Source organism: Rhamphochromis longiceps, linkage group LG2, assembly GCF_057381845.1.
Source record: "Rhamphochromis longiceps isolate RC_006_pf linkage group LG2, R_longiceps_female_GT1.1, whole genome shotgun sequence".
NCBI classification, from domain to species: domain Eukaryota; kingdom Metazoa; phylum Chordata; class Actinopteri; order Cichliformes; family Cichlidae; genus Rhamphochromis; species Rhamphochromis longiceps.
The window spans coordinates 20710286-20782374 of NC_140558.1; the positions used below are offsets into that span (position 1 = coordinate 20710286).

The window sequence follows — 72089 nt, forward strand, 5'->3', positions numbered from 1 at the left end:
CCAGCACCACTGGCCCTGGTGTAATGTGAATGTCCTAAGCCAGTAGCACGGCCCTTGCGTATTGTGGATGTCATCAGCCAGCAACACAGGCCCTGGTGAAATGTGGATGGTATCATTGAGTAGCACAGGCCCTGGTGTAATGTGGATGGCCTTATCCAGCATCACATTCCCTGGTGTGGTGATGATGGCCTCAAGGGAAGCACTGTCCCTGGTGTAATGTGGATGGCCTCATCCAACAACACTGGCCCTGGTGAAATGTGGATGGTATTGGCCAGCACCACAGGCCCTGGCATAATGTGAAAGTCTTTAGCCAGTAGCACAGGCCCTTGGGTATTGTGGAACGCATCAGCCAGCAACACAAGACCTGGTGAAATGTGGATGGTATCATCGAGTAGCACAGGCCCTGGTGTGGTGATAATGGCCTCACAGGAAGCACTGTCCCTTGTTTAATGTGGATGGCCTCATCCAACAGTACGGGCCCTGGTAAAAATGTGGATGGTAACCGCCAAAACCACAGGCCCTGGTGTAATGTGCATGGCATCAACCAGTAGCACAGGCCCTGGTGAAGTTTAATTGGTCTAAGCCAGCAAAAAAGGCCCTTGTGTAATGTAGATGGCCTCAGAAAGCAGTACAGGCCCTGGTGTGGTGAAGATGGCCTCACAGGAAGCACTGGCCCTGGTGAAACATGGATGGCCTCAGCCAGCACCACAGGACCTGGTGTGGTGATGATGGCCTCAAAGGAAGCACTGGCAGTGGTGTAATGTGGATGGCCTCAGCCAACAACACTGACCCTGGTGAAATGTGGATGGCATCATCCAGCAACACAAGCCCTCGTGAAATGTGGATGGTTTCGGACAGCACCACATGCCCGGGTGTAATATGGATGGCATGAGCCAGCAACGCAGGCCCTGGTAAAATCAGTATGGTATCAGCCAGAAGCACAGGCCCTGGTGTGGTGATAATGGCCTCACAGGAAGCACTGTCCCTTGTTTAATGTGGATGGCCTCATCCAACAGTACGGGCCCTGGTAAAAATGTGGATGGTATCAGCCAGAAGCACAGGCCCTGGTGTGGAGAATATGGCCTCACAGGGAGCAGCGGCCCTGGTGCAATGTGGATGGCTTCAGCCAGCAACGCAGGCCTTTGTATATTGTGGATGGGATCAGCCACCAACACAGGCCCTGGTGAAATGTGAATGTCCTCAGCCAGTAGCACAATCCCTGGTGTAATGTGGATGGCCTCATCTAACAACACTGTCCCTGGTTAAATGTGCATGATATCGGTCAGCAGCACAGGGCCAGGTGCAATGTGGATGGCATCAATGAGCAGCAGAGGCCCTGGTGGGGTGAAGATGGTGTTAAGGTTCAAATATTGAGGAAGGAGAGTACAAACAACCATGGTCCAGAAGATCTTGGTCAAACAATTGATTTTAATGAATACACACGTGGGAAGAATAATCTGTACGCAGACAGGAATTAATCTTCGACTTAATCAAAGCATACACAGATTTTTATAGGTATCAGGGTTTGAATTAACGACGCCCCTTCATACGTCACAGACAGAATATATACATACGTCAAATCAAAACCACAATGACTTTTAACACAGTTTAAAAGAACGTTGTCTTCGTCTCGTCTGGAACACGAGCGCCACATCCTTCCAGACGCTGTTCCTCTTTCCAGAGACAAACATGACCAACTTCTCACCTATAAATGAGTCTAACTAGTGTGTGTGTGTGTATGTGTTGACCTTACATGCCCTCTTATCTCACCCGTTGCACTTCTGACCTTTTACCAGACCAGAGGCTCATCCTTATGTGTAATAACCTAACTGAAACTACTATGTACTATGTTGAATAAATGTTTTAATCAAGAACCTCTACTAAGGGCTTAGTAAAAGAATATAAAAGTATAACAGACAATTTGAATAACATAGTAATTCAAATAGCCTCGTCTAACCTGCTCAGAATAACTTAGACTCTGCTTTCACTTCTGCAAACTCTCTGCAACTTCCTGTCAACTGCTGCACTTAGTCTTTCTAAAAGACACACACTGTTTAAACCTCTGAATACAATATCAATGCTGCAGATTCTATTATTAATGCAAGGGTAATGATGATAATTATTTAACAATAGCAGTAAAATAATTTCCCTGCTCCACACTCCCTCTCTCGACCTCTGGAACACCAGAGGTCGCAATACATGTGTCCTCGCTCTGATCCTCTCTTGTCTCGGGCCTCCAGGATCCTCACCCCTCTGTGATCGCCGAGATCTTCTGCAAAGGAAACAAAACACCTTTTCCTGCATCTCCCTAACTTATCATATTTGGGACTCTTTAATCAAAAGCCTGATCCTAATATTAGATTATTCTGTTATTATATGTTACCTTATATATGTAATCAAAGTAGTTGAATTAGAATACTGCTGTAGATCACATTATACCCTTTAATATAGAGTGTGTGAGCTGTATGTAGTGTAGTTCTCATTATACTTTTGAGTTAACAGAACATATTCACATATTAGTTCATTAGATAAATGTGCATCACTCTGTATCCTTGATCTGCTGGGAATGTGTTACACTGTTTTCTTGACATGCTTAATTGTTGAATCATGAAGAGAAGGTTGTAAGCAGGAGACTCTGTGTCTAAAGACAGGGGAGATAGATAGACCACATTCCACACACCCACCTTACAGAAAGCAGAGAAACAACTGCCGAGGTCATAACTTAGGCGCTGTAACAGAGAAAAAATGTGATGTTTTGGCTTTTACGACTAGCTGGGGGCCACTAGAGACTATAAAAAGCTGAGCAACCCGTCACCATTTTGAGACATGTGCCTGACCCTCTGGTAGCATCTCTCCCGTCCGGACGTTGTAATGCTCTGACTGTTGAATTGTATGGAAATAAATGATTGTTGATTGAGCATTGATACACCGAGTATTGTCCCTCCTTCAGCCCAAAGATTCAAAGAATTGGGAGATTTCAACAACTTGGTGCCGTGTGACCCGGATCTTTGGTGTGCTGAGGAGGTGTAGATTTGGCCTTTGGTGAGATCGTGGGGCAAAGTGAACAGAAGGCCGGCCTAAAACAGAAAGGTAAGCACAGCCTGTTGTATTATAAATACCAAATGTGCATATTGGGCTTTCCAAATTAATCTGTTCGCTGAGTCACATGTATTTTCACAGTAAATTTGTCGGTGTCTGGTTTTTGGCGCAAGATACTAACAACATAAGTTGAGGCTGAATTCCAGTGTGTTAAATAAACTGCTTCTACCGAGATACTAATAACATACTACGTTGGACTAGTTGCAGTAAACTGCTTCTACCGAGATACTAATAACATACTACGTTGGACTAGTTGCAGCCACTTTACCTTCCACATTTAATTTTGTCTAATACTGGCTTCTGTAGCAATAATACGTTAGAATTTCTTCTGAAGACGCGGCCATTAGTCCAGTACATTGAAGTCGAGGTTTGTTTATTTTGTTTATGGTGTCAGTGACGTCCTGGCTTTTGCCGGCTATGAAATAGAAGTTGATTTAAGGAAAAGCAGATGCTGGCTTCACGGTGCAGTTGAACGCTGGCAACGCGAGAGCGAAACACGTCCGTAGGTTTGGTTTATGATACGGCCGTGTTCCGGTGGTGCGGCCGTGAAGTGCAGTAGTGGTTGGTGCTAGTTTTAGTACATTGGATAGAGGTTTGACGGTGGTTTGTGGCGTCAGTCGAGTTTTAAGGGCTGCGGTCATAATACAAAGTAAAATTTTAAGTACATAGAGCAACACCTGGTTTATGATGTCAGGTATAACTTCGGGGATGCAAGCATCACTTTTATGATGCGACTTTGCCCCGTTGTGGCGGTCATAAGCGCAGAGAAAGGGGTATTTTGGTCTATGGTGCAGTGTGCTTTAAGAAGATCTAATAGTTGAGCTCAGAGGTTTCTGTGCAAATTTCTGCTGATGAGAGGCGCTCTCTGTATGTCACACTGATGGTGTAACGCGCTGTGTGTGTAAGGCGCGCTCTGGCCGTGGGTGAGGCGCGCTCTGAGTGTGCTTTTTGTGTGTGTGAAGTCTGAACACAGTGACAGTGACGGTTGATGTGTTTGATTAGGAGGACATTAGAGCAAAGACACATTTTAGGATCAAAGGTTGATGCCTAGTGTACCTGTGGAAATAATTTTGCCCTAGGAGTGGCGACCCTCCTGTTCGTGGACGCGCGGCCAGGACCGGCGGCGTCCGGGTGCCGAGGTGGTGACTTGGGGAGGTGAGGGCCCCCGCATAGCTACGGAAATAACACTGGAACGGCCGTGTAATCACGGGTTCACATTTATTCCGGACTAGAACAAGACACATTTTGCGAACAAAGGTTGAGTCTAGATTAGTAAAGAAATATAAAAAGGTTGAATTCCTCGTTTCAGTGGTTGAAATTGTTGTGTGCCTGTCCCCTGACGAGTGTGAAATTAAAATAAAGAGGGAATTTGGAGCCACATAGAGATAGACGGGCATAATTGGGTGTATTACTCTGTGGTGTAATAAAAATAAAAAAGAGAGATAGTAAGAGGTGTGCAGTGGAGAATTATGGAGGAGTACAGAGAGGAATGTGTTGGGAGACTGGCGTACAGTTTACGCTGTCAAGGTAGGCGGGTTGCCTGCTTATCTGTTTAACAGTGATGAAAATGAAATTAAATAAATCTCTTAGTGTGTTAATACAGGAAGCTGCGGACCTGGACCAACAAGCACAGCGGCCGAAGCAAAATTATAGGTAATTGGAACCACATCCAGCACGAATCAGCAGCTGTGAAAAAGACAGCAGCGAGGAGAGAATTAGAGGAGAAATTAAGAGAAGTTTTAACACATAAAATTGGGGCCAACGGACTTGTGGAGGTTGGGAAGGCGTCCGGAGCATCACAACAAAAAGGTGAAACAAAAACACACACAAGCAGAGAAATCTGAGAGAAAGGCTCCTTTTAAGGTAACGCCTAGTTTGAGAAAAGATAAAATTAACCTGCTTTTATACAAATGCACATACACGCAATGAAGAAACAGCTTACACTCATGAACACGTGAAGATTTTCCAGCAAGGTTAAAGAAAAATTAACATACTTAAATGATGAAGTCTATACATTACTGACAAAGAAACCCTCTGGGTTGCAGGACAACAATTTAACTAAAAAAAAAAAAAAAAGGAACACTGGTCTAACCAACCAGGCAAGACGCAACAAATTTAGTGGTAAAAAGAGTCAAATTGTGACATGTTTTCTGTTGATTGATTAATAAAAGTGATTACTGAATGAAAGAAAATTCCTTTTTTGGGTTTTTAAACATGATCTTAAGAATTTTAACAGGTGCATGTTGTCCTGTCAACTTGGTGGGTTAGGAGTTGATTATATCGGGAGAGAAAAAACAAAAAAAAAAGGGGGAGAGAAGGCTGACACAGGGCCTGGTCCCGGTGTGTCTCCCCTCTGAATAACACAGCCAACACAACATCATTTTCCTGTTCGTTTGTTTTTGTTTTGTTTTGTTTTTGTTTTTTCTATACATATTTAATTACAGGCTGCTTTGCCGGCCCTGAAAGCCGAGGCTGACTGGACTCCTGCTCTCCCCCATACGTGACACTGACCAAATGCTGCAACAGCTGGACCCACAACAACGACCTGAGAATGTCAACAGACCTGCAGGAATGTGATCTCATGCAGCCGAGACGGAGAGCACTAAACCTAAGGCCCGTTTCACTACACGGGGGAAAATTCCCAGACTGCGTCAGCTGACAGAGCTGTGACGAGACGCCCGCCAAGCCCGAATGAAAAGTAAGGCCGAGCGAAAGAATGCTGACCTTGATAACTTTGCATTCACACTGTGCAGGACAGTGATGGACCAACACGGATGATCGGGTGGCGAAAAAGGGCGTGACCGAGACAAGAGGAGTAACTGAGGACAGAAGGCACCTCAGAATGGACAAAAACACAGAAGAAGATGCAGGTTTCACCTGCGGTGAACATCGACACTGGAGAAAGGACTGCCCCAATTGGGGTCAGAACCAGGACGGACTGAATTTTGAGCAGCAGCAGCAGCAATGGTCGCAAACAAACTGAAAAGGAGGGGGGCAGGACCCCAGGGCATGCTTCAGGCCGTGGTTTACCCAGAACACCAGAACAGGAAAGTGATGAACACAAACAGTGCCGTAGCTCCGCAAACGCACATAACGCACACTGCGTAGGGCACCAAATGGCCGGTAGGGCACCAAAAAAATCAGGGTCGTAAAAAAAAAAAAGTAAACCATATTAATACTATAAATATCATATGCATTAATATGGTTAAACAATACAAAAGCAACATAAAACAATTTTCCCGAGAAAAGGGGTGAATCTGCTTTGTGCCCTGTCTCCAGTCTCCTCCTGGTGCCCCCCCACTCCCAGTGGTCTGTTCTATAATTGGTAAACACCTGTTTGAACATGGCCTCGAAACGGCAACAGGAGTCGGGAGCGGAGAAAAGAAAGAAGAAGAGGAAGCGTGATGAAACTCAGGCGTCGCTTGCCGGTAAGGCAATGTTTAAATAATAATAATAAAAAAAGTTCATTATTGTAGCCCTTGCTTGCACGCTCATGTCCGTCAACTCTGTGATAGCTCCTGTTAGCAGTGTTCATACTGTGTTAACAAATGTTGCAAATGATTGATGTTGGGTAGTTTGTTTACGTTGTGGATATGAATATAGAATGGACTACTAAAAGCAACTCATCATGGTCACTCAATTGACGGTTTTCAGATAACGTTAGCAATCGTGACTCACGATTGCTAACGTTATCGTGATTCGTGAGACTAGCATTTCCCTCCTCAGGTTGCTAGCTGGCTAACGTCATGCATGCTACTGATTAACCTTAACTTTGGGATAGGTCAGTGATGCAGTCAAGTATTATTATCAGATTAGACAAGATTACTTTGTATGTTGCTGCATTTCAGGATATCTATAAAGACGCATATCTTATTTATGCCATTGACGTCTGAACACATAAATAGTTCTCGTCTTTCTTTAGGTTCATAGATCAAGGGCGACATCTGTTGGTGAAACTGTAATATGAAACCTATATCTTCCAGTAATATAGATTTCCTACTTGCGCATTTATATCAAATTATGTACAGCATGTTTATATTGCCATTTGCCATTATGAAAATCTATACATGTAAAATATAGTTAGTAATTTTTAAATGTACCAGTGACTTACTTAATTTATTAGTCTTATAATGCAATCTTTCGTAGGCCTACTGTAGATTCAAAATTGTATTTCTGTAAAATCCCTGAATATTTTCTCTTGTATGCAGGGTCAATGCTTAAATATGTTCAAGGAGGATCTCAAGGACAGGATGAACCATCCAGTAGTAGTGCCATCCCTGGACATCAACCACCAGCCATTGTAGACCCTGCAACAATCCCTAGCCAAGAAGAACAAGAACCATCAACCACCAGTTCAGGTACAGTTCCATACACAAGTACCACTGAGAGTCCTGTCACTGAGAGACTATCAGAAAGTGACACTGTGGAGACATGTGTGCCCCCTTCAACCGATCCTGCTCTTTGGCCAGCTCACATTGTAGATGCTGATCGTGTTGAAATTGTGCGGAGAGGTCCTTTTAATGTCAGCTCTGATTTTAATTTTCCAAAGGGGCCTGATGGAAGAGCATTTCACACTAGCCTTAAGTTCAAAATTCTTCCCAATGGAGAAAAGGTTCACCGGAGCTGGTTAGTGTACTCACCGCAGAACAATGCTGTGTTCTGCTTTGCATGTAAGCTTTTCAGTGTGAAGGATATAAAGCTGAGTACAGAGGGCTTCAGTGACTGGTCGAACATCAACATCCGTTTGAGGGGTCATGAGTGTAGCCAAGACCACATACAGTGCATGCTTAAGTGGAGAGAACTGGACACACGGCTAAAGAAAAGCATGGCAATAGATCAACAGGAGTTGACCTTACTAGAGGCAGAAAGGAAAAAGTGGCGAGAGATTCTCAAACGATTACTCTCAATAACTCTCTCACTGGCTTCCAGAAATTTGTCTTTTAGGGGCTCTTCTGACTGTCTTTATGAGCCGGACAATGGCAACTTCTTGAAGGAAGTAGAGCTTATGGCAACATATGACCTTGTAATGGCAAATCACTTGGCCAACATAAAAGATGAAGGTTCCCACACACATTACCTCAGCCCTGAGACACAGAACGAACTAATTCAGATTATCTCTTCAGAAACATTCCGCGCCATTGTGAAGCAAATCCAGTTGGCAAAATACTTCTCCATCATTCTTGACTGTACTCCAGATGTGAGTCACACTGAACAAATGTCAGTCATAGTACGCATTGTTTGTTTCCAAGCACAACCAGATATTAAAGAATACTTTCTTGGCTATATAAATGTGGAGCAAACAACTGGCCTTAACCTGTCCAATGTTGTCCTTGACAAGTTGAAGGAGCTTGGCATTCCATTTGAAAACTGTCGAGGACAGGCCTATGACAATGGGGCCAACATGAAGGGGAAGAAGCAAGGTGTTCAGGCCAGACTGCTACAATTAAACCCGAGAGCATTGTTTGTGCCTTGTGGAGCTCACACGATGAATCTGGTCATAGCTGATGCTGCCAAGTCCTCTCCAGATGCAACTGGCTACTTTGGGTATTTGCAGAAGTTGTTCAATTTCTTTTCCAGTGCCACCCAGCGATGGGCCATTTTAACAAAACATGTGAAATTGACACTTAAATCTTGGAGTGACGTTAGATGGGAAAGCAGGCTTCAAAGTGTAACTGCTGTCCGGAGTCAGACAAAAGAAGTGAGGGATGCTCTCCTGGAGGCCAGAGAAGCTGTAAGTGATGCAGTCGCAAAGGTGGAGGCTCAAGTGCTTGCTGAGGAAGTAGCCTCATTTCGATTTTTGATTTGCTCCATCGTGTGGTGTGAACTTCTTACAATCACAAACCAGGTGAACAAGTTACTACAGTCCAGCTCCATGCAGCTCGATGTTGCTGTCAGGCTCATTGACACTGCCAAAAGTAACCTCTCTAAATACAGACAGTCTGGGTTTGATGAGGCTGTGTCAGCTGCCAAAGAACTCTGTGAGGCCCTGAACATAGAACCACAGTTGAAAGAGAAAAGGCTCAGGAGCACAAAAAGGCAGTTTGCATATGAAGCTGTTGATGAGCCCCTCCATGATGCCCTTAAAAAGCTTGAGGTCACATTTTTCAATTGTGTTGTGGACTCTGCTTTAATCTCCCTACAGGAGAGGTTTGAGACCATGAATCAAGTGAAGGAGAAATATGGAGTGCTGCTTGATTTCAGCAAAGTGAATGGGATGTCCAAGGAGGATTTAAAAAAACACTGCACTGAAGTACGGAAGACACTGACAGATAAGGGAGTAGCTGACATTGATGGACCTGAGATGATGCAGGAAATCATCAACCTTCCTCAGCTGCCACCACAGACGTCTGCTTTGGAAATGCTGTCATTTTTACATGACAATCAGCTTCAAGAGGTATATCCCAATCTGTGGATTGCTCTGCGTATTGCACTGACCCTGCCTGTCACAGTTGCCTCTGCTGAGCGAAGCTTTTCAAAGCTCAAACTCATTAAAACGTACCTGCGTTCATCAATGGGGCAGGAACGTTTAAGTGGTCTGGCTGTTATCAGCATCAATGGTGACGTGGCTCAGAAGCTATCATATGATGACCTTATAGCTGATTTTGCAACCAGAAAATGCAGGCGTGTGCCTCTCTAGGCCCTAGAGAGGCACACCACGCCTGCATTTTCTGGTTGTCAGAGTATGCCCTAGAGTCTAGGGCATACTCTGACAACGAATTGTAAAAATGTTTAACATAGTTACTTAAGGAATGTGGCTTTTGTGTTCAAATTCTTATTTTTCTTATTTAAGTTTCTTATTTAAATTCTATTGTGAAACTATTTGTAAATATATTAATAATAATACTATTATATTATATATATTATTTTTTTATAAAAAAAATTACACATTATTGCCAGGCTCTTTGTTCTTGTTCCAATGTTCAATTTTTGTTTCAGTATTTATTTGTAACAGTATTTTTAACCTCCTTTAACCTTATTTATTTGTTTAACTGTCATGTTTGTTGTTATTTAATTAAACAAATTCCACTGAGAAATTCAAAAGTATTAATGTTTTTTTTTTTTTTTTCAGTGGCGGGGGGGGGCACCATAAAGCATTTGTGCTTAGGGCACCCAAATGGCTAGCAACGGCCCTGAACACAAACACCCACACAAACACACACATCTACATGCACTGACTCAGAATGAAGAGAAACAAACACACACACACACACACACACACACACACACACACACACACACACACACACACACACACACACATTGGAATGCTGATTCACTGAGAAGTGATCCACATACACACACACACACACACACGCTGATGCAATGAAGAATGCTTTGCTTATGCTGATATGCAAAATGCTGCACACAAACATCCCAATGCATAATTTTTATGAGGAGCCATTGATTACTTAGAATGTGTTATATGTCACCTAGAAGGCATTTATGTAGATTTTAGGAATAAGCTCTAAAACGGTTTGGTTATGAAAACAATGTCTGTGCGTGATGTCTGTTTATGGCTCAAGGCCTTGACTGAATTCTTTGCTGTGCTTCACACAGCCCTGATGAGGAACAGTGGCACAGAGTGAAATTGATGAATTAATAGTGTAAGGTTAGGTTGGAGTACGGCATTTTCTGTGATTGAGTTTTAATTCAAGGAGGAACAAAAGGTGTTACGGCACCTGAGGTTCTCATTCCCACACAATATTGTCCCGGCAGGAAGCAAAATTTTCCTGTGAATTTCTGGTTGATTGTTTGGTTTTGTTTAGCGCTAGCTTGATTTTATCAGTGAGCTTTGGCTTGTGTTCTTTCTCGTAAGCGAGAGAGGATAGTTTTATGCTTGGACATGTCTGCAACGGGCCCTAGTTTGTGTTATTGTTGTTAGTGTTTTGTTGGTTATGTCTGTTTTCGTTTTGTTACAGTGCACTGAGATAAGAAAATCTGAGAGGTGTGATCCACCGGTGGTGATATGTTGATATTTTGTGAGTTTATGATTTAACAATCAGCTCTTTAAACCAGGCCTGAAAGATTGAAATTTAAAGCGCTATGAAATATTCTTACAAAAACAGTTGCAAAGTGTGCTTCTCCATGATTGTAATTGGCTTGGGAGAAATTCACTTATAGGGAACACTGAGAAGTTCTGAGTCTAAAAGGATTGCACCGAGTCAATCCGGCCCAAAAAACAACAAGGAATTGTTTTCCTTTAAAATGATGACGTCATCTTGCTGGTGATGGATGCTCGAATAGGTTGCGCGTGAGACTCCATTATCAGCAACATCTGGTATGAATGTGTATGGAGGTATGCATGTGAATGGACTGTGATGGACTGACGACTAAAAGCTTTGACTGACTTGATACTGAGACAATGACTTCACCCACTTTAGGATTAGTAAATGCCAATAAACAATTCACCCAGCCGACAAGAGAAGGGTGGATGCTTCGCTTTGTTTTGTTTTGTTTTTTCAGGAGCAGGAGGATAAGAGAGACTGGAGGAGGAGACTCTAGCTTCACATAAGTATGAACTGCAGACTTAACACTGTGGTTGCTGATTTTGAGTTACTGATGTTTGCATTAAGAAAACTGTGCTATATTAGCTGTGTTTTGATTAAGGTATCATGTTATATTATTGGGAATGCCAAATGCTACAGTGGAGATAACTATTGATATCACTCATGACTGGAATATGTTACTATTAACCACAGCAGGCCACTGTAAAAAAGTCAATTAAATTTTATAGAGGAAAATCGCCAAAATTTAACAATACCTATGAATGACTGGCCACATTCAGAATAGAGATATGCAATAATAAACATTGGTCCACGTGATTTAGGTTCTCACTTGAAATAGTAAGTTATTAAATGTAGAATATAATCGACAGGGACATTTGATAGGATGTGGTACTGAAAAAGAACAAGAGCAAAGTAAATAAAGAAAATATTGTGTTTAGTTTGGATAAATTCAAATTAAAATGTACCATTACACTCAGAGGATCAATATGGAATAAAACATGTGCAAAATTTGTAGGAAGACTGATAACTGTTCTGTCCTGAGCGTTTGTTTCCAGAGCACCCACTTGACCACACCAACAGTTTCTCGCCACCGAGGAGGGGTACTTGCAAAAAGAATAAAATAAAAATCTGAGTTTAACAAAACATTTTAAATTTAAATATCAAGCTTACCTTTCTTTTTCCATGAAATGTGCTTGTGGGCACGCCAGCCATTTTGAAAAGGTGGGCAAAACAATTGGCAAGGCCACACCCCCACACGTGTGATATAATTTTAAAGGTACTGTTGCCCTCTCTAAGAAACATCAGGACTTAGAGGAGTGGCAAGTAGAGTATGCGAGCTACAAGCAAAAACTAAAATGTGTACTACAGTGTGCAAAAATGAAATACTGGGTCATCAGGGGGACATGAGGGACATTTATAAAACTAAAAGTCCCACTAACCTTAAAGTGCACTTGAAAAGCTCACACAAGAAGGCTAACCTAGCTTACCTAGAAGACCTCATCAGGGGGAGCACACTCCCCCTCCTTGAAGAGCTCACCCACTCAACCCGCATCCCCAGAAAACAGCTAACCCCAGATAAGGCAGCGTGATGTATCCCGAGACAACAGGACTGGGACATCTAAATAAAGGTGTGAAACAATCGCCTTCAAAAGGTTATCAATTCACTTCAACCAAAATTAGGACCACACGGTGCGGCAAGAGTTAATAGTTATTAGTCTCAACACCCAAGGATAACCAGAAGAGCATGACTGATATGATGGAACTGGGATTTTGTTACACTTAATTTTTGCAAAACACAAATAAAACTAAATTGAAACTAAGGATTTTCAGAAAATAAAAACTAAACTAAACTAGCAAACAATTGGTAAAAACTGATTAAAACTGATGAAAATTGCAAAACTATTACAACCCTGGTCCAGACTAAGATGGTGTTGGACATCTTCAGGGCAGAAAAGGGTTGGTGTGACCAAGGTGTGGTTTGGCTTGTTGTATGTACATTTCAAAATGTTACAGCTCTGGATGGACCAGTTACCAGGGCATGGAAGGATGACAGACTTTATTACATGAGGAGAAGGGACATTTTCGGGATCGAAGATCCTCAGGGATGACAAGGCTGGAGCAACGGTACTCGAGAGAAGAATTTCTGATACTTTCTGAGATATGATGTCACCAACCTTCTCTTTTAATTGTCTAGCTCCAATGAATTGACACATGGGAGTGTGTCAAAAAGGGGGAAGTTGAGTCCGAACATCAAACAATGGTTTTATGAACATCTTATGACGTTATTTCTGTGTTTAATAATTTAGCTATGGTAAAACTTAAGCTTATAATGTGTTAGACTTAGAAAGGGTTCATTAATTTTTGATTTCTTTTACACACACATAGATTATGATTAGAATAGGTCCTGAACATAATATTTTAAACCAAATTTGAATCATTAGAACAACAATGGATAACAATATTAGATTATCAAGGCTAGGGAGAGAGGTGTTTTGGTTTTCTGTCTCTTGCAGAGAAAGGAAGAGACACCAGACGGGGACACGGAGATGTGAGGACCCTTCACAGCAGAGACAGATGTAGGGACAGCCGAGACAGCAACTGGGGTCAAGTGTCATGACGTTTGGGCTCCTGGAGAAGATGGATCCCACAAACACAGCAATAACCATGAAGGGGTTGGCGAAAACCAGGAACACCAGACCAACGAGGTTCGAGAGGCTCTTGGCAAAAAGGGGGACACGCCGGTGAACCCAAAACACACAGATCCTTGTTTGAAATCGGGGCAGAATAATCCCCAGAACTGTGCAATGACTAAAGGGTGGTCTAACCCCGGAGGTCGAAGAAAGAAGCTGAGAATCACCCAACTGGAAGACACTGGTAGCTGCAGCAATAAAAATAAAGGTTAAAAGCTCCTTAGACAGAGGTTCTAGTCTAAGTACATTTGAAAGGTATAAGGTGGCATTAAAATGGGAGTGGAAAACTGGAGCACCAAAATAAAGCTGTGGGAGAATTGGGGAGTGATGGGAGAGTCATCTGTAACTGCTGTTATGGTTGTAAATCTAACTTTGCTTGCATCTGAACTGCGTGAACACAGAGGTCATCCCACATATGGTCCACCCGTTAAAGGGGGACAGAGGGCCTCAGGATCAAGAAAACCTGGACCTTGCGACCCTGGAGTGCATGTTGTAAGTGATCTCTTTCAGAGATCAAAAGGGGGAATTATTAGATTATTCTGTTATTATATGTTACCTTATATATGTAATCAAAGTAGTTGAATTAGAATACTGCTGTAGATCACATTATACCCTTTAATATAGAGTGTGTGAGCTGTATGTAGTGTAGTTCTCATTATACTTTTGAGTTAACAGAACATATTCACATATTAGTTCATTAGATAAATGTGCATCACTCTGTATCCTTGATCTGCTGGGAATGTGTTACACTGTTTTCTTGACATGCTTAATTGTTGAATCATGAAGAGAAGGTTGTAAGCAGGAGACTCTGTGTCTAAAGACAGGGGAGATAGATAGACCACATTCCACACCCCCACCTTACAGAAAGCAGAGAAACAACTGCCGAGGTCATAACTTAGGCGCTGTAACAGAGAAAAAATGTGATGTTTTGGCTTTTACGACTAGCTGGGGGCCACTAGAGACTATAAAAAGCTGAGCAACCCGTCACCATTTTGAGACATGTGCCTGACCCTCTGGTAGCATCTCTCCCGTCCGGACGTTGTAATGCTCTGACTGTTGAATTGTATGGAAATAAATGATTGTTGATTGAGCATTGATACACCGAGTATTGTCCCTCCTTCAGCCCAAAGATTCAAAGAATTGGGAGATTTCAACACTAATTATCTTCTTAACGTTGAAAAATATATGTAAAAAAGTCAATAATTATCTTCTTAACTTATTGACTTTTTTACATATATTTTTCAACGTTACTCATCCCTTTAAAACTCTTCAAGCGCTGCTTTCACGTCCGGTTGCTTGCTCTATTTTCCCTTATCTGATCATCAACTTCCTGTACACAAACTGTCGCTGCTCAACAAGAAAATCATTATAAGCGCCTATTCTACTAAAAGCTCCAAAAGAAAACAACCACTTTAATCAATTACGTTTAAGCATATAAGAGAAACAACTCCTGTGTGTTAACACTAACTTCATTTTAACCTCACATTTCCTATGTTATAACCTGTTTTGGTATAGCCTTTTTATTTCATTTTGCTCCTTTTAATGTAAAAATACGTTCTAATTCTAGTTTATCAGACGTAACCAAAATATATGCTTTCCTTCCTCTTTGGTCCTTCTTTAAGTTCAGTTAAAAGCTAAATGAATTTTAGGCCTTTTCCCTGGAATCCATACTTTCATGTGTGTTTCTGGACTCTGTGTCTGTAAGGGCGTGCAATCCTTCACTTCAACTCATATCATCCTCACAGTAGATTGGCTAATCATAGCGCTAGCCAAAGGCTCGTGACCCTCAAGAGACGAATTGAGCCACAACTCCTTTAAAGGCACAAAATGCAATAAGTATAAAAATAATTTCTACGTATAAGCTCTCCCCTTTATCCTAAAAATAAATCTATGCAATATCTGTATGTGTAAGCCTACATTATAACCACTTCTTCTAGACATCCAAAAAAGAAATCAAACCTTTTCTACTCCTTCAACCCTCACTAATTTTCCCCCAAAGCATATCTTTTTGTCCACGTGTCCCCCAATTTCCCTCTAAGATTTGTATACAGCTTTAAAACACTGGCATTGTATCTTCTAAACAGGATTCAGTTCACTTTAATCCTTTGACCTTAACATAAAAATAACAGTTTCAGTTTTACCATATCCAAATGATCAAAAAACCCAAAAAGTCCTAAAATGATCCTAAATTATTACACAATTAAATTAATAAACCCTAAACCCCCCTTTATTTTGACACATGAAATGTGTGAAAATACTATACAAAACTAAAAATGCTCAGTTTTCCCCACTCATGATCCAATCTATGTCATAAAAATAAACTTAAAACAGAACAGTTATCAGTCATGTATTTCTTCAATTAATGGTAACATGAGTTATATCAAAAAACGTTTCCCCTTTAGCATTTGGCATTCCCCCAACAATATACTATAACCCCATAATCTAACCCCAGTCAATAAAACAGAAATTTTCTCTGGTAAAAGCAAATTGTTTGTCCACATTTATTCATTCACACCTTCATCCAGTCACGCATTCACTCACATGCAGTCACACCATATTTTTTGCTAATAGTGGAGCCTCCCGCGCAAGTGATCAGATTCTCCACCCTCAGCAAAATGAGCTCATTTATTTGTTTCATTTTGTCACAGTAAAATAGTTCTTTATGCGTTTGGGCTGGATTGACTTGCTACAATCCTTTTAGACAGGGACTTACGACCTGATCAGGTCCCCACAGGTAGCTTTCTCCTCAGCCAGTTGTAATCTGGAAAGCCCACCTTATATTTGCTCTATAATGGTTTGTATCATATCTATCTAATAGACTCCAGTTTGTACATGTAAATGGAGAGTCCTCTTCACACACTGAGGTTAATTATGGAGTTCCACAGGTTCAGTGCTAGGACCAATTCTGTTTACACTATACATGCATCCCCTAGGCAGCATCATTAAAAGACATAGCATACAATTTCACTGCCATGCAGATGACACCCAGCTCTATCTGTCCATGAAGCCAGATAACACACACCAATTAGTTAAACTGCAGGAATGTCTTAAAGACATAAAGACCTGGATGGCCGCTAACTTTCTGCTTCTTAATTCAGATAAAACTGAGGTTATTGTACTCGGCCCTGAAAAGCCTAGAAATATGGTATCTAACCAGATTCTTACTCTGGATGGCATTACCTTGGCCTCCAGTAACGCTGTGAGGAACCTTGGAGTAATTTTTGACCAGGATATGTCCTTCAACGCACGTATTAAACAAATATGTAAGACTGCGTTCTTCTATTTGCGCAACATCTCTAAAGTTAGAAAGATCCTGTCTCAGAGTGACGCTGAAAAACTAGTTCATGCATTTATTACTTCCAGGCTGGACTACTGCAATTCATTATTATCAGGATGTCCAAAAAACTCGCTGAAAAGCCTTCAGCTAATCCAAAATGCTGCAGCAAGAGTCCTGACAGGGACTAGAAAGAGAGAGCATATTTCTCCTGTTTTGGCTTCCCTTCAAACCCAGAATTGAATTCAAAATCCTGCTCCTCACATACAAGGTCTTGAATAATCAGGCCCCATCTTATCTTAATGACCTTGTAGTACCATATCACCCCATTAGAGCACTTAGAGCAAAATCCTGATCCTGAATCCTCCCGTAGTTATGCTGCGATAGACGTAGGCTGCCGGGGATTCCCATGATGCATTGAGTTTTTCCTTTCCAGTCACCTTTCTCACTCACTATGTATTAATACAGCGGTCCCCAACCCCCGGGCCTCGGTACCGGTCCATGAGTCGTTTGGTACCGGGCCACGAGAGTTGAGAGTTGAGGCTCAGGTGTGAAATGTATGGTTTTCAGGATTTTTATCGGTTTTTTAGTGTTATTTTGTCATCGTTTTTATCGTTAACTCTGTTTTCCTGGGTCTTTTCACGTGTGTTATGAATAAATCTTCTTTTTTACGGTACCGGTACTAGGCCGGTCCGTAAAAATATTGTCGGGCATGAACCGGTCCGTGGCGCTTAGGGACCGCTGTGTTAATAGACCTCTCTGCATTGAATCATATCTGTTATTAACCTCTGGCTCTCTTCCACAGCATGTCTTTTATCCTGTCTTCCTTCTCTCACCCCAACCGGTCGCAGCAGATGGCCCCGCCCCTCCCTGAGCCTGATTCTGCTGGAGGTTTCTTCCTGTTAAAAGGGAGTTTTTCCTTCCCACTGTCACCAAAGTGCTTGCTCATAGGGGGTCATATGATTGTTGGGTTTTTCTCTGTATCTATGAAGCCCCTTGAGGCGACTTTTGTTGTGATTTGGCGCTATATAAATAAAATTGAATTGAATTGAATTACGGACTAAACCTGGGACATTTGTGGCCCCAGTGCATGTGCCCTATCTGCCTTGTTGGTGTCCTTGATTTTTAAAAGTAAAATGTCTTATTATGCTATAAATAAAGCCAGAGAGTGAAATCTGTGCTGATCCTAATACAAATACCTGAAGACAAAGTGCCTTGGTTGTTTTCGATTGTTCTTTTCATCAGACATAATAACTACTCAGATCTCCTGGACTTCTTTCTTTATTTCTTTCTTTCTTTCTTTCTTTCTTTCTTTCTTTCTTTCTTTCTTTCTTTCTTTCTTTTCATTCCTGAAGACATGCACATCTTCAGGAACAAAGCTACAACCCAGATGACATTGTCAAAAGTGTCTTTAACTGAGCTTTGAGAAAAGGTGGACTGCTGAATGAAAGTAAGATTTGCATTTGGTTTGGAAATCAAACTCCTCGACCAATACTTAATATTCCTTTTCCATATTTTCTAACACACACACACACACACCAACAGATATTGTGTATATATAAATGGTGAATGCTCATATCGAACATGGGCCAAGTTTCAAATAATGAGGTCAGTATATGTACAAGTAATCCCTGCTCCAAGCACAGAAGTACCACCCACCTGCTATTCAAAACTTCTGAGGAGCAGCCAATAAGACAAAGGTTGGCTCAAAGAGAGGACAGCTAAACTGGCATATTTCAAATGGAAGATAAATTGAAGGACTGCACCAAGACTCAGTATAGGATAAATAAGCATATTTTCAGCAATGAATCACACAAATTTGCTGTAGTGCACAAATTAAAGTATGGAGCTGGAAATAAACATAATTAGCTCGCTTTAAGGGACTAAAACATCTCTAGATTGTATTTTGAATAGATCATGAGTGGTCCATTTTTTTTGTCATTTGCTATAATAAAATCCCCCTCATAATGTAGTGAAGAGTTGCCAAGGCCATCTATCTGCAGCCGTGGTTTTTAAGATGCGGTACTTTTTAAAATACACACAGTGGGACACTGCCATGGACTGGTGACCTGTACAGGGTGTACCTTGCTCAGTCTGTGACAGCTGCTCCAGCCCTTCATGACCCTGAATCAGATACACCATTAAAAAGGGGGTGGATGGATTGACAGGGGATCAGAGGTATGGTGGACTGTAACTAAATAATTAAATAGAAAAAAATTAACTGTAAAAATAAATCTGTTAGGGTGCCTGGGTTCGTTGACCCAAAATTTTGAGTTTTACATTATTATTGAACTTTGATTTTGCCATTATTTATCATTTCTAGTCTTTTGGTTTCTTAGAGTTCTGTCTTCTGGTTTCTGTCTCTGTGTTACATAGTTGTTCTGTCTCCCCCTGTCTGCTGTATCCCCTCGTCAAGTCCGCGTCGTCTGTGTTATGTTTCCTGTTTTACTTTGAAAGTCCATGTCTCATGTTAATGTATCTGGATTTGCTTCCCTTGTCTCGCTACCCTTATTTGTCCCAGCTGTGTTTCTCTGTTGTCTCCCATTCCCTGATGGCTCTCTCTGGGTATGTAAGCCCTGAGTTTTCTTTGGTCTTTGTTGCGATCTCCCTCATCCTATGCTGTGTGTTCTGTTTGGCTGCCTGTGTAAGTTTCTTTTGGTATTCTTGCTTTTGTTATATTTGTGTTTAGCGTTAAAGCTGTTTTGAGTTCACACTTTTACCTCCAAGTGTCTGCACATTGGGTCCACAGTTCCTGCCTGCACACAGCACATGACAAAATCATTGTGTAAAAACAAAACAAAATGCTGTCTTCTTTATTGACCATTTACCGTCAAACACATTTCAACTATAAGCTTTCATCAGTGCAAACCAAAGCCACATCCCCAGATATAGAACCATGGGAGGTTTAAACACTAATTAGTGTGAATGCTTGAAAAGTTAAATCAGAAGAGCAGGCTGTCTTTACACTGTCACCACGTCCATATAATAAACTCCACAGGCATGAAAAATGTGAATTCAGTAGACATGACATATGTGAGTGAAGTTGGCCCCCCCACCTTCTTCAAATCCAACAAAAGTGGTATCAAACGTTTGTGCTGGTTTGTGCTGCAAAAATTGTCGTTTGTGCTGCTATCATTTTAAAGATATTAATCAAAATTTCTAGAGGTCATCAGAGGTCAACCAGCCCCCCCACATTAATTAAATCAAACAAAATGGGTGTCAATCAACGTTTGTGCTGGTCTGTGCGGCTTCTGTTTTAAAGATATTAATAAAAATGTAAAGGTCAACCAGCCCCCCCCCCAACACACACACACACACACAAAATTGTCGTTTGTGCTGCCTCTGTTTTAAAGATATTAATGAAAATGTAAAGGTCAAAAGGTCAACCAGCCCCCCACATTAATGGGATCGAACAAAATTGATGTCAAACGTTTGTGCTGGTTTGTTCTGCAAAAATTGTCATTTGTGCTGCTATCATTTTAAAGATATTCAAGAAAATTTGTAGAGGTCATCAGAGGTCAACCAGCCCCCCCACATTAATGGAATCAAACAAAACTGGTGTCAATCAACTGTGCTGGTTTGTGCTGCTAAAATTGTCGTTTGTGCTGCCTCTGTTTTAAAGATATTAATGAAAATGCAAACGTCAAAAGGTCAACCAGCCCCCCCACATCACCCAAATCAAACAAAAGTTGATGTCACAGGTTTGTGCTGCAAAAAATTTTGTTTGTGGTGCTATTATTTTAAAGATATTAATAAAATTCCATCCATCCATCCATTTGCTTATCCTTTTAAGGGTCGCAGGGGGTGCTGGAATCTATCCCAGCTGTCATAGGGCAAGAGGCAGGGTACATCCTGGACAGGTTGCCAGTCTGTCACAGGGCCAACACACAGGGACAGACAACCATTCGCACTCACATTCACACCTATGGGCAATTCGGATTAACCAATTAACCTATCACCACAAGCTGCATGTCTTTGGAGAGAGCCCGGAGAGAACCCACGCAAACATGGCGAGAGAACCTGCAAACTCCACACAGAAAGACCCTGGCGTGATGGTGGAATTGAACTCAGGACCTTCTTGCTATGCGGCAACAGTGCTAACCACCGTGCTGCCGTAATAATAACATTAAATAACATTTATGAAGAAATTAAAAGGGGCATGCCAGTACTTGCGTATCAGTTTATAATTGGATAAGGTGTTTTGAGCCATTAAGCATGTGAGTGAAGTTGGCCCCCCCACCTTCTTCAAATCCAACAAAAGTGGTATCAAACGTTTGTGCTGGTTTGTGCTGCTAAAATTGTCGTTTGTGCTGCCTCTGTTTTAAAGATATTAATGAAAATGTAAAGGTCAAAAGGTCAACCAGCCCCCCCACATTAATGGAATTGAACAAAATTGATGTCAAACGTTTGTGCTGGTTTGTGCTGCAAAAATTTACGTTTGTGCTGCTATCATTTTAAAGATATTCAAGAAAATTTGTAGAGGTCATCAGAGGTCAACCAGCCCCCCCACATTAATGGAATCAAACAAAACTGGTGTCAATCAACTGTGCTACGTTTGTGCTGGTTTGTGCTGCCTCTGTTTTAAAGATATTAATGAAAATGTAAAGGTCAAAAGGTCAACCAGCCCCCCACATTAATGGGATCGAACAAAATTGATGTCAAATGTTTGTGCTGGTTTGTGCTGCTAAAATTGTCGTTTGTGCTGCCTCTGTTTTAAAGATATTAATGAAAATGTAAAGGTCAAAAGGTCAACCAGCCCCCCCACATTAATGGAATCGAACAAAATTGATGTCAAACATTTGTGCTACGTTTGTGCTGGTTTGTTCTGCAAAAATTTACATTTGTGCCGCTATCATTTTAAAGATATTCAAGAAAATTTGTAGAGGTCATCAGAGGTCAACCAGCCCCCCCACATTAATGGAATCAAACAAAACTGGTGTCAATCAACTGTGCTACGTTTGTGCTGGTTTGTGCTGCAAAAATTTACGTTTGTGCTGCCTCTGTTTTAAAGATATTAATGAAAATGTAAAGGTCAAAAGGTCAACCAGCCCCCCCACATTAATGGAATCGAACAAAATTGATGTCAAACATTTGTGCTACAAAAATTTACGTTTGTGCCGCTATCATTTTAAAGGTATTCAAGAAAATTTGTAGAGGTCATCAGAGGTCAACCAGCCCCCCCACATTAATGGAATCAAACAAAACTGGTGTCAATCAACTGTGCTACATTTGTGCTGGTTTGTGCTGCAAAAATTTACGTTTGTGCTGCTATCATTTTAAAGAAATCCATACAAATTTCTAGAGGTCATCAGAGGTCAACCAGCCCCCCCACATTAATGGAATCAAACAAAACTGGTGTCAATCAACTGTGCTACGTTTGTGCTGGTTTGTGCTGCCTCTGTTTTAAAGATATTAATGAAAATGTAAAGGTCAAAAGGTCAACCAGCCCCCCACATTAATGGGATCGAACAAAATTGATGTCAAATGTTTGTGCTGGTTTGTGCTGCTAAAATTGTCGTTTGTGCTGCCTCTGTTTTAAAGATATTAATGAAAATGTAAAGGTCAAAAGGTCAACCAGCCCCCCCACATTAATGGAATCGAACAAAATTGATGTCAAACATTTGTGCTACGTTTGTGCTGGTTTGTTCTGCAAAAATTTACGTTTGTGCCGCTATCATTTTAAAGATATTCAAGAAAATTTGTAGAGGTCATCAGAGGTCAACCAGCCCCCCCACATTAATGGAATCAAACAAAACTGGTGTCAATCAACTGTGCTACGTTTGTGCTGGTTTGTGCTGCAAAAATTTACGTTTGTGCTGCCTCTGTTTTAAAGATATTAATGAAAATGTAAAGGTCAAAAGGTCAACCAGCCCCCCCACATTAATGGAATCGAACAAAATTGATGTCAAACATTTGTGCTACAAAAATTTACGTTTGTGCCGCTATCATTTTAAAGGTATTCAAGAAAATTTGTAGAGGTCATCAGAGGTCAACCAGCCCCCCCACATTAATGGAATCAAACAAAACTGGTGTCAATCAACTGTGCTACGTTTGTGCTGGTTTGTGCTGCAAAAATTGTCGTTTGTGCTGCATCTGTTTTAAAGATATTAATGAAAATGTAAAGGTCAAAAGGTCAACCAGCCCCCCCACAGTAATGGAATCGAATAAAAGCCTTCAGTTTTCAGGCCCCTCTTCTGTGGAGCCAGCTTCCAGTTTGGATTCAGGAGACGGACACTATCTCTACTTTCAAGATTAGGCTTAAAACTTTCCTTTTTGCTAAAGCATATAGTTAGGGCTGGACCAGGTGACCCCGAATCCTCCCTTAGTTATGCTGCAATAGACGTAGGCTGCCGGGGGATTCCCATGATGCATTGAGTTTTTCCTTTCCAGTCACCTTTCTCACTCACTATGTGTTAACAGACCTCTCTGCATTGAATTATATCTGTTATTAACCTCTGTCTCTCTTCCACAGCATGTCTTTTATCCTGTCTTCCTTCTCTCACCCCAACCGGTCGCAGCAGATGGCCGCCCCTCCCTGAGCCTGGTTCTGCCGGAGGTTTCTTCCTGTTAAAAGGGAGTTTTTCCTTCCCACTGTCGCCAAAGTGCTTGCTCATAGGGGGTCATATGATTGTTGGGTTTTTCTCTGTATCTATGAAGCGCCTTGAGGCGACTTATGTTGTGATTTGGCGCTATATAAATAAAATTGAATTGAATTGGATCCAACTCCTGCCTGCTGCACAGCGATTCATGACACGGGTCTTTTAACCTAAAAATGTTTTAATGGCCAAGAAGAAAGGACTCTTCAATAGATCTTTCAACTCACCTGTGTTTACTGTCTCCACCTGAAATTAATTGCAGTCTGAATTTTTTTTTTCTTCTGTCCTTTTGTCTTCGGTCTTCAGCCTTGGAAGGAAAAAATAAAAATATTGAAAACCTTATTAGCACACTAAATATACAAAACCTTGCTATATTTCAATTGTTTTAGATTGAAGTTGCCACTGCTAGCTAAGTCAGTTTTGAATCATGCTAATGAGAAGAAGAAGAAAAAAACTGCCGAACAATGAGGCTGCTGTTGTAAAAACGCCAACTTTCTTGTGTTGGCAAGTGGTCGTTAAAATATCATTAAGACCCTTTCTTTTTATGTAATTCTTAGTAAAACTGTTTTAATCGGTTAAAACTGACGACATAATCTATGTTTGAAAAAGAGCGCGAACAACAGCGAACCACTATTCACCACCTGGGTCTGTGCTTTTTAACACAACAGCGCATTCGAAATCGAAGTTCTTGCCTGCAACATATTAATATACTTGCTTTTTTACGGAAAAAATAAACATAACGAAGGTTCCGTTTTACTTACAAGTTTCTCCAAATGTGCTCTCCAGTCGCGCGAGAAGGGCAGCCATATTGAACAGAATTTTCTGTCAACGTCGTTCAGGTTAGAGAGAAAACGTCATGACGTAGTTGACATACACATGCGGAGCTCGGAAAAAAAACATTTACTCAAAAATCATAATTAAGAAAGCAGTATTTACTCTTAACTTCTAAGCCATGTACAATTATAACTGTTTGAATCGTTAACAGAACAAAAGTTTTAAGTTGTTTCAACTTTGAGGAATTTCAATTGTTATATCCACAAACTTTATAAGTCAGGTAGACTGTTGGGGTTTACAGTGCAGTAAAACTTGGCAAAGGACAATACTGTGTCATGAACACCTGTGCCTTTGATGCCTTCTGTCAAAGTCTGTGCTGCGCTTACTGTGATAGTCGTACTGCTCAAAACATGTTGAATAGTTCAGAGGAGAACAAAGTATTCCAGCTTGTGAAATCCCTTGCTTCAAAGGGTGTCACTCAACATGCCTATTCATTGAGGGCAGAGGTGCTGAGCTCAATATTCTGCCCTGTTCAGTTGAAGACTGGTGTTCATCGTGTTGATGCACAGTGCCATGTGTCCACAGTAATTCAAAAAACAATGACGGAAAATCCAAGTGTTCACTTCACAAGACAGTGTTCCTCCCAGTACTGCAAACTTTACACACCAAACACAAGGCAAATACCTTTTGTTTCCATTGATCTGTCAGTCCTCTCAGCTTCTGGCATAGCTCACCTTCAGTCTGCTGTTGAACAACGGCTCAACCTTCCAGCATCGCCATGCCTAAGACCAATCGAAAGTCCTGATGCATCTCCAACAGCATTTAAAACAGATTCATCAGGAAAGCAACTTTGCACAGGGACTGTTTGTCACAGTTTCACCCTGAGAGAGCTTGTATGGATTGACACAGACCTTGGAAAATGCTCTACAGAAACTCTGGAGCACAGTTTTCACAGTCCAAAAAGGTTTTTGCTTACTGAATTCCCATCCACTCTGCTACTTCAAGGAGAGAAATTCACACTGAAAGCAGTCATTACATTTGTTAAAGATATTCTATTATCAAGTACTCAGATGCAATGAAATATCACTCAGACACTTAGAGCAGTTTTAAATGTGCACGGGTGAGAGACTCAGGGAGAGACTCACACACCTCCTTGGTGCAGTCTGGCTTTATTTATACACATCATGAAGCATACAAAAAAGGAAATATCATCCTTATCTTGTCAAGAAAACAGGTGTGGTTTATCAAAAAACTTCGTGTTCTCTACAAGGTTGTTTCTTACTCGTGGGTGGCGGTTTCCTGCTAGTGTGAAGGCAAACAGTGACAATGTGAAGGCAAAGACTGATAATGTGAAGGCAAACAGTTTCCGTTATAGAGTAGGGAGCCAGCAATTAAAATATGCAGCTGGTTGAGTACAGAACAGAAATATAAACACTCTTAGCTGATTATTATATGAATAATAAAACCTTTAAAAGCAAAAATACTCTGACATTCCCTCCTGTTGTTTAGATTTCTCACATGACAGTACTGTTATTTTTGTCAGTTCATAACCTCTTGTCTAAACATTTTCGGTTTGAACGTCATAAAACAGTCCTGTGTTCAATTAAACTAAACATTACTGTATGGATCATCTTTCAAAATTTCTTCCATTTGAGACGTCATCACATAAGCATTGATAGAAGTTGTCACCATGTTTGATACCATTTTATTCAGACAGGGTACTACACATGTTGTGAAAACACATAACAGTAAAAGCAAAAATGCAATTCCAACAAGTCCTTTAATCAGTAGGGACTTCCATGAACCACCTAGTAACCATGTCAACCAATCATCAGTGCTTGTGACATAGTCTTGTTGTTCAGCATCTTTAATCTTTCTCAAGGTGTTCAAAGCGTCGGTCATGTTTTGTGAGTGTATGTTGTCTGGGATGTATGTACAACATGTAGTGTCAAACAATACACACAAACCTCCTTTTTCAGCTAGAATCATGTCTAGTGCGACTCTGTGTCGCATCACTACAATGCGTATTGCGTCGATTTCTTCATTTTGCGCTTTGTTGATCTTCATTGAGGCATTTAGGAACAGTCCAAATCGATAGTCAAGTGTCTCGATCCTCAGCATGTTTTTCCCAGCTCCCACCCAAGGGCACAAGGAGTGGAGGACTTTCTAACCATCAGTCCATAGTTTGAAGTTCTTGGGCACATCTGATCCATAGATTGAGTCATGTGGCATTACTTCAGCGACTTCAGCAACTTCACGTTTTGCTCTTGACGTGTGTGTCTCTGCTGTGATCTTGAAGGTGTGGTCTGAAATTAGTACTGGTGCACACAGACCGGTGGAGTTCGGTGGGAGCATGAAGTAGGTTTTAGGCCCGCAGGCCCAAGCGGCTCCCTGGACCCAGAAAGTTCCAATTTTGAAGGTGTGTATTCCTTTGGATTGGGTCAGGTCAAGTGTCTGTGTGCAGTTGCGGTTTCATCCAAGTTTCCTGTTTCCATCAGAGAAGTTGAAACACATTGGGTGCTGTATGTCCGGCGGCAAAACTATGGCGAATGATTTGTTTTTTGTGTTGTTGGCTTTGACGTTTACCCAATGTTTTTCGTTGCAGGTGTAGTTCCAGTTCGTCAGATTGTAGGCACAAGGGGTTGTCTGTTCAATTAGGATCCGTCGTTGTGAAAGTGGTTTCGTGACACGTTTGACGTCTGTGTCACTACACCATGGAATTAGGTCTTCTTTCTTTGTGCTTTGACCTTTTAGGGTCAGTCCTGTTGCCATCAAATCTCTGCGTGTGCAATTGCCAGTTGTTGCTTTGTTGAACACACACATCGCTTCGTCAAGTTCAGGTGCCTTTCCATATATTGTTGCGTGTACGGCTGTTGTTGGCATATGTGAACACACATAGCATTCCGTGCTGTTGTCGGTGCGTGTTCTATCATACACATATCTATACCACGCGTTGTTCATCCATGGGTGGTTATGGTCTTGGTTCAGGTCACGCAGATGCGAATTGTCATGTGTCCATCTTTTTTGCAGGTGGTGTTGTTTATTTCCTCTCATCTGGGTGAGTGTTAGTAGGCTCACTAGGAGCGCAATGCTGGCCACTAGGAGGACAAGTGTCTTCATGATGACCAGGCACACCTAGACCTCTGGTGAGTAGACTATTGGCGAGAAGTAAAAAAAAGGGCGGGATATACCCAATCAGCCCTTCCCTTCACCAATAGATCACCTAGAAGCCAGGGAAGCCGGCGTCTAAGCGTCTGGATTGTCACTCACTTTTTTACAGTGGCTTTGGTGGATCCAAGATGGTCTTTCTGCTATTTTGCAGGCGGTGGGTGTGGTAAGTAGGACTTGGTATGGGCCCTCCCACCTTGGTGAACTCCAATTCTTTCTCTGGAGTACTTTGATCAGGATCCAATCACCTGGTTGTAACCTGCAAGACACTGGAGAGATATCACTCGGCAGTTGGTTGTTTAACATAATCTCTTTATTTTCAAACAGCTTAGTCATCCATTCTGCTAGGGTAGTTTCCCTTATTGATTTGTTAATTGGTTCACTGGTAATTGGCAATGGAAACGCTCTCCCGTGGATGATTTCAAAAGGTGTAAGTTTCTGAGAACCTTGTGTTATTCTCATCCACATCTTTACCAAACCTAAACATTCGGGTTTCTTCCATGCATTTTCTTAATCTCTGTTTTATTGTGCCATTAGTTCTTTCCACTAGTCCTGCACTTCGTGGGTGATATGCACAGTGATGTTTGATGCTAAATCCTAGAGCTTCAGAGACTTTGCTGATGATGTCATTAACAAAATGTGTTCCATTGTCTGACCTTATCAGACTGGGAATGCCATATGTGGGGATGAAGTGATTGCATAAACACTTTGCCACTGATATTGCGTCTGCTCTTTTTACTGGATAGATTTCTGGCCATTTTGAAAACACATCTATAATTACTAGAGCATATTTTGATGCTTGGCATTCGTTAAGTTCAATGAAATCCATGTGGATTGTATGGAAAGGGTGAGGTGGTGTGGGAAAATGACCTCTTTTTGGTCTAAGGTTTCCCTGTGCATTATGTCTTTGGCAAATCATGCATGTTCTGATGAATTCTTTTGCTGAATTTTCAAAATTTTGAGTGTAGAAGTGTTTAGAGAGGACATTCATCATTCCACCCGTTGACAAATGCGTTAAGCCATGTGTCACTAATGCTGCTGTCTTATGTAGAGATTTTGGCAGTATTGGTTTGCCATTACAGGTCATTAGGTCATTTTGTAGCTGTGCTCCACACTTTAACCATTTTTTCTGTTCTGTGATAGATGCAGCTTTCTGTTCATCTTTAAGTACATCAAGTGGTATTAACGTTGATGTTTCAGACATTAAGGTTTGTACAGTGGGGCAAAAAAGTATTTAGTCAGCCACCGATTGTGCAAGTTCCCCCACCTAAAATGATGACAGAGGTCAGTAATTTGCACCAGAGGTACACTTCAACTGTGAGAGACAGAATGTGAAAAAAAAATCCATGAATCCACATGGTAGGATTTGTAAAGAATTTATTCGTAAATCAGGGTGGAAAATAAGTATTTGGTCAATAACAAAAATACAACTCAATACTTTGTGACATAACCTTTGTTGGCAATAACAGAGGTCAAACGTTTACTATAGGTCTTTACCAGGTTTGCACACACAGTAGCTGGTATTTTGGCCCATTCCTCCATGCAGATCTTCTCGAGAGCAGTGATGTTTTGGGGCTGTCGCCGAGCAACACGGACTTTCAACTCCCGCCACAGATTTTCTATGGGGTTGAGGTCTGGAGACTGGCTAGGCCACTCCAGGACTTTCAAATGCTTCTTACGGAGCCACTCCTTTGTTGCCCGGGCGGTGTGTTTTGGATCATTGTCATGTTGGAAGACCCAGCCTCGTTTCATCTTCAAAGTTCTCACTGATGGAAGGAGGTTTTGGCTCAAAATCTCACCATACATGGCCCCATTCATTCTGTCCTTAACACGGATCAGTCGTCCTGTCCCCTTGGCAGAAAAACAGCCCCATAGCATGATGTTTCCACCCCCATGCTTCACAGTAGGTATGGTGTTCTTGGGATGCAACTCAGTATTCTTCTTCCTCCAAACACGACGAGTTGAGTTTATACCAAAAAGTTCTACTTTGGTTTCATCTGACCACATGACATTCTCCCAATCCTCTGCTGTATCATCCATGTGCTCTCTGGCAAACTTCAGACGGGCCTGGACATGCACTGGCTTCAGCAGCGGAACACGTCTGGCACTGCGGGATTTGATTCCCTGCCGTTGTAGTGCGTTACTGATGGTGACCTTTGTTACTTTGGTCCCAGCTCTCTGCAGGTCATTCACCAGGTCCCCCCGTGTGGTTCTGGGATCTTTGCTCACCGTTCTCATGATCATTTTGACCCCACGGGATGAGATCTTGCGTGGAGCCCCAGATCGAGGGAGATTATCAGTGGTCTTGTATGTCTTCCATTTTCTGATGATTGCTCCCACAGTTGATTTTTTCACACCAAGCTGCTTGCCTATTGTAGATTCACTCTTCCCAGTCTGGTGCAGGTCTACAATACTTTTCCTGGTGTCCTTCCAAAGCTCTTTGGTCTTGGCCATGGCGGAGTTTGGAGTCTGACTGTTTGAGGCTGTGGACAGGTGTCTTTTATACAGATGATGAGTTCAAACAGGTGCCATTCATACAGGTAACGAGTGGGGGACAGAAAAGCTTCTTACAGAAGATGTTACAGGTCTGTGAGAGCCAGAGATTTTCCTTGTTTGAGGTGACCAAATACTTATTTTCCACCCTGATTTACGAATAAATTCTTTACAAATCCTACCATGTGGATTCATGGATTTTTTTCTCACATTCTGTCTCTCACAGTTGAAGTGTACCTCTGGTGCAAATTACTGACCTCTGTCATCATTTTAAGTGGGGGAACTTGCACAATCGGTGGCTGACTAAATACTTTTTTGCCCCACTGTATATGTTGCTGTGCTGCCTTCTTTGCGGCTTGGTCTGCAAAGTTGTTGCCTTTAGTAACTTCTGAGTTATCTTTTTGGTGTGCGGCACATTTGCACAATGCTAATTTTTTCGGCAATGTTATCACTTCTAGCAGTTCTTTTAAAAGGTGTGAATGCTGTACTGGATTGCCAGTAGAAGTGACCATACCTCTGTTTAGCCAAATCTTTGCGAAATGATGTACTGCTGCAAAAACATACTGACTGTCTGTGTGTATGTTTATGCTTTTTCCTGCATTCAACTTACATGCTCTCACAACAGCTGTAAGTTCTGCACTTTGTGCAGAGTTAGAGGAAGTTAAAGGTCTTGCTTCCAGAACTGTGTCTACTGTGGTTACTGCATAACCGACGCAGTTGCGACCTAAGCTATTTTTAGAAGCTGATCCATCTACAAAAATGTCAGTGAAAGTTGGCTGTGGTGTGCTATATATGTCGGCTCGTGGCTTTGTTTCTTCATCTAGCTTTTCCATACAGCAGTGTTTTTCACCATCCTCTGATGTGGGGAGAAGTGTGCTGGGATTTAGCTGACCACACTTCTCGATTGTAATGTGTGACTGTGATAACAAGATGCCTACATATGAGAGCTGTCTTGCATGTGTGAGATAAGACAAGTTCGCCTGCAGTAAGATGGAGGTTACAGCGTGGGGAACTTTGACGATCAATGTGTCCTAAGACGATGTCAGCTGATTTCTTAACTGCCTCTGCTGCAGCTGCGCATGCCTGCATGCACGAGGGCAGTCCTGAGGCCACTGAATCTAGCTTACACGAATAAAATGCAAGAGGGCGTTGCTTTTCCCCAAAGGCTTGTGTTAGAACGGCCTTCATGTAGCCTGCACCTCCGTCTACATGCAAGTAACAAGGTTTTTCATAGTCTGGCAATGCCAAAACTGTGCGCGTCTGCAGTGCAAGTTTTAGATCATTAAATGCTTTTTCTGCTTCTGGTGTCCATTCTATTTTATCTTTCAGTGCTAGATTTTTTTCCATAAATTAAGTTTTGCAAAGGTTGAGCTAGCAGAGCATATTCAGGTATCCAGCATCTGCAAAAATTGCAGAGACCTAAATAACTCATCATTTGTTGTTTTGTGAGAGGTTTTGGAGCATTCTGTACTGCTAGCTTTCTGCTGTCTAACAGTGTTCTTCCCTCTCCTGTGAGTTTGTGGCCAAGGTATGTGACCTCTTGGCTCCACAGCTGTAACTTGTGCTGTGAGACTTTATGGCCCTGCTCTGCTAAATGTTTCAGCACAGTCATGGTGTTTTTTCTGCAGTTGTCTCGTGTATCTCCCGTGACGAGAATGTCATCAACGTACAGAAGAAATTGCCCTGTGACAGGGAGCGTGCATAGTGACATAGATTTCTTTAATGCCTCTGCATACAGGGTGGGACTGTTCTGAAAACCCTGTGGCAGTCTTGTATAAGTATACTTTTCGTTATCAAAAGTGAAACCAAACAGATTTTGTGGGTCTGGGTGTAACGGCACAGAGAAAAACGCGTTTGACAGATCTATGACTGAGAACCATTGTTCTTTTTGTGTCACTTGATTTAAGATTGTGTGTGGATTTGCTACCACAGGTGGGATTTGTTCAGTTATTTCATTTATTGCTCTGAGGCCATGCACTAAGCGATATTTTCCTGTGTTTGCTTTTTTCACTGGAAAAATTGGAGTGTTACAGGTTATTTCAGTTGTTTTCACTAAAATGCCTGCTTTTTCCATATCTGCAATTACTGGCCTGATCCCTGCTTTTGCTTCTGCCGTCAAGGGATATTGTGGTTTAACTGGCCTGTAGGTTGTAGTAGTTTTTACTACAACAGGATCTGCTCCTTTAATTAATCCTACATCTGTCGATCCTGTGGGCCATAGTGTTGTGGGCAATTCTTGTAGTTCTGGGTGTAGTTCTAATGAGAGTACATGTCAGTTTTCACTGTCTTCCTGCACATGCAAATCAGTGCTGTCAGTCATGTATGTGGCTGGGTGGGTAGTAATTACCCACCCTAATGTGTATCTCATGCATCCTGTTCTGCGACCTTGGAGCCATCCCTCATGCGTGTCTTCAGTCTTTTCATATCGGTCTCTTTCAACTTGGGCGAGAACGCGGCCTAAATCTTTCCACTCAGTGCTGTCATTGTGTGCTACTGACACATGTGGATTTGGCATCCTGTTTACTCGTTGTACTGCCTCAGGCTGCAGCACAGAGAACACTGCATTACCACTTTGGGTGACATATAGGTGTTGTAATGTCAGCTTTTGTGGGCCTAGCTTATGTACCTCTTGGTCATACACGGGATTAGGACCTGGACTCTGTTTGAACCTCAATGTGTTGTGATACTGAGTGTAGTCCTGTCGTGTTGAATGAGTTGGCAGATATCGATTTGCTATGTGTTGTAAAGGCTCTAGTGAGGGCAGGTCTAATGTCCAGTAGTAGTGAGGCTCTCCGAGTCCTTTACACACATTAATCTGATAATCTGCTGGACTTTGTTTCTCGTTTAACATTAGCTTTGCATACATGCCCTCTGGTCCTGGCAAGACTCCTATTTCCAGCCTCTCTAGTGCATCTCTCCCTAGAAGATTAACTGGGCAAGATGGGTCATATATGCACTGGTTTTTACAGCTGCGGCCGCTGTCTTCATGAGATAACGGCGGCTAAGCTGTCATCCCTGTTGGACAACATCTCCCACCCCATGCAGCAGACTGTGACAGCACTGAGCAGCTCCTTCAGTGGGAGACTGCGGCACCCACGGTGTGGGACGGAGAGATTTCGCAGGTCTTTCCTCCCCACTGCTGTCAGACTCCATAATAAAGACTTTAACTGATCAAGCACACACATCCATACATATGCAATAATACTAAGTGCAATAATCCTTTCTGTCATCGTTGTATTTTTACACAGTTGTATATATATAATATTTGTATTTGTATTCTATTTTTATCTTATTGTATATTTATTTTATTTTATTCTACTGTATATAGTATTTTATTCTATTCTGTACAGTTGTGTACTGTATTTATTCTTATTGTATTCTAATTTTTGCCTCATAACTTTTGCACTGTCCACTTCCTGCTGTGACAAAACAAATTTCCCACGTGTGGGACTAATAAAGGTTATCTTATCTTATCTTATCTTATAAGAGTAGAGGCTCAGTCAGTGATTTAGTACTGACATGTCCTGATGCTGACTTAACTATCAGAGTATCATTAGAGAATTTCACTTTTGGTGGTTTTTTAATCAGTACAGTTTTGCATGCTCCAGTATCGCAGAGCATCGTCATTGGCTGCCCATTTACGTATATAATTACAGTTGGTTTATGTTCAGAGCCCAAAAGCAATTGCTCTATGTTATACACGTCCGTGTTTTCATTGCTCTCTGTTTCTGTGCCTTTTCCTAGTCATTTGTTATTTCTGTCATCCTCTTCCTCACTGTCATCCTTTTTTCTATGTCTACACTCGCGGGCAAAATGCCCTTCCTTTCCACAATTGTAGCAGCTTGTATTTTTCACTCTTCTCTCTCCTTTTCTCCCTCCTCCTGCCTTTGTCTTTCCTCTGTATGGGCCTGGTTTATGTCTCCTGTATTCTGCAGAGAGTGCCACGAATCCTGTTACAGGATCTACAGCAAAGACTCCTCCTTTTTCCTTTTGCTTCTGTATTTTGACTGCGTGTTCAGCATATTGCAGTGCATCTGGCAGACTTCCTGTATTTTTGTGTGACCCAATGTTTTTCTACGTGGGCCCTCACTTTTGGGAGGAGGCCGTTCAGAAATGCATTTTTTAGCTGTTGCTGAAATGGTGTTTGTGGCTCCTCCTGGTAATTTAAACCTGAATGTTGTCTGAAAACTGGGCGTAGGCAATCGAGGAAGTCAGAGGCAGTCTCAGCTTCCTTCTGCTTTATCTCGCCTATTTTGCCGTAATCTGCTCTTGGGGCTAGACGGACTCTAATCCTTTCATATAATCCTCCTGCCAACTGAGCCCTTAGAGGTTCAGAGGTGGGGAGCAGGGCTATACCCTGGTCATCTGACCCCGTGAAGTCTCCCTTTACTGTTCCCATTTTTAGACCTAATAAGTCCTGAATTACCTGGAGCATTTCATGGCCATTCAAGTGCCAGTGTGTTCTAATTAACTCAACTGCCTCCCTCCATGGCTCAAAACCTTCATTTAACAGTGGAACGTCCTTTAAGACGTTTAATCTGTCAGTTTGGGACCATGCTCTGAAAACGTACAGGTAAGGGTTGTTGTCTCTTTCATTATTATTGCCACCCGTTAGTTGGCCATATCTTGGGTTTGGCGTGGCTATCATTGGAAACAGACCTGACGGCCCTGGGGGGTCAATCTGTCCTCCCATATCCCTACCTGACGGGTCTTTCCCTATGTTTTCCTCTTCCTTATGGTGATTTGTTGTCATTAAATTTAATGCCTGTCTTGCTGAATCATATGGGCTTGGCGCGTCGGCGAAGGGTTTTTTTGATACTGGCGGGTTAGATGGGCTGGGGGCAGGCACATATGGAGGTGGTTTTGGGTTTTGTGGATCTTTTTGTTCACTACTTTGTTCGTTTTTCTTTTTCTTTTTCTCTTCGCGCACCTTTGTGCGTTTGTCATTTTCTGCCATCCAGACTTTAAAATGTTGCCACTCCGTGAGACGTTTGGCTTTCTTTTTAAAACTTTTTTCATTGTTTAGTTCCGCTTGGAGGGTCTCTTTTAAAGCAGTCACTGCAAAGGGAGTACATTTTCCCTCCCACGCAGGGCAGTTTAGTTTCTTTGGATTTCTCCATCTTTTTTTACTAATTAGTCCGGCGTTTGGACATTTTTTCTCTAGCCACTGCTCGTCAGCAGTGAGTTTTGTTGATTTATTACCCATTATTATTTTTTCCTCTTATTATTATTATTTATTTATTTATAAATATATTTGCGTTTACACATACACATACACACCCGTGGTGCTTTCTCTGGCACGAGGAATGGGAGAGGCTATTGACACGGCCTTCTACTTTCAAGCTAGCCTTGAAAGCGGTGTCAATTTTATGTGATGAAACACAACCTTTTCCCGTTCCACCAGAACTCGAGCAACCAACGGTAAACAATTCGGTGGAGTAGTTCAGCCTCCTTAATGTGCTGTAAAATCAACTTACTCCACCAACAAAACAGTAAAACAACAGATCATACGCGTAATGAGTATTATTCTGGGCAACTCTGTGTCTTTTTACATTGCTCCGAGCCCTCTTTCAGGCGAGCTGCGTAACTCTCTACCAGTCCTTTTTCAGACGAGAATGTTACTATCCTGTCGTATTTTGACATAAAGCTTGCTCCAAGCCCTCTTTCAGGCGAGCTGCGTAACTTTTCTACCAGTCCTTTTTCAGACGAGACTGTTACTAAGCTGTCATATTTTGACGGGAAACTATTTTATGTACAGACCACAGGTTGCCTCAGTCGTTTTGCGCAAGATGTCAGTGAGTGTTAAATATTCACCTGAGTTATTGTATGGTTTTTTTTGGTTTCCTTCATCAACCCCCAAAGCCGTGGACCTCTTATAAGAACGCTGGCCAGAACCCGAACATCACGCCTCTGGACTTTATCCTCTGCCTGGAGAGGAGTCGACAGCGTGGGCTTCTCACGACGTCAGGACTTGATGAAGTGCAGTAAAACTTGGCAAAGGACAATACTGTGTCATGAACACCTGTGCCTTTGATGCCTTCTGTCAAAGTCTGTGCTGCGCTTACTGTGATAGTCGTACTGCTCAAAACATGTTGAATAGTTCAGAGGAGAACAAAGTATTCCAGCTTGTGAAATCCCTTGCTTCAAAGGGTGTCACTCAACATGCCTATTCATTGAGGGCAGAGGTGCTGAGCTCAATATTCTGCCCTGTTCAGTTGAAGACTGGTGTTCATCGTGTTGATGCACAGTGCCATGTGTCCACAGTAATTCAAAAAACAATGACGGAAAATCCAAGTGTTCACTTCACAAGACAGTGTTCCTCCCAGTACTGCAAACTTTACACACCAAACACAAGGCAAATACCTTTTGTTTCCATTGATCTGTCAGTCCTCTCAGCTTCTGGCATAGCTCACCTTCAGTCTGCTGTTGAACAACGGCTCAACCTTCCAGCATCGCCATGCCTAAGACCAATCGAAAGTCCTGATGCATCTCCAACAGCATTTAAAACAGATTCATCAGGAAAGCAACTTTGCACAGGGACTGTTTGTCACAGTTTCACCCTGAGAGAGCTTGTATGGATTGACACAGACCTTGGAAAATGCTCTACAGAAACTCTGGAGCACAGTTTTCACAGTCCAAAAAGGTTTTTGCTTACTGAATTCCCATCCACTCTGCTACTTCAAGGAGAGAAATTCACACTGAAAGCAGTCATTACATTTGTTAAAGATATTCTATTATCAAGTACTCAGATGCAATGAAATATCACTCAGACACTTAGAGCAGTTTTAAACGTGCACGGGTGAGAGACTCAGGGAGAGACTCACACACCTCCTTGGTGCAGTCTGGCTTTATTTATACACATCATGAAGCATACAAAAAAGGAAATATCATCCTTATCTTGTCAAGAAAACAGGTGTGGTTTATCAAAAAACTTCGTGTTCTCTACAAGGTTGTTTCTTACTCGTGGGTGGCGGTTTCCTGCTAGTGTGAAGGCAAACAGTGACAATGTGAAGGCAAAGACTGATAATGTGAAGGCAAACAGTTTCCGTTATAGAGTAGGGAGCCAGCAATTAAAATATGCAGCTGGTTGAGTACAGAACAGAAATATAAACACTCTTAGCTGATTATTATATGAATAATAAAACCTTTAAAAGCAAAAATACTCTGACAACATTTCAGGAGGGCCCAACACCAGAAACACTCGGGCATTATATGACATTCTGTAACAGGACCCCGTACATCTGGGAGATGTATGATGACCTAAGAAAGGATGTAACCATAGCATCTGAAAACACCAGTGTATGTCCGCACGCTGTGCTCTACACAAAGGAATGATGGCAAGATCTCATGAAAGAAAGTCCTTTTCTAGTTTGTGAGTTAGATGATGGAAATAGCTGTTATTTTTCAGTTATTGTATTAGACTTGTGAGGCTCAGACAGTTCAATATATTTACCTTTTCTAACAGGAAACATATATACTACATTGTTCTCGTAGTTTTGTATTTTGTTACCAGCAAATAAAGTTTTTTCTCTAACCGAATGCATTAATTATTTTAAATGCTATATTTAACCTAGTTTTTAAATAAGTTATTGCAGTTTGATTACTAGGTTTAAGAGTGTGATCATAAGAAAAAAATATCCAATGCTGGTTAATATCTCTCAATTTCTTTACGGTAAAGAAAGTGGCTGGTTGAGCTTTAGAAACTTTTGGTAATATCTTTAAAATGAAAGCGGCACAAACGACAATTTTAGCAGCACAAACCAGCACAAACGTAGCACAAACGTTTGACACCAGTTTTGTTTGATTCCATTACTGTGGGAGGGCTGGTTGACCTCTGATGACCTCTAGAAATTTTTATCAATATCTTTAAAATGAAAGCGGCACAAACGACAATTTTAGCAGCACAAACCAGCACAAACGTAGCACAAACATTTGACATCAATTTTGTTCGATTCCATTAATGTGGGGGGGCTGGTTGACCTTTTGACCTTTACATTTTCATTAATATCTTTAAAATGAAAGCGGCACAAACGACAATTTTAGCAGCACAAACGTAGCACAAACGTTTGATACCACTTTTGTTGGATTTGGGTAATGTGGGGGGGCTGGTTGACCTCTGATGACCTCTAGAAATTTTGATTAATATCTTTAAAATGATAGTAGCACAAATGAACATTTTTGCAGCACAAACCAGCACAAACGTAGCACAAACGTTTGATACCACTTTTGTTGGATTTGAAGAAGGTGGGGGGGCCAACTTCACTCACATGACTTTTCTGTTCATTTTAAGCAGCAGAAGTGAGGCGCATGTCTGTGTGCGTGTGTATGGAGCCATTGGGTGCAGTCACTATAGCAACCAGGCTCACACCTGCCTGCTAACTAGCTCTGTCTCTCACTCTGCCAAGATTCATCTTAAACACTTCTCTTTCAACTGCTGCTGTGTCCTCAGTGTTTGCTCTACAGGTATGATTTTACCCTCAAAACGTTGCCATCGTTGTTCTCTTTCCAACACCTTGTCTTTCAAAGCTCAGACATTTAAAATTTTTAAACTGTGTGGATCCAAGTGGAGGGATCACATTTTAGTCATTCAGTGACTCAAAGAATATGAACTTTTAATATTCATTCAGAGGTTTTCTGACTCTAAATTTTCTTTTCTCATTTCTAAGGTTTTTCTAATTTACAATTAAAACATTTTCAGCTTTTTTCCAACTTCTTCTTCTGTGTAAACGTCAGCTTTTAGCACTTCAGCACTTTTGTTTTCAGATTAAATTCTTTTTCTTTTTATCTCATTCAAACGTTTTAACTTAAAATTCAGCAATTAATTCATTTCAATTCATACATTCAGATTCAAGCATTCACACTGCAGTTTCTTCAGAAAATGCACTTTCTAGTTGACAACTAGAATACATACTTACATCATGTATGGACCAATGAAGAGGAAGCCATGAATCAAGCCAAAGTTAGAAACTTAAGAAAACTTTTTTTTTCCTTTTCTTTTTTTTACCAATGTTTGTAATTAGGGTGTAGATAGGTACACAAAGCTACATCATCTGGGGCTGGAAAAGAAAAGCAGCACTGAGGTGCTGAAAGATGCAGTTCCAATAGTGGCCACTTGAGGCTGGGAATCATGGGTGTCCCATGTTAAAATGTCCAACTTTAAACATGGATAGTTTCTGTCTATGATAACTGAACTCTTTCTCAGAACTAAACTGCTTCAGTTTTGCTGAGGCTTAAAGTTTGGGTGCATGTCCTCTTTGATGAACTCTTTGGCTTCCACTAATACACTGTGGCTGAACTGAACCTCTCAACTGTGTTTGTGCTCATGGTGCCTTTTGGAGTATTTTTTTTTTATGACAAATAGTCTGGCCTGCTAACTGCTACAAACCATTCACAAACCATCCACTTCAGTTTTGCTGAGTAAAATGCTAGTATTTTATTCATCTGTTTCTTTGCTTTAAAAGAGTCTTCACGTGACATCAGAGCTACTGGGACATGCACACATGAAAGTCAAAACAGTAGTGCAGTCCTTTGCTCTCCAGCCATCTTATGAATGTCTTTGAGTTTAGCCAAACTGCCGGATAGCTGCTGCCTTTTCGTGTTTCTTTACAGCGGCCAGAAGGGCGTAGAATATGGCACCAACATGTGAACACACCCCTCCTGACCCTGCCTTACAGGTCAAATCACGCCAATCCCTGCATTTCCACAGTAACCTAGTCTGTCAATGGAGGCTCATTTAAACTGTAGGACTGATTCACTGTAAAATTCCAAGTCAACAAAATATAAGATTTACACGTGATCATTCATTTCAGCAAACAACAATTCTTCACCTCTCTGATGACAACCATATTTACCCATCCAGATCGAAAACGCATGTAGATGTCCGTACTTTGAAAGCTTTGATCTTGGTACCAGTGTAAGGTGATCGAGCCATATAAGACGCCACCGAACTGGAGCTCTGGGAGAGACATTGATTTAATTTAAATGTAGATAAAGCTGCCAGCGAAAAGTATGGCTCACAAGTCCCAAAATCCATAGTTTCTCTGAATGCAGCTTGCTAACGTTAGCCCAGATTTGTGACTCCAAAAATCCAACATGGTGGCCATGTTGTTTTCTTTGCAGGGTCCTGAAATCAGTGTGAGATGTCCATGTGGCTACAAACACATCATAGTCTATGAATGATAGAAAATAAAATCTAAACCATAGCAACATTACATTACACGTGTGATATCTTTAGCATTGAAGGTGTCTTTATTTGGTATTCAGTAAATGTATCTCCTCATCTTTGTTAATGCTACATTTTTTTTAACTACCATTTGTTGTTACCATGGCAATGATTCCCTTCAATAAAGATTGTTGTTGTTGTTGTTGTTGTTGTTGGCATCATCCAGCACCACAGGCCCTGGTGTGCTGATGATGGCCTGACAGGAAGCACTGTCCCTGATGTAAAGTATATGGCCTCAGCCAACAACAGTGGCCCTGCTGAAATGTGGATGGTATCATCAAGTAGCACAGGCCCTGGTGTAATGTGGATGGAATCATCGAACAGTACAGTCCCTGGTGTGGTGAAGATCGCCTCACAGGAAGCACTGTCCCTGATGTAAAGTGTATGGCCTCAGCCAACCACAATGGACCTGGTGAAATGTGGATGGTATTGGCCAGCACCACAGGCCATGTTGTAATGTGAATGTCCTCACCAGTAGACCAGGCCCTTGTGTACTGTGGATCGCATCAGCCAGCAACACAAGCCCTGGTGAAATGTGGATGGTATCAACGAGTAGCACAGGCCCTGGTATAATGTGGATGGCCTCATCCAGCAACACCACAGGCCCTGGTGAAATGTGGTTGTTTTCGGCCAGCAACACAGGCCTTTGGGTAATTTGGATGGCTAGCAGCACAGGCCCTGGTCTGGTGAAGATGGCCTCACAGGAATCACTGGCCCTGGTGTATTGTGGATGGCATCAGCCATCAACACAGGCCCTCGTGAAATATATTTGGCCTCAGCCAGCAACACAGTCCCTGGTCTAATGTTAATGTCCTCAGCCAACACCATTGGCCCTGTTGTAATGTGGATGGTATTGGCTAGCACCACAGGCCCTTGTATAACGTGAATGGCCTCATCCAAAAACACTGGCCCTGGTGAAATGTGGATGGTATTGGCCAGCACCACAGGCCCTGGTGTAATGTGAATGTCCTCAGCCAGTAGCACAGGCCCTGGTGTAATGTAAATGTCCTCAGCCAGTAGCACAGGCCCTGCTGTGATGTGGATGGCCTCATCTAACAACTCTGTCGCTGGTGAAATATGGATGGTATTGGTCAGCACCACACATGCCCTGGTGAAATGTGCATGATATCGGTCAGCACCACAGGCCCAGGTGTAATGTGGATGGCATCAACAAGCAGCAGAGGCCCTGATGTGGTGAAGATGGCCTCACAGGAAGCACTGTCCCTTGTGTAATGTGTATGGCCTCAGCCAACAACAGTGGCCCTGGTGAAATGTGGATTATATTGGCCACCACCACAGGCCCTGGTGTAATGTGAATATCCTCAGCCAGTAGTAAAGGCCCTTGTGTTTTGTGGAACGCATCAGCCAGCAACACAATCCCTGGTGAAATGTGGATGGCCTAATCCAGCACCACAGGCCCTGGTTTGGTGATGATTGCCACACAGGAAGAACTGTACCTGGTGTAATGAGGATGGCCTCATCCAACAGTACAGGCCCTGGTGTTGTGAAGATGGCCTCACAGGAAGCACAGGCCATGGTGTAATGTGGATGGCCTCAGACAGCAGCCAGGCCCTGGTGAAATGTAGATGGCCACAGCCGGCAACATGCGCTCTGGTGAAATGTAGTCTGCCTCAGCCAGTAGCACAGGCCCTGTTTTGGTGAAGATGGCCTCACAGGAAGCACTGTCCCTGGTGTAATGTGTATTTCCTCAGGCAGCAACACTGGCCCTAGTGAAATGTGGATGGTATTGGCCAACACCACAGGCCCTGGCGTAATGTGAATGTCCTCAGCCAACACCACTGGCCCTGGAGTAATGGGGATGGCATCAGCCAGTAGCACAGGCCCTTGTGTATTGTGGATCGCATCAGCCAGCAACACAAGCCCTCGTGAAATATAGGTGGCCTCAGACAGCAGCGCAGGCCCTGTTGTAATGTGGATCTCCTTATCTACCAACACTGTCCCAGGTGAAATGTGGATGGTAATGGCCAGCACCACAGACCTTGGTGTAATGTGGATGGCCTTAGCCAACACCACTGGCCCTGGTGAAATGTGGATGACATCGGCAAGGACCAATGGCCCTGATGTAATGTGGATGGTTTTAGCCAACAGCACAGCCCCTGGTGTGGTGAAGATGGCCTCACAGGAAGCACTGTCCCTGGTGTAATGTGGATGGCCTCAGCAAACAACACTGGCCCTGGTGAAATGTGGATGGTATTAGCCAGCACCACAGGCCCTGGTGTAATGTGAATGTCCTCAGCCAGTAGCACAGGCCCTTGTGTATTGTGGATCGCATCAGCCAGCAACACAAGCCCTGGTGAAATGTGGATGGTTTGGGCCTGCACCACAGGCCCTGGTTTAATGTGGATGGTATTGTTGAAATCTCCCAATTCTTTGAATCTTTGGGCTGAAGGAAGGACAATACTCGGTGTATAAATGCTCAATCAACAATCATTTATTTCCATATAATTCAACAGTCAGAGCATTACAACGTCCGGACGGGAGAGATGCTTGCAGAGGTTCGACAGCATGTCTCAAAATGGTGACGGGTTGCTCAGCTTTTTATAGTCTCTAGTGGCCCCCATCTAGTCGTAAAAGCCAAAACATCACATTCTTTCTCTGTTACAGCGCCTAAGTTATGACCTCGGCAGTTGTTTCTCTGCTTTCTGTAAGGTGGGGGTATGGAATGTGGTCTGTCTATCTCCCCTGTCTTAGACACAGAGTCTCCTGCTTACAATCTTCTCTTCATGATTCAACAATTAAGCATGTAACACATTCACAGCAGATCAAGGATACAGAGTGATGCACACTTGTCTAATAAACTAATAAGTGAATATGTTCTTTTAACTCAAAAGTATAATGAGAACTAAACTACATACAGCTCACACACTCTATATTAAAGGGTATAATATGATCTACAGCAGTATTCTAATTCAACTACTTTGATTACATATATAAGGTAACATATGATAACAGAATAATATCACAATTCTCCCTTTGATCTCTTTTCTTCAAAGAGATCACTTACAACATACACTCCAGCATTGCAAGGTCCAGTTCTTCTTGGTCCTTAGGCCCTCTGTCCCCCTTTAACGGGTGGACCATATGTGGGATGACCTCTGTGTTCACGCAGTTCAGATGCAAGCAAAGTTAGATTTACGACCATAACAGCAGTTACAGATGACTCTCCCATCACTCCCCAATTCTCCCACAGCTTTATTTTGGTGCTCCAGTTTTCCACCCCCTTTTTAATGCCCCCTTATACCTTTCAAATGTACTTAGACTAGAACCTCTGTCTAAGGAGCTTTTAACCTTTATTTTTATTGCTGCAGCTACCAGTGTCTTCCAGTTGGGTGATTCTCAGCTTCTTTCTTCGACCTCCGGGGTTAGACCACCCTTTAGTCATTGCACAGTTCTGGGGATTATTCTGCCCCGATTTCAAACAAGGATCTGTGTGTTTTGGGATCACCGCCGTGTCCCCCTTTTTGCCAAGAGTTTCTCGAACCTCGTTGGTCTGGTGTTCCTGGTTTTCGCCAACCCCTTCATGGTTATTGCTGTGTTTGTGGGATCCATGTTCTCCAGGAGCCCAAACGCCATGACACTTGACCCCAGTTGCTGTCTCGGCAGTCCCTACATCTGTCTCTGCTGTGAAGGGTCCTCACATCTCCGTGTCCCCGTCTGGTGTCTGTTCCTTTCTCTGCAAGAGACAGAAAACCAAAACACCTCTCTCCCTAGCCTTGATAATCTAATATTGTTATCCATTGTTCTTCTAATGATTCAAATTTGGTTTAAAATATTATGTTCAGGACTCTTTGACCCAGGGACTTATTCTAATCATAATCTATGTGTATGTAAAAGAAATCAAAAATTAGTGAACCCTTTCTAAGTCTAACACATTATAAGCTTAAGTTTTACCATAGCTAAATTATTAAACACAGAAATAACGTCATAAGATGTTCATAAAACCATTGTTTGCTGTTCGGACTCAACTCCCCCTTTTTGACACACTCCCATGTGTCAATTCATTGGAGCTAGACAATTAAAAGACAAGGTTAGTGACATCATATCTCAGAAAGTATCAGAAATTCTTCTCTCGAGTACCGTTGCTCCAGCCTTGTTATCCCAGAGGATCCTCAATCCCAGAAATTTCCCTTCTCCTCATGTAATGAAGTCTGTCATCCTTCCATGCCCTGGTAACTGGTCCATCCAGAGCTGTAACATTTTGACAACAAGCCAAACCACAGCTTGGTCACACCAACCCTTTTCTGCCCTGAAGATGTCCAATGCCATCTTAGTCTGGACCAGGGTTGTAATAGTTTTGCAATTTTCATTAGCTTTTATTTTTATTTAGCTTCGACTTCAGATTTTAAATTTTATATCAGTATAAATCAGTTTTTACCAATTGTTTGCTAGTTTAGTTTAGTTTTGATTAGTTTCAGTTATAGTTTTAGTTGTGTCTGCAATAATTAAGTGTAGCAAAATCCCAGTCCCATCATATCAGTCATGCTCTTGTGCTTATCCTTGGGTATTGTGACTATTAACTCTTGCAGCACCGGGTGCTCCCAATTTTGGTTCAAGTGAATTTACAAGCTTTGTGAAGGGAATTGACTCCTCTGCACACTGGAATAAACATAATCAACATGATCCACATTTTACTGCGTGTTATTTCACCATCTTATTGATTCAAATGCTCCATCCTTATGTGGTTTGCGACATTATGTTTATCCACTCTGTCTCTAAATGTTTGAAGAATTTTCAAGTTTGGGGTCAAATTTTAAGAATTTGACCATAAGTGAAAGTTATGGTGTCATCACCCCCTTCGGGGCTTACCTTTCCCAGTTTTGATGATATTCCTCCCTATTCTTTGCAAATACCCCCTGTTGGTGGCAAGAAACTGTTGGTGTGGTCAAGTGGGTGCTATAGAAACAAAAGCTCAGGACAGAACAGTTATCAGTCATGTACTTCATACAAATTTTGCATATGTTTTATTTCATATTGATCCTCTGAGTGGAATGGTACATTTTAATCTGAATTTATCCAAACCAAACACAATATTTTTCTTTATTTACTTTGCTCTTGTTCTTTTGCAGTACCACATCCTATCAAATGTCCCTGTCAATTATATTCTACATTTAATAACTTACTATTTCAAATGAGAACCTAAATCACGTGGACCAATGTTTGTTATTGCATATCTCTATTCTGAATGTGGCAAGCCATTCATAGGTATTGTTAAAGTTTTGGCGATTTTCCTCTATAAAATTTAATTGACTTTTTTACAGTGGCCTGCTATGGTTAATAATAACATATTCCAGTCATGAGTGGTATCAAAAGTCTTCTCCACTGTAGCATTTGGCATTCCCAATAATATAACATGATACCTTAATCAAAACACAGCTAATATAGCACAGTTTTCTTAATGCAAACATCAGTAACTCAAAATCAGCAACCACAGTGTTAAGTCTGCAGTTCATACTTATGTGAAGCTAGAGTCTCCTCCTCCAGTCTCTCTTATCCTCCTGCTCCTGAAAAACAAAACAAAACAAAGCGAAGCATCCACCCTTCTCTTGCCGGCTGGGTGAATTGTTTATGAATTGTTTATTGGCATTTACTAATCCTAAAGTGGGTGCAGTCATTGTCTCAGTATCAAGTCAGTCAAAACTTTTAGTCGTCAGTCCATCACAGTCCATTCACATGCATACCTCCACACACATTCATACCAGATGTTGCTGATAATGGAGTCTCCCGCGCAACCTATTCGAGCCTCCATCACCAGCAAGATGACGTCATCATTTTAAAAGGAAACAATTCTTTGTTCTTTTGTTCTGGATTGACTCGCTGCAATCCTTTTAGACTCAGGACTTCTCATGTGATCAGTGTCCCTTATAAGTGAATTTCTCCCAAGCCAATTACAATCATGGAGAAGCACACTTTGCAACTGTTTTTATAAGAATATTTCATAGCGCTTTAAATTTCAATCTTTCAGGCCTGGTTTAAAGAGCTGATTGTTAAATCATAAACTCACAAAATATCAACATATCACCACCGGTGGATCACACCTCTCAGATTTTCTTATCTCAGTGCACTGTAACAAAAACGAAAACAGACATAACCACCAAAATACTACTAAAATAACACAAACTAGGGCCCGTTGCAGACATGTCCAGCATAAAACTATCCCTCTCTCGCTTACGAGAAAGAACACAAGCCAAAGCTCACTGATAACATCAAGCTAGCGCTAAGCAAAGCCACAAAATCAACCAGAAATTCACAGGAACGTTTTTGCTTCCTGCCGGGACAATATTGTGTGGGAATGAGAAGCTCAGGTGCCGTAACACCTTTTGTTCCTCCTTGAATTAAATCTCAATCACAGAAAATGCCGTACTCCAACCTAAAACTTACACTATTAATTCGTCATTTTCACTCTGTGCCACTGTTCCTCATCAGGGCTGTGTGAAGCACAGCAAAGAATTCAGTCAAGGCCTTGAGCCATAAACAGACATCACGCACAGACATTATTTTCATAACCAAACCGTTTTAGACCTTATTTCTAAAATCTACATAAATGCCCTCTGGGTGACATATAACACCTTCTAAGTAATCAATGGCTCCTCATAAAAATTATGCACTGGGATGTTTGTGTGCAGCATTTTGCATATCAGCATAAGCAAAGCATTCTTCATTGCATCAGCGTGTATGTGTGTGTGTGTATGTGGATCACTTCTCAGTGAATCAGCATTCCAATGTGTGTGTGTGTGTGTGTGTGTGTGTGTGTGTGTGATCATCACTTTCCTGTTCTGGTGTTCTGGGTAAACCACTGCCTGAAGCGTGCCCTGGGGTCCTGCCCCCCTCCTTTTCAGTTTGTTTGCGACCATTGCTGCTGCTGCTGCCCAAAGTTCTGTCCGTCCTGGTTCTGACCCCAATTGGGGCAGTCCTTTCTCCAGTGTCGATGTTCACCGCAGGTGAAACCTGCATCTTCTTCTGTGTTTTTTGTCCATTCTGAGGTGCCTTCTGTCCTCAGTTACTCCGCCTGTCTCGGTCACGCCCTTTTCGCCGCCCGATCATCCGTGTTGGTCCATCACTGTCCTGCACAGTGTGAATGCAAAGTTATCAAGGTCAGCATTCTTTCGCTCGGCCTTACTTTTCATTCGGGCTTGGCGGGCGTCTCGTCACAGCTCTGTCAGCTGAAGCTGTCTGAGAATTTTCCCCCGTGTAGTGAAACGGGCCTTAGGTTTAGTGCTCTCCGTCTCTGCTGGATGAGATCACATTCCTGCAGGTCTGTTGACATTCTCAGGTCGTTGTTGTGGGTCCAGCTGTTGCAGCATTTGGTCAGTGTCACGTATGGGGGAGAGCAGGAGTCCAGTCAGCCTCGGCTTTCAGGGCGGCAAAGCAGCCTGTAATTAAATATGTATAGAAAAAACAAAAACAAAACAAAACAAAAACAAACGAAAAACAAAAACAAACGAACAGGAAAATGATGTTGTGTTGGCTGTGTTATTCAGAGGGGAGACAACGGGGCCAGGCCCTGTGTCAGCCTTCTCTCCCCCTTTTTTTTGTTTTTTCTCTCCCGATATAATCAACTCCTAACCCACCAAGTTGACAGGACAACATGCACCTGTTAAAATTCTTAAGATCATGTTTAAAAGCCCAAACAGAAATTTTCTTTCATTCAGTAATCACTTGTATCAATCAATCAGCAGAAAACATGTCACAATTTGAATCTTTTAACCCCTAAATTTGTCATGTCTTCACTGGTTGGTCAGACCAGTGTCTTTTTCTTTGAAGTTAAATTGTTGTCCTGCAACCCAGAGAGTTTATTTGTCAGTAATGTATTTATCCTTTAACAACAGATGTATGTTAAGTTTCGCTGCTTTAGCCTTGCTGGAAAATCTTCACGTGTTCATGAGTGTAAGCTGTTTCTTCATTGCGTGTATGTGCATTTGTAGGCAAGCAGGTTAATTTTATCTTTTTCTCAAACTAGGCGTTACCTTAAAAGGAGCCTTTCTCTCAGATTTCTCTGCTTGTGTGTTTTTGTTTCACCTTTTTGTTGTGATGCTCCGGACGCCTTCCCAACCTCCACAAGTCCGTTGGCCCCAATTTTATGTGTTAAAACTTCTCTTAATTTCTCCTCTAATTCTCTCCTCGCTGCTGTCTGTTTCACAGCTGCTGATTCGTGCTGGGTGTGGTTCCCATTACCTATAATTTTGCTTCGGCCGCTGTGCTTGTGGGGGCAGTTGGTCCAGGTCCGCAGCTTCCTGTATTAACACACTAAGAGATTTATTTAATTTCATTTTCATCACTGTTAGACAGATAAGCAGGCAACACGCCTACCTTGACAGCGTCATCATTCTCCACTACACACCTCTTACTATCTCTCTTTTTTATTTTTATTTTATTACACCACAGAGTAATACACCCAATTAAGCCCGTCTATCTCTATGTGGCTCCAAATTCCCTCTTTATTTAATTTCACACTCGTCAGGGGACAGGCACACAACAATTTCAACCACTGAAACGAGGAATTTAACCTTTTTATATTTCTTTACTAATCTAGACTCAACCTTTGTTCGCAAAATGTGTCTTGTTCTAGTCCGGAATAAATGTGAACCCGCGATTACGCTGCGGTCCCAGTGTTATCCCGTAGCTATGCGGGGGCCCTCACCTCCCCAAGTCACCACCTCGGCATCCGGACGCCGCCGGTCCTGGCCGCGCGTCCACGAACAGGAGGGTCGCCACTCCTAGGGCAAAATTATTTCCACAGGTACACTAGGCATCAACCTTTGATCCTAAAATGTGTCTTTGCTCTAATGTCCTCCTAATCAAACACATCAACCGTCACTGTCACTGTGTTCAGACTTCACACACAGAAACACACTCAGCGTGCCTCACACACAGCCAGAGCGCGCCTTACACACACAGCGCGTTACACCATCAGTGAGACACACAGAGAGCGCCTCTCATCAGCAGAAATTTGCACAGAAACCTCTGAGCTCAACTATTAGATCTTCTTAAAGCACACTGCACCATAGACCAAAATACCCCTTTCTCTGCGCTTATGACCGCCACAACGGGGCAAAGTCGCATCATAAAAGTGATGCTTGCATCCCCGAAGTTATACCTGACATCATAAACCAGGTTTTGCTCTATGTACTTCTTGGCAAGTAAAATTTTACTTTGTTTTATGACCGCAGCCCTTGAGACTCGACTGACGCCACAAACCACCGTCAAACCTCTATCCAATGTACTAAAACTAGCACCAACCACTACTGCACTCCACGGCCGTACCACCGGAACACGGCCGTATCATAAACCAAACCTACGGACGTGTTTCGCTTCCGCGTTGCCAGTGTTCAACTGCACCGTGAGCCAGCATCTGCTTTTCCTTAAATCAACTTCTATTTCATAGCCGGCAAGAGCCAGGACTTTACCGACACCATAAACAACTCCAAAACCTCGACTTCAATGTACTGAACTAATGGCCGTGTCTTCAGAAGAAATTCTAATGTATTATTGCTACAGAAGCCAGTATTAGACAAAATTAAATGTGGAAGGTAAAGTGGCTGCAACTAGCTCAACGTAGTATCTTATTAGTTTCTCGGTAGAAGCAGTTTACTGCAACTAGCTCAACGTAGTATCTTATTAGGTTCTCGGTAGAAGCAGTTTACTGCAACTAGCTCAACGTAGTGTCTTATTAGTTTCTCGGTAGAAGCAGTTTATTTAACACACTGGAATTCAGCCTCAACTTATGTTGTTAGTATCTTGCGCCAAAAACCAGACACCGACAAATTTACTGTGAAAATACGTGTAACTCAGTGAACAGATTAATTTGGAAAGCCCAATATGCACATTTGGTATTTATAATACAACAGGCTGTGCTTACCTTTCTGTTTTAGGCCGGCCTTCTGTTCACTTTGCCCCACGATCTCACCAAAGGCCAAATCTACACCTCCTCAGCACACCAAAGATCCGGGTCACACGGCACCAAGTTGTTGAAATCTCCCAATTCTTTGAATCTTTGGGCTGAAGGAAGGACAATACTCGGTGTATAAATGCTCAATCAACAATCATTTATTTCCATATAATTCAACAGTCAGAGCATTACAACGTCCGGACGGGAGAGATGCTTGCAGAGGTTCGACAGCATGTCTCAAAATGGTGACGGGTTGCTCAGCTTTTTATAGTCTCTAGTGGCCCCCATCTAGTCGTAAAAGCCAAAACATCACATTCTTTCTCTGTTACAGCGCCTAAGTTATGACCTCGGCAGTTGTTTCTCTGCTTTCTGTAAGGTGGGGGTATGGAATGTGGTCTGTCTATCTCCCCTGTCTTAGACACAGAGTCTCCTGCTTACAATCTTCTCTTCATGATTCAACAATTAAGCATGTAACACATTCACAGCAGATCAAGGATACAGAGTGATGCACACTTGTCTAATAAACTAATAAGTGAATATGTTCTTTTAACTCAAAAGTATAATGAGAACTAAACTACATACAGCTCACACACTCTATATTAAAGGGTATAATATGATCTACAGCAGTATTCTAATTCAACTACTTTGATTACATATATAAGGTAACATATGATAACAGAATAATATCACAGTATCAACGAGTAGCACAGGACCTTGTGTAATGTGGATCACATCAGCCAGCAACACAGGCTCTGGTGAAATGTAGATGACCTCAGACAGCAGCGCAGGCCCTCCTGTCGTGAAGTTGGCCTCAGAGGGAGCACTAGCCCTGGTGCAATGTGGATGGTCTAAGCCAGCAATAAAGGCCCTGGTGTGGTGACGATAGCCTCACAGGGAGCACATGCCGTGGTATAATGTGGATGACCTCATCTACCAACACTGGCCTAGGTGAAATGTGGATGGTAATGGCCAGAACCACAGACCTTGGTGTAATGTGGATGGCCTTAGCCAACACGACTGGCCCTGGTGAAATGTGTATGACATCGGCAAGGACCAATAGCTCTGATGTAATGTGGATGGTTTCAGCAACACAATCCCTGCTGTATTTCCTCAGGCAACAACACAGGCCCTGGCGTAATGTGAATGTCCCCAGCCAACACCACTGGCCCTGGAGTAATGGGGATGGCATCAGCCAGTAGCACAGGCCCTTGTGTATTGTAAATAAATAAATGGTAAATGGCCTGTATTTATATAGCGCTTTACTAGTCCCTAAGGACCCCAAAGCGCTTTACATATCCAGTCTTTCACACACACATTCACACACTGGTGATGGCAAGCTACATTGTAGCCACAGCCACCCTGGGGCGCACTGACAGAGGCGAGGCTGCCGGACACTGGCGCCACCGGGCCCTCTGACCACCACCAGTAGGCAAACACGGGGTTAGTATCTTGCCAAAGGATATTTGGCATGCAGCGAGGAGGCAGCCTGGGATCGAACCACCGACCTTCTGATTAGTGGCTGACCTGCTCTGCCACCTGAGCTACAGCCACCCCATACAGCCACTGTCCATGGTGTAATGTGGATGGCCTCAGCCAACAACAGTGGCCCTGGTGAAATGTGGATGGTATTGGCCAGCACCACAGGCCCTGGTGTAATGTGGATGGCAACAACGAGTAGCACTTTCCCTGGTGTAATGTGGATGGCCTCATCCAGCACCACACGCCCTGGTGTGGTGATGATGGCCTCAGCCAAAAGCACTGTCCCTGGAGAAATGTGGATGGTATTGGCCAGCACCACAGGCCCTGGTGTGGTGATGATGGAATCACAGGAAGCACTGTCCCTGGTGTAATGTGGATGGTATTGGTCAGCACCACAGGCCCAGGTGTAATGTGGATGGTATCAGCAAGTAGCACAGGCCCAGGTGTGGTGATGATGGCCTCACAGGAAAAACTGTCCCTGGTGTAATGTGGATGTCCTCATCCAACAGTACAGGCACTGGTGTGGTGAAGATGGCCTCACAGGAAGCACTGTCCCTGCTGTAATGTCGATGGCCTCAGCTAAGAACAGTGGCCCTGGTGAGATGTGGATGGTATTGGCCAGCACCACAGGCCCTGGTGTAATGTGTATGGCCTCATCCAAAGCACACTCCCTGGTGTGGTGAAGATGGCCTCTGTCATGAGGCTGAACTGAGGGTGACACTGGAGACTGAACTGAGGGTGACTCTGGAGACTGAGCTGACAGTGATACTGGTGACTCTGGTGACCGAACTGACAGTGACACTGGTGACTCTGGAGACTGAGCTGAGAGTGGCTGCGGGGTAGCTAACCGAGCTGAGAGTGGCTGCTGGGTGGCTAACCGAGCTGAGAGTGGCTGCGGGGCGGCTAACCGAGCTGAGGGAGGCTGCGGGGCGGGTGACACTGGGAGCTGAGCTACTGGAGACACAGGTGACACTGGTGTACTGGGGTGAAGGCAGCGAGGATGCAGTTTCTCTCTTAAGGGAGGATCGAATGATTTAGTGATGAATCTTGATGGGAAAGGATGCTGATGCTGAGAATACCAGCCAGCGAGGGCTTCCAGGAGGGTAGCTGACCCTTCCTTGCCTGGACCGCCCATGCCAAACAGTTCGAAGCAAATCCTGGCCCTCAGAGCTGTTATTAGTTGTTTTAATCTGTTAATGTCCAAAAAACCAGCTGTGCAGAGGGTGGAAGACAAAAAGTTGTCGAAAAAGACCACCTGAATGAGTCTCTTGGGGGTGTCCTCAGCGTGGATTACGCCCCGGCAGTAATTCCACAACTGCGCGAGATACTGAGACTGTGAGTCCGCAGGATCCATTTGATGGTTGCGTCGTTCTGTCATGTTTGGCTGTGTGGCAGGCGGGCAAGCAGGAGTGGTGGATCCAAAATGCAGGACTCAGACACAGAAGTTCAACTTAAAGCGCAGCTTTATTGCTGGAAACCCTCTTACTAACTAAAGGCATCAAAAGACAAACAAAAACGCTGGTGGACTAAAACACTGAAGCAGAAAACACTGAACTGGAAACAAAACACTGAACTGGAACTGGAAACAAAACACTGCCAACACGGAGGCAAAACACACACACAGCTTGTTGAGGGTACGACGCAACACTGACTCAGAGAAACACAGGGTCTAAATACACTGGGAAGTAACGAGGAGAATGAGACACAGAAGGAGAGCACAGCTGGGGGAAATTAGAACTGACGAGACAAGCAAAGCAGGACACATTCACATAAGTCACGGACCTTCAAAGTAAAACAGGAAGGATCACACAGAGACGCGAACTTGACACCGTGGAGACAGCAATTAAGAAACACAGAGACATAAACCATAAGGCAGAGGACTCTAAGAACCGATAGACACGGAGGGGAACTCAAACATGCAGACACAGACTTACAGAACAGAGGGGACACAGAGAAACGAGAAGGGCAAGGGATCGAAACTAGAAACCATAGAATACAGTGGGGCAAAAAAGTATTTAGTCAGCCACCGATTGTGCAAGTTCCCCCACTTAAAATGATGACAGAGGTCAGTAATTTGCACCAGAGGTACACTTCAACTGTGAGAGACAGAATGTGAAAAAACAATCCATGAATTCACATGGTAGGATTTGTAAAGAATTTATTCGTAAATTAGGGTGGAAAATAAGTATTTGGTCACCTCAAACAAGGAAAATCTCTGGCTCTCACAGACCTGTAACGTCTTCTGTAAGAAGCTTTTCTGTCCCCCACTCGTTACCTGTATGAATGGCACCTGTTTGAACTCATCATCTGTATAAAAGACACCTGTCCACAGCCTCAAACAGTCAGATTCCAAACTCCGCCATGGCCAAGACCAAAGAGCTTTCGAAGGACACCAGGAAAAGTATTGTAGACCTGCACCAGACTGGGAAGAGTGAATCTACAATAGGCAAGCAGCTTGGTGTGAAAAAATCAACTGTGGGAGCAATCATCAGAAAATGGAAGACATACAAGACCACTGATAATCTCCCTCGATCTGGGGCTCCACGCAAGATCTCATCCCGTGGGGTCAAAATGATCATGAGAACGGTGAGCAAAGGTCCCAGAACCACACGGGGGGACCTGGTGAATGACCTGCAGAGAGCTGGGACCAAAGTAACAAAGGTCACCATCAGTAACACACTACAACGGCAGGGAATCAAATCCCGCAGTGCCAGACGTGTTCCGCTGCTGAAGCCAGTGCATGTCCAGGCCCGTCTGAAGTTTGCCAGAGAGCACATGGATGATACAGCAGAGGATTGGGAGAATGTCATGTGGTCAGATGAAACCAAAGTAGAACTTTTTGGTATAAACTCAACTCGTCGTGTTTGGAGGAAGAAGAATACTGAGTTGCATCCCAAGAACACCATACCTACTGTAAAGCATGGGGGTGGAAACATCATGCTATGGGGCTGTTTTTCTGCCAAGGGGACAGGACGACTGATCCGTGTTAAGGACAGAATGAATGGGGCCATGTATCGTGAGATTTTGAGCCAAAACCTCCTTCCATCAGTGAGAACTTTGAAGATGAAACGAGGCTGGGTCTTCCAACATGACAATGATCCAAAACACACCGCCCGGGCAACAAAGGAGTGGCTCCGTAAGAAGCATTTGAAAGTCCTGGAGTGGCCTAGCCAGTCTCCAGACCTCAACCCCATAGAAAATCTGTGGCGGGAGTTGAAAGTCCGTGTTGCTCGGCGACAGCCCCAAAACATCACTGCTCTCGAGAAGATCTGCATGGAGGAATGGGCCAAAATACCAGCTACTGTGTGTGTGCAAACCTCGTAAAGACCTATAGTAAACGTTTGACCTCTGTTATTGCCAACAAAGGTTATGTTACAAAGTACTGAGTTGTATTTTTGTTATTGACCAAATACTTATTTTCCACCCTGATTTACGAATAAATTCTTTACAAATCCTACCATGTGGATTCATGGATTTTTTTTTCCACATTCTGTCTCTCACAGTTGAAGTGTACCTCTGGTGCAAATTACTGACCTCTGTCATCATTTTAGGTGGGGGAACTTGCACAATCGGTGGCTGACTAAATACTTTTTTGCCCCACTGTAACTCACACCAAGTACAATAATACAAAAATCACAAAGAACTAAAACGCTGGGTCAGGAGACCCAGGACCCTGACAGTACCCTCCCCCCAAGGGCTGGCTCCCGACAGCCCAACACAAGAAAACGAAAAAAAAAAAAACGAAAACCGCCCAAAACAGAAAACCACCCGACCAGGGCGGGCGGCGGGGGTCCAGGAAGGAGGGCACGAAACAAAAACACCGAAGCACAAGAAAGCCCCAAAACAAAACACACGTCCAAAAAGAACAGTTCAGGGGGCTGGCCAGGGGGCCGACAGCACAGGAGTCCAAACAGTTCAGGGGGCCGACCGTGCGGACGGCAACGGCGGCGACGTGGACACAGTTCAGGAGGCCGGCCGTGCGGAAGGCAACAGCGGCCACTCAGGCGACGAGGGTCCAGGGGCCGGCCGTGCGGACGGCAACGGCGGCCACTAAGGCGACGAGGGTCCGGGGGCCGGCCGTGCGGACGGCAACGGCGGCCACTCAGGCGAAGGCGGTCCGGGGGCCGGCCGTGCGGACGGCAACGGCGGCCACTCAGGCGAAGGCGGTCCGGGGGCCGCCCACGATGGCAATGGTGCCCGGCCAGTGGCCTAGCTAGCGGTCTAGAAAACGGCCGTTTAGCTCCAGACCGAAACGAGGCCGGGCCAGGCGAGGCTGAAGGCACGGAGGCTGGGCCAGGCGAGGATGATGAGGAAGCTGCAGCAGGCGAGGATGATGAGGAAGCTGCAGCAGGCGAGGATGATGAGGAAGCTGCTGCTGGCGGCTGGACGGGCTCCTCGGGCCCCCCAGCTGACGAGGCAGGAAGCTGGACGGGCTCCTCGGGCCCCCCAGCGGAGACAGGAGACAAAGGCCGGAGCGGTCCCTCGGACCCTCCAGCGGAAACAGGAAATGAAGGCCGGAGCGGTCCCTCGGACCCTCCAGCGGAGACAGGAGACGAAGGCCGGAGCGGTCCCTCGGACCCTCCAGCGGAAACAGGAAACGAAGGCCGGAGCGGTCCCTTGGACCCTCCAGCGGAAACAGGAAACGAAGGCCGGAGCGGTCCCTCGGACCCTCCAGCGGAGACAGGAGACAAAGGCCGGAGCGGTCCCTCGGGTGGCTGCTTAAACTCCAGGGGTCCAGAATCAGCTGAGGACTGGGACCTAGCCTCTGGGGGAGCCTTGGAGCGGCAAACTGTGCCAAAGGCAGCTGAACTACGAAAAGCACCTTGAGGTAAAATTATACTTTCTCCCTGCATGGAGTGAGTGTGTGAGACCACTATTACTGGAGCCAGAGCTACGGGTAGCGGGGGCACTGGAGTTACTGGGGCCTGCGCTACAGGCGGCACTGGAGCTACTGGGGCCTGTGCTACGGGCGGCACTGGAGCTACTGGGGCCTGCGCTACGGGCGGCACTGGAGCTACTGGGGCCTGCGCTACGGGCGGCACTGGAGCTACGGGGGCATGCGCTACGGGTGGCACTGGAGGCTCTGGAAACTGAACTGAAAGGGACGAGGGTGACACTGGAGACTGAACTGAGGGTGACTCTGGAGACTGAACTGAGGGTGACTCTGGAGACTGAGCTGAGAGTGGCTGCAGGGCAGGTGACACTGGGAGCTGAGCTACTGGAGACACAGGTGACACTGGTGTACTGGGGTGAAGGCAGCGAGGATGCAGTTTCTCTCTTAAGGGAGGATCGAATGATTTAGTGATAAATCTTGATGGGAAAGGATGCTGATGCTGAGAATACCAGCCAGCGAGGGCTTCCAGGAGGGTAGCTGACCCTTCCTTGCCTGGACCACCCATGCCAAACAGTTCGAAGCAAATCCTGGCCCTCAGAGCTGTTATTAGTTGTTTTAATCTGTTAATGTCCAAAAAACCAGCTGTGCAGAGGGTGGAAGACAAAAAGTTGTCGAAAAAGACCACCTGAATGAGTCTCTTGGGGGTGTCCTCAGCGTGGATTACGCCCCGGCAGTAATTCCACAACTGCGCGAGATACTGAGACTGTGAGTCCGCAGGATCCATTTGATGGTTGCGTCGTTCTGTCATGTTTGGCTGTGTGGCAGGCGGGCAAGCAGGAGTGGTGGATCCAAAATGCAGGACTCAGACACAGAAGTTCAACTTAAAGCGCAGCTTTATTGCTGGAAACCCTCTTACTAACTAAAGGCATCAAAAGACAAACAAAAACGCTGGTGGACTAAAACACTGAAGCAGAAAACACTGAACTGGAAACAAAACACTGAACTGGAAATGGAAACAAAACACTGGCAACACGGAGGCAAAACACACACAGCTTGTTGAGGGTACAACGCAACACTGACTCAGAGAAACACAGGGTCTAAATACACTGGGAAGTAACGAGGAGAATGAGACACAGAAGGAGAGCACAGCTGGGGGAAATTAGAACTGACGAGACAAGCAAAGCAGGACACATTCATATAAGTCACGGACCTTCAAAGTAAAACAGGAAGGATCACACAGAGACGCGAACTTGACACCGTGGAGACAGCAACTAAGAAACATAGTGTCACAGGCTGGGTCTCCGACCCAGCACTCTGAGTTTTCTTTGTATTTTTTGATATGTTATTAGTTTGTGTTATTTCCTATTTGCCTTTAGTTTAGGCAGTTATTGTTCCTGGGTTTTCTATGTTTTGGGGTTTTCTATTTATTTCATCACGTATTAGGTCTGTTAAGTTGTGTTGTCATTTCCTGTTTTATTCTGACAATGTCATGTGTTCTTTGTTCATTGTATTTAGCTTTCCTCTCCTGGTCCTGTCATTAGGTTTATGTCTGTCAGCTGTTTTCCCCCATGTGTCGCCACTTCCCCTGATCACCTCATGTCTGTATTTAAGCCTTCTGTTTTTTGCATGTCATTGTCAGGTCGTCTGTTTGCATCCCCATAGTGTTTCGTCATAGTTTACTCAGTGTTCATAGTTTGTCATCGCATTTTCACTGAGTTTCTTAGTCCTTTAGTTTTCTGAGTGTTCACAGTTTTCTTAGTTTTCATAGCTTCATGCTTTTTCGTGTGCCAACATCCAAATAAAGGATCGTCTTCTGTTCAGCCAACAACTCCGCCTTTCAGCATCTGCTTTTGGGTCCTGTTTCCATTCACATCGGCGCACCCCGCCGTAACACATAGAGACATAAACCATAAGGCAGAAGACTCTAAGAACCGATAGACACGGAGGGGAACTCAAACATGCAGACACAGACTTACAGAACAGAGGGGACACAGAGAAACGAGAAGGACAAGGGATCGAAACTAGAAACTATAGAATAACTCACACCAAGTACAATAATACAAAAATCACAAAGAACTAAAACGCTGGGTCAGGAGACCCAGGACCCTGACAGCCTCACAGGAAGCACTGTCCCTGGTGTAATGTGTATGGCCTTGTGATGTAGCATAACTTAAGCAGCAAGGAAGGTGATAAGTAAATAGCATTAGCAGACAATTGAAGTTCTTTTTAAGCATACTTTATTGCTAGCATCTCCCTTTTACCATAAAACAATCAATCAGGCATGCAAAAATCCCACTGGCTTTATACAAGACTTTGCCCACACCTGACCTCGTTAGTCCCTACCATTGAGCAAAATAGGTCAAACCAAATAATACAATTCTAAACAAAGAACAGGAATAAAGTCATGCATGAAACTGACAAACTCATTTACTCAACTAAATAGTTTGTAAAGTAAAACACTGCATACAATATAACTCAAAAGGCTACTTTAAAGAAAACAAACAATACTATACAAAATGAAAAACCCTCCATTTGGTTACACCCAGTGATCCAATCATTGACCTCATGACCCTATATAAACAGGAAGTAGTGGGCGGCCCTTCCCATACACCTGTCTCACATATAGGACCTGCAAGCACAACATGGACACCATGGTAAGTATAACCAAAGAAACATAAAGAAACATAATTTACTAGACATGTGCCTGTAAACAGAAGAGAATTCAGATGATCTGATGGTTAGTAGTGTTTGCTTTAAAACACATGCATGGATGTAAAGAATGTAACTACTGTTACCACAAACAAAACCCGGGATATTGTGTGTTAAGAGAAGTTACACCAGCAATGTCTAAATTAAAGCATTATGGCTGACTGTAAAATAAGAGAACACAGAATAACAATATACGCAAGTGACAAATGGCAAATGAATTCTGTCCTAGCCACTTTGTCACAGGCCTCAGCTAAAAACAGTGGCCCTGGTGAAATGTGGATGGTATTGGCCAGCACCACAGGCCCTGGTGTGGTGATGATGGAATCACAGGAAGCACTGTCCCTGGTGTAATGTGGATGGCCCCAGCCAACAACACTGGCCCTGGTGAATTGTGCATGATATTGGTCAGCACCACAGGCCCAGGTGTATTGTGGATGGCATCAGCAAGTAGCACAGGCCCTGGTGTGGTGATGATGGCCGCACAAGAAGAACTGTCCCTGGTGTAATGTGGATGTCCTCATCCAACAGTACAGGCCCCGGTGTGGTGAAGATGGCCTCACAGGAAGCACTGTGCCTGGTGTAAAGTGTATGGCCTCAGCCAACAACAGTGGCCCTGGTGAAATGTGGATGGTATTGGCCAGCACCACAGGCCCTGATGTGGTGATGAATGAATCAAAGGAAGCACTGGCAGTGGTGTAATGTGGATGGACTGAGCCAACAACACAGGCCCTGGTGAAATGTGGATGGTATTGGCCAGCACCACAGGCCCTGGTGTAATGTGGATGGCCTCATCCAGCACCACAGGCCCCTGTGTTTTGTGGATGTCATCAGGCAGAAACACAAGCCCTGGTGAAATGTGGATGGTTTCGGACAACACCACAGGCCCGCGTGTAATGTGGATGGCCCCTGACAGTAACACAGGCAGTGGTGTGGTGAAGATGGCCTCACAGGAAGCACTGTCCCTGGTGTAATGTGGATGGTAGAAGCCAACAACAGTGGCCCTGGTGAAATATGGATGGTATTGGTCAGCACCACACACCCTGGTGTAATGTGGATGGCATCAACGAGCAACAGAGGCCCTGGTCGGGTGAAGATGGCCTCACAGGAAACACTGTCCGTGGTGTAATATGGATGGTAGAAGCCAACAACAGTTGCCCTGGTGAAATGTGGATGGTATTGGCCAGCACCAAAGGCCCTGGTGTGGTGAATATGGCCTCACAGGGAGCACTGTCCCTGGTACAATGTGGATGGCGTCTGCCGGCAACACAGGCAGTGGTGTGGTGAAGATGGCTTCACAGGGAGCACTGGCCCTGGTGTAATGTGGATGGCATCAGCCAGTAGCACAGGCCTTTGTATGTTGTGGATGGGATCAGCCACCAACACAGGCCCGGGTGAAATGTAGTTGGCCTCAGCCATGACAACAGGCCCTGGTGAAATGTAAATGTCCTCAGCCAGTAGCACAGGCCCTGTTGTAATGTGGATGGACTCATCTAACAACACTGTCCCTGGTGAAATATGGATGGTATTGGACAGCACCACACACCCTGGTGTAATGTGAATGGCCATAGCCAACACTACTTGATCTGGTGAAATGTGCATGAAATGGTTCAGCACCACAGGCCCAGGTTTAATGTGAATGTCCTCAACCAACACCACTGGCCCTGGTGTAATGTGAATGGCATCAGCCAAAAGCACAGGCCCTGGTAAAATGTGGATGGTATCAGCCAGCAGCACAGGCCCTGGTGTGGTGAATATGGCCTCGCAGGGAGCATTGGCCCTGTTGCAATTTGGATGACCTCAGCCAACAACACTGGCCCTGGCGAAATGTGGATCGCATCATCCAGTAACACAAACCCTGGTGAAATGTGGTTGTTTTCGGCCAACAACACAGGCCCTTGGGTAATTTGGATGGCTAGCAGCACAGGCCCTGGTCTGGTGAAGATGGCCTCACAGGAATCACTGGCCCTGGTGTATTTTCGATGGCATCAGCAAGCAGCACAGACCCTGGTCTAGTGAAGATGGCCTCACAGAAATCACTGGCCCTGGTGTATTGTGGATGGCATCAGCCATCAACACAGGCCCTAGTGAAATATAGGTGGCCTCAGCCAGCAGCAAAGGCCCTACTGCAATGTGAATGGCCTCAGCCAGTAACACAGTCCCTGGTGTAATGTTAATGTCCTCATCCAACCCCATGGCCCCGGTGCAATGCACATTGAATCAGAATCAGAAACTTTATTGTCATTGTCATGAGAACAACGAAATTAAGAATGGTCCCCGATCATTGCATCATCCCTAGCAATTGCTGGCTGAGGATGGCATAATCTAACAACACTGGCCCTTGTGAAATATGGATGGTATTGGTAAAGCACCACACACCCTGGTGTAATGTGGATGGCCTTGGCTTACACCACTGGCCCTGGTGTAATGTGCATGATATCGGCCAGCATCACAGGCCCTAATGTGGATGGCATCAACGAGCATCAAAGGCCCTGGTGGGGTAAAGATGGCCTCACAGGAAGCACAGGCCCTGGTGTAATGTGGATGGTAGAAGCCGGCATCACAGTCTCTGGTGTAATGTTGATGGCCTAAGCCAACAACAGTGGCCCTGGTGAAATGTGGATGGTGTTGGCCAGCACCAGAGGCCCTGGTGTAATTTGAATGGCTTAGGCCACCAGCACAGGCCCTCGTGTGGTGAAGATGGCCTCACAGGAAGCAGTGTCCCTGGTGTAATGTGGATGGCCTCAGCAAACAACACTGGCCTTGGTAAAATGTCGATGCTATTTGCCAGCACCACAGGCCCTACTGTAATGTAGATAGCATCAGCCAGTAGAACAGGCTTTTGAGTATTGTGAATGGCATCAGCCAGCAACACCACTGGCCCTTGGGTAATATGGAAGGCTAGCAGCACAGGCCCTTGTGTAATGTGGATGGTATTGCTTAGCACCACAGGCCCTGGTGTAATGTGAATGTCCTCAGCCATGACCACAGGCCGTGATGAAATGTAGTTGGCCTCAGCCATGACCACAGGCCCTGGTGAAATGTAAATGTCCTCAGCCAGTAGCACAGGCCCTGTTGTAATGTGGATGGCCTCATCTAACAACTCTGTCGCTGGTGAAATATGGATGGGATTGGTCAGCACCACACACCCTGATGAAATGTGCATGATATCGGTCAGCACCACAGGCCCAGGTGTAATCTGGATGGCATCAACGAGCAGCAAAGGCCCTGGTGTGGTGAAGATGGCCTCACAGGAAGCACTGTCACTTGTGTAATGTGTATGACCTTTGCCAAAAACAGTGGCTCTGGTGAAATGTGGATTATATTGGCCAGGAACACAAGCCCTGGTGAAATGTGGATGGTTTGGGCCTGCACCACAGGCCCTGGTTTAATGTGGATGGCATCAACGGGCCTGTGTTGCTGGCCAATACCATCCACATTACACCAGAGCCAGTGTTGTTGGATGAGGCCATTCACGTTACACAAGGGCCTGTGGTGCTAGCCAATACCATCCACATTACACATTACGCTGAGGCCATACACTTTACATCAAGGACAGTGCTTCCTGTAAGGCCATCATCAGCACACCAGGGCCTGTGGTGCTGGATGATGCCATCAACATTACACCAGGGCCTGTGCTACTCGTTGATGCCATCCACATTACACCAGGGCCTTTGGTGCTGGCCAATACCATCCACATTTCAACAGGGCCAGTGTTGTTGGCTCAGGCCATCCACATTACACCACTGCCAGTGCTTCCTGTGATGCCATCATCAACAAACCAGGGCCTTTGGTGCTCGCTGAGGCCATCCACATTACACCAGGGCCTGTGCTACTCGTTGATACCGACCACATTTCACCAGGGCTTGTTTTGCTGGCTGATGCGATCCACAATACACAAGAGCCTGTGCTTCTGGCTGAGGACATTCACATTACACCAGGGCCTGTGGTGCTGGCCAATACCATCCATATTTCACCAGGGCCACTGTTGTTGGCTTAGGCCATACCCTTTACACCAGGGACACTGCTTCCTGTGAGGCGATCTTCACCACTCCAGGGACTGTACTGTTGGATGAGGCCATCCACATTACACCAGGGCCTGTGCTACTCGATGATACCATCCACATTTCACCAGGGATTGTGTTGCCGGCTGATGCGTTCCAGAAAACACAAGGGCCTTTACTACTGGATTCACCACAACAGGTTCTGTGCCACTGGCTGAGGCAGACTACCTTTCACCAGAGCGCATGTTACCGGCTGAGGCCATCTACATTTCACCAGGGCCTAGCTGCTGTCTGAGGCCATTCACATTACACCAAGGCCTGTGCTTCCTGTGAGGCCATCTTCACCACACCAGGGCCTGTGGTGCTGGCCGATACCATCCACATTACACAAGGGCCAGTGCTGCTAGCCTTCCACATTACCCAAGGGCCTGTGTTGCTGTCTGAAATCATCCACATTTCACAACGGCCAATGGTGTTGCTTGCTGATGTCTTTCACAATACTCAAGGGCCTGGGCTACTGGCTGATGCCATCCACATACACCAGGTCCTGTGCTGCTGGCTGAGGCCATCCACATTGCACCGGAGCCATGGGGTTGGATGAGGACATCCACATTTCACCAGGGACTGTGTTGCTGGCTGAGGCCATTCACATTGCAGTAGGGCCTGTGCTGCTGGCTGAGGCCACCTATATTTCACGAGGGCCTGTGTTGATGGCTGAAGCCATCCACAATACACCAGGGTCAGTGATTTCTGTGAGGCCATCTTCACCAGACCAGGGCCTGTGCTGCTAGCCATCCAAATTACCCAAGGGCATGTGGTGCAGGCCGAAAACAACCACATTTCACCAGGGCCTGTGGTGTTGCTGGATGGGGCCATCCACATTACACAAGGGCCTGTGCTACTGGCTGAGGACATTCACATTACACCAGGGCCTGTGGTGCTGGCCAATACCATCCACATTACACCAGGGCCAGTGTTGTTCGATGAGGCCATCCAAATTACACCAGGGACAGTGCTTCCTGTGAGGCCATCATCACCACACCAGGGCCTGTATTGCTGGCTTAGGCCATCCACATTACACCAGGGCTAGTGCTCCCTCTGAGGCCAACTTCACGACAGCAGGGCCTGCGCTGCTGTCTGAGGTCATCTACATTTCACCAGAGCCTGTGTTGTTGGCTGATGTGATCCACATTACACAAGGGCCAGTGCTACTAGTTGATGCCATCCACATTAAACCAAGGCCTGTGGTGCAGGCCGAAACCATCCCCATTTCACCAGGGCTTGTGTTGCTGGCTGATGCGATCCACAATACACAAGGGCCTGTGCTACTGGCTGATGCCATCCCCATTACCCCAAGGCCAGTGGTGTTGGCTGAGGACATTCACAATACACCAGGGTGTTTGGTGCTAACCAATACCATCCACATTTCACCAGGGCCAGTGTTGTTGGATGAGGCCATCCACATTACACCAGGGCCAGTGGTGTTGGCTGAGGACATTCAAATTACACCAGGGCCTGTGGTGCTGGCTAATACCATCCACATTTCACCAGGGCCAGTGTTGTTGGATGAGGCCATCCAAATTACACCAGGGACAGTGCTTCCTGTGAGGCTATCATCACCACACCAGGGCCTGTGGTGCTGGCTGATACCATCCACATTACACAGGGGCCAGTGCTGCTAGCCTTCCACACCAGGGCCAGTGGTGTTGGCTGAGGACATTCAAATTACACCAGGGCCTGTGGTGCTGGCTGATACCATCCACATTTCACCAGGGCTTGTGTTGCTGGCTGATGCGATCCACAATACACAAGGGCCTGTGCTACTGGCTGATGCCATCCCCATTACACCAGGGCCTGTGGTGTTGGCCAATACCATCCACATTTAAAGAGGGCAAGTGTTGTTGGCTGCGGAAATACACATTACACCAGGGACAGCGCTTCCTGTGAGGCCATCTTCACCTCAACAGGGCCTCTGCTACTGGCTGAGGCAGACTACATTTCACCAGAGCGCATGTTGCCGGGTGAGGCCATCTACATTTCACCAGGGCCTGGCTGCTGTCTGAGGCCATCCACATTACACCAAGGCCTGTGCTTCCTGTGAGGCCATCTTCACCACACCAGGGCCTGTACTGTTGGATGAGGCCATCCACATTACACCAGGTACAGTTCTTCCTGTGTGGCAATCATCACCAAACCAGGGCCTGTGGTGCTGGATGAGGCCATCCACATTTCACCAGGGAATGTGTTGCTGGCTGATGCGTTCCACAAAAAACAAGGGCCTTTACTACTGGCTGAGGATATTCACATTACACCAGGGCCTGTGGTGCTGGCCAATACCATGCACATTTCACCAGGGCCACTGTTGTTGGCTGAGGCCATACACATTACACCAGGGACAGTGCTTCCTGTGAGGCCATCGTCACCACACCAGGGCCTCTGCTGCTCGTTGATGCCATCCACATTACACCTGGGCCTGTGGTGCTGACCGATATCATGCACATTTCACCAGAGTGTGTGGTGCTGACCAATACCATCCATATTTCACCTGCGACAGAGTTGTTAGACGAGGCCATCCACATTACAACAGGGCCTGTGCTACTGGCTGAGGACATTTACATTTCCCCAGGGCCTGTGGTCATGGTTGAGGCCAATTACATTTCATCAGGGCCTGTGGTGCTAGCCAATACCATCCACATTACATCAGGGCCAATGGTGTTGGCTGAGGACATTCATATTACACCAGGGCCTGCGGTGCTGGCCAATACCATCCACATTTCACCAGGGCCAGTGTTGTTGGATGAGGCCATTCACATTACACCAGGGCCTGTGGTGCTTGCCAATGCCATCCACTTTACACCGGGGCCAGTGTTGTTGGATGAGGCCATCCAAATTACACCAGGGACAGTGCTTCCTGTGAGGCTATCATCACCACACCAGGGCCTTTGGTGCTGGCTGTTACCATCCATATTACACAAGGGCCAGTGCTGCTAGCCTTCCACATTACCCAAGGGCCTGTATTGCTGGCCGAAACCATCCACATTTCACAAGGGCCAGTGGTGTTGCTGGCTTATGCCATTCACAATACTCAAGGGCCTGTGTTGCTGGCTGATGCCATCTACATTAAACCAGGGCCTGTGGTGCTGGCCAATACCACCGATATTTCACCAGGGCCAGTGTTGTTTGCTGAGGCCATCCACATTACACCAGGGACAGTGCTTCCTGTGAGGCCATCTTCACCACACCAGGGACTGTGCTGTTGGCTGAAACCATCCACATTACATCAGGGCCATTGGTCCTTGCCGATGTCATCCACATTTCACCAGGGCCAGTGGTGTTGGCTAAGGCCATCCTCATTACACCAAGGTCTGTGGTGCTGGCCATTACCATCCACATTTCACCTGGGCCAGTGTTGGTAGATGAGGCCATCCACATTACAACTGGGCCTGTGCTACTGGCTGAGGCCATCCACTTTATACCACGGCATGTGCTCCTTGTGAGGCTATCGTCAACACACCAGGGCCTGTATTGCTGGCTTAGGCCATCCACATTGCACCAGGGCTAGTGCTCCCTCTGAGGCCAACTTCACGACAGCAGGGCCTGCGCTGCTGTCTGAGGTCATCTACATTTCACAAGAGCCTGTGTTGCTGGCTGATGTGATCCACATTGGAAGGGAGACTCGGCTTCACACCCTTCATTCACCCGTAGTTAGCCAGGCCCCTGTAACTGGTGCAGCCGAAGATAGCGTAGGCCCCGCTAGCTGTTCCCCGGCACACCCCAAGCAGCTGGGGAAAGAGGGCGTCTGGGTCACGGTGAGGAGGAAGCATAGTCCTAAACAGAAGCCCCAGGTACACCACCAACCCGTTCATGTGTCTAACTGTTTTTCCCCACTTGGCGACACGCCCGCCGGGGGTCAAACTCTGGTAATTGGTGATTCTGTTCTCAGACATGTGAAGCTAGAGACACCGGCAACCATAGTCAATTGTCTTCCAGGGGCCAGAGCAGGCGACATTGAAGGAAATGCAAAACTGCTGGCTAAGGATAAACGTAAATTCAGCAAAATCATAATTCACGTCGGCAGTAATGACACCCGGTTACGCCAATCGGAGGTCACTAAAAGCAATATTGAATCGGTGTGCAACCTTCTGGAGGAAACCTGATCTTGTTAGGAGAGACGGCATCCATCCCACTTTGGATGTAGCAGCTCTCATTTCTAGAAATATGGACAAATTTATTAAACCCCCCAAAATATGACTATCCAGAGTTGGGACCAGGAAGCAGAGTTGCAGTCTTACACGCATCTCTGCAGCTTCTCTCCTCCTGCTACCCCCCCCCCCCCCCCCCCCCCCCCCCCCCATCTCCTTACACAGAGTTTCTGTCTGATTTCTCAGACTTTTTATCTGATTTAGTGCTCAGCTCAGATAAAATAATTATTGTGGGTGATTTTAACATCCATGTAGATGCTAAAAATGACAGCCTCAACATGGCATTTAATCTGTTATTAGACTCAATTGGCTTTTCATAAAAAGGAAAAGAACCCACCCACCACTTTATTAATCACACTCTAGATCTTGTTTTAACATATGGCATAGAAACTGAACATTTAACAGTGTTTCCTGAAAACCCTCTCCTGTCTGATCATTTCCTGATAACATTTACATTTAAAATAATTGATTACACAGCAGTGGAAAGTAGACTTTATCAAAGTAGATGTCTTTCTGAAAGTGCTGTAACTAAGTTTAAGAATATAATCCACCCACTGTTATCATCTTCAATGCCCTGTACCAACATAGAGCAGAGCAGCTATCTGAATACTACTCCAACAGAGGTCGATTATCTTGTTAATAATTTAACCTCCTCACTACATACGACTCTGGATACTGTAGCTCCTGTGAAAACTAAGGTCTCAAATCAGAAGTACCTGACTCCGTGGTATAATTCTCAAACACATAGCCTAAAGCAGATGACTCGTAAGCTGGAGAGGAAATGGCGTGTCACAAATTTAGAGGATCATCATTTAGCCTCGAGAAATAGTGTGTTGCTTTATAAGAAAGTCCTCCGCAAAGCCAGAACATCTTACTATTCGTCACTGATTGAAGAAAATAAGAATAACCCCCGGTTTCTCTTCAGCACTGTAGCCAGGCTGACAAAAAGTCAGAGCTCTTTTGAGCCAACCATCCCTTTAACGTTAACTAGTAATGACTTCATGAACTTCTTCACAAATAAAATTTTTATCATTAGAGAAAAAATTACCAATAATCATCCCACAGATGTAATATTATCTACAGCTACTCTTAGTACCATTGATGTTATATTAGACTCTTTTTCTCCAATTGATCTTTCTGAGTTAACTTCAATAATTACTTCCTCCAAACCATCAACGTGTCTTTTAGACCCCATTCCTACAAAACTGCTCAAAGAAGTCCTGCCATTAATTAATTCTTCAATCTTAAATATGATCAACCTATCTCTAATAATCGGCTATGTACCACAGGCCTTCAAGCTGGCTGTAGTTAAACCTTTACTCAAAAAGCATCTCTAGACCCAGCAGTCTTAGCTAATTATAGGCCAATCTCCAACCTTCCTTTCATATCAAAAATCCTTGAAAGAGTAGTTGTCAAACAGCTAACAGATCATCTGCAGAGGAATGGCTTATTTGAAGAGTTTCAGTCAGGTTTCAGAGCTCATCACAGCACAGAAACAGCTTTAGTGAAGGTTACAAATGATCTTCTTATGGCCTCTGACAGTGGACTTATCTCTGTGCTTGTCCTGCTAGACCTTAGTGCAGCATTCGATACTGTCGACCATAATATCCTATTAGAGCGATTAGAACATGCTGTAGGTATTACAGGTACTGCACTGCAGTGGTTTGTATCATATCTATCTAATAGACTCCAATTTGTACATGTAAATGGAGAGTCCTCTTTACACACTGAGGTTAATTAAGGAGTTCCACAGGTTCAGTGCTAAGACCAATTCTGTTTACACTATACATGCATCCCCTAGGCAGCATCATTAAAAGACATAGCATACAATTTCACTGCCATGCAGATGACACCCAGCTCTATCTGTCCATGAAGCCAGATAACACACACCAATTAGTTAAACTGCAGGAATGTCTTAAAGACATAAAGACCTGGATGGCCGCTAACTTTCTGCTTCTTAATTCAGATAAAACTGAGGTTATTGTACTCGGCCCTGAAAAGCCTAGAAATATGGTATCTAACCAGATTCTTACTCTGGATGGCATTACCTTGGCCTCCAGTAACGCTGTGAGGAACCTTGGAGTAATTTTTGACCAGGATATGTCCTTCAACGCACGTATTAAACAAATATGTAAGACTGCGTTCTTCCATTTGCGCAACATCTCTAAAGTTAGAAAGATCCTGTCTCAGAGTGACGCTGAAAAACTAGTTCATGCATTTATTACTTCCAGGCTGGACTACTGCAATTCATTATTATCAGGATGTCCAAAAAACTCGCTGAAAAGCCTTCAGCTAATCCAAAATGCTGCAGCAAGAGTTCTGACAGGGACTAGAAAGAGAGAGCATATTTCTCCTGTTTTGGCTTCCCTTCAAACCCAGAATTGAATTCAAAATCCTGCTCCTCACATACAAGGTCTTGAATAATCAGGCCCCATCTTATCTTAATGACCTTGTAGTACCATATCACCCCATTAGAGCACTTAGAGCAAAATCCTGATCCTGAATCCTCCCGTAGTTATGCTGCGATAGACGTAGGCTGCCGGGGATTCCCATGATGCATTGAGTTTTTCCTTTCCAGTCACCTTTCTCACTCACTATGTATTAATACAGCGGTCCCCAACCCCCGGGCCTCGGTACCGGTCCGTGAGTCGTTTGGTACCGGGCCACGAGAGTTGAGAGTTGAGGCTCAGGTGTGAAATGTATGGTTTTCAGGATTTTTATCGGTTTTTTAGTGTTATTTTGTCATCGTTTTTATCGTTAACTCTGTTTTCCTGGGTCTTTTCACGTGTGTTATGAATAAATCTTCTTTTTTACGGTACCGGTACTAGGCCGGTCCGTAAAAATATTGTCGGGCATGAACCAGTCCGTGGCGCTTAGGGACCGCTGTGTTAATAGACCTCTCTGCATTGAATCATATCTGTTATTAACCTCTGGCTCTCTTCCACAGCATGTCTTTTATCCTGTCTTCCTTCTCTCACCCCAACCGGTCGCAGCAGATGGCCCCGCCCATCCCTGAGCCTGATTCTGCTGGAGGTTTCTTCCTGTTAAAAGGGAGTTTTTCCTTCCCACTGTCACCAAAGTGCTTGCTCATAGGGGGTCATATGATTGTTGGGTTTTTCTCTGTATCTATGAAGCCCCTTGAGGCGACTTTTGTTGTGATTTGGCGCTATATAAATAAAATTGAATTGAATTGAATTACGGACTAAACCTGGGACATTTGTGGCCCCAGTGCATGTGCCCTATCTGCCTTGTTGGTGTCCTTGATTTTTAAAAGTAAAATGTCTTATTATGCTATAAATAACGCCAGAGAGTGAAATCTGTGCTGATCCTAATACAAATACCTGAAGACAAAGTGCCTTGGTTGTTTTCGATTGTTCTTTTCATCAGACATAATAACTACTCAGATCTCCTGGACTTCTTTCTTTCTTTCTTTCTTTCTTTCTTTCTTTTCATTCCTGAAGACATGCACATCTTCAGGAACAAAGCTACAACCCAGATGACATTGTCAAAAGTGTCTTTAACTGAGCTTTGAGAAAAGGTGGACTGCTGAATGAAAGTAAGATTTGCATTTGGTTTGGAAATCAAACTCCTCGACCAATACTTAATATTCCTTTTCCATATTTTCTAACACACACACACACACACACCAACAGATATTGTGTATATATAAATGGTGAATGCTCATATCGAACATGGGCCAAGTTTCAAATAATGAGGTCAGTATATGTACAAGTAATCCCTGCTCCAAGCACAGAAGTACCACCCACCTGCTATTCAAAACTTCTGAGGAGCAGCCAATAAGACAAAGGTTGGCTCAAAGAGAGGACAGCTAAACTGGCATATTTCAAATGGAAGATAAATTGAAGGACTGCACCAAGACTCAGTATAGGATAAATAAGCATATTTTCAGCAATGAATCACACAAATTTGCTGTAGTGCACAAATTAAAGTATGGAGCTGGAAATAAACATAATTAGCTCGCTTTAAGGGACTAAAACATCTCTAGATTGTATTTTGAATAGATCATGAGTGGTCCATTTTTTTTGTCATTTGCTATAATAAAATCCCCCTCATAATGTAGTGAAGAGTTGCCAAGGCCATCTATCTGCAGCCGTGGTTTTTAAGATGCGGTACTTTTTAAAATACACACAGTGGGACACTGCCATGGACTGGTGACCTGTACAGGGTGTACCTTGCTCAGTCTGTGACAGCTGCTCCAGCCCTTCATGACCCTGAATCAGATACACCATTAAAAAGGGGGTGGATGGATTGACAGGGGATCAGAGGTATGGTGGACTGTAACTAAATAATTAAATAGAAAAAAATTAACTGTAAAAATAAATCTGTTAGGGTGCCTGGGTTCGTTGACCCAAAATTTTGAGTTTTACATTATTATTGAACTTTGATTTTGCCATTATTTATCATTTCTAGTCTTTTGGTTTCTTAGAGTTCTGTCTTCTGGTTTCTGTCTCTGTGTTACATAGTTGTTCTGTCTCCCCCTGTCTGCTGTATCCCCTCGTCAAGTCCGCGTCGTCTGTGTTATGTTTCCTGTTTTACTTTGAAAGTCCATGTCTCATGTTAATGTATCTGGATTTGCTTCCCTTGTCTCGCTACCCTTATTTGTCCCAGCTGTGT

At 44.1% G+C, this 72089-nt stretch overlaps 1 long non-coding RNA gene and 1 pseudogene across 1 annotated transcript; both read right to left on the reverse strand.

The window, feature by feature from the left end:
- Positions 1-19760: 19760 nt before the first annotated feature.
- On the reverse strand, positions 19761-27849 carry LOC146677146 (uncharacterized; annotated as a pseudogene).
- Positions 27850-42758: 14909 nt separating this feature from the next.
- LOC146677147 (uncharacterized) lies at positions 42759-50913 on the reverse strand. The gene is made up of 2 exons (XR_014913328.1): positions 50097-50913; positions 42759-48793 (listed from the first exon to the last, which is right to left on the reverse strand). It is a non-coding gene; the product is annotated as an uncharacterized LOC146677147 (long non-coding RNA).
- Between the last annotated feature and the right edge of the window lie 21176 nt (positions 50914-72089).